The 72,089-nt window shown below is 44.4% G+C and overlaps 2 long non-coding RNA genes across 2 annotated transcripts; both read right to left on the bottom strand.

Moving 5' to 3' along the window:
* Positions 1–39,271: 39,271 nt before the first annotated feature.
* On the bottom strand, positions 39,272–42,958 carry LOC123160908 (uncharacterized). Its single transcript, XR_006480453.1, has 3 exons — positions 42,506–42,958; positions 39,720–42,323; positions 39,272–39,556 (listed from the first exon to the last, which is right to left on the bottom strand). It is a non-coding gene; the product is annotated as an uncharacterized lncRNA (long non-coding RNA).
* An 11-nt stretch (positions 42,959–42,969) lies between these two features.
* Positions 42,970–43,573, bottom strand: LOC123160907 (uncharacterized). The gene is made up of 2 exons (XR_006480452.1): positions 43,188–43,573; positions 42,970–43,056 (listed from the first exon to the last, which is right to left on the bottom strand). It is a non-coding gene; the product is annotated as an uncharacterized lncRNA (long non-coding RNA).
* Positions 43,574–72,089: the final 28,516 nt, after the last annotated feature.

Genomic DNA, 72,089 nt, shown 5'->3' with positions numbered 1-72,089 from the left:
ACCATCATCAGATTCCCATCTGCATCTAGTTCGGTTCTTTTGCCTGTTTTGTGCCATGTCATCTGTCTGGCCGTCTCTTCGACCATGAAAAGACGTTGAAGTCTTGGTACGATTGGCATATACCGAAGAACACTAACAGGGATTTTGGTCTGTGTCTTCTCACCCATACCGTTGTCTACCACAATATACCTGGAAGACTTGCAAATGGGACAATAGTTCAAGTCCGCATAGTCAAGCCTAAATAAGGCACATCCTTTCTCACAGGCATGTATCTTCTCATAGGGCATCTTCAGTGCACGGAGGATTTTGTCCGACTGGTACAGGTTTGCAGGCATTACATGGCCTTTGGGTAGAAAGCGTCCAAATACTGTCATAATTGTGTCATAGCATTCTCTGCCCAAGTTGAACTGAGCCTTCAAAGCCATTACTTGTGAGATGGCATCCAACTGACAAAGCTTAGTGTGCTCGTGGAGCGGACGTTTTGAAGACTCCAACATTTCATTGAAGGCCTTTGCATATTCCTCCATCTCCTCGTCCGAATCCCGAGCATCATCATAGTCTTGCACCATGTTTTCCATCCCGGTACCATGCTCGTCGGTGCGACGATGATCCACCTCAGCTCGGTCACGTTGGGCAGACTCACCATGAAATGTCCACACCGTATAATCGGGCGTAAAACCATTCTTCTGCAGGTGTTTACCCATTTCAGCCTCTGTCCTCTTTTCCCAATTGCCGCATCGGAAACAGGGGCACCAAGTTTTCCTCTGGCCATTTGCAAATGCGGCTTGCACAAACCCCTTGGTTTTTGTGAACCATTCAGCGCTCCATTTGTTCTGACCAGTGTGACCGGTATACATCCACGCACGATCACTCATCTTGACTTTCAGAGCTACTGGACACACAACAATTATATATATAATTCACCATGTATATATTCATCAGTTGATCTACTTTGTCAATTTTATTACGTCCATGCAACCTACACTCTAATAGGTAATGATAGGTCCTAATCCCACCCGAGTATGTGTAGATTGGGTTCATTTTCCCATGCTATGCTCCGGATCCGATGCAAAATTTCGGCAGCACCTCCCCGCTGTTCTCCTGATACACGCCTCTGCAATAAACAGAGAGGGTGTGTACCCGGAGAACAACAGGGGAGGCACTGACGAAATTTATGCGTCGGATCCAGAGCAAAGCATATGGGAAAACAAACCCAATCTACACATAATCGGGCTGTCCATGGATAGCGTTGGACAATTCGAAAGAATCAAGGTTATAAATATGCAAATGCATGCATATTTATAACTATGATGCTTTCGAATGGGAGTCACATATTGGTTACGCATACTGATGATTCAAGACACATATATAGCTAGCTATCAAGTTTCATCGGCACGAACACCAGAACAGAGCAAATAATTAATGGGGGGGAGGACATGTCATTTGTGCTCACCCACGAACGAAGGGGCAGAGCTCGTCAAATGCACGGCGAGGTCGTCGAACACCAAACCTCGCAGCGGTGAAACAACTGCACATTTAAATCAACCCGATCAACACAATTATATATGATGTTTTTCATAACAAAATAGAAAAATATATGACCTAACTAATAATTCACAAATATAAGACCCTGTCGGCCTCGGGGGGTCGGGTGTCAGAGTGTCTGGGTGTCGTGTCGTTGTCGGGGTGTGGTGTCGGGGTCGGGGTGTCGGGGTCAGGGGTCAGGGGGTCGGGGTGTCGGGGCGGGGTGTCGGGGTCAGTAGGGTCAGGGGGTCGGGGTGTTTCCTTCTATCCTTCTTCTTCTTTCTTTCTCTTCTTCTTCTTTCCTTTCTTCTTCTTCTTCTTTCATCTTTTTTCTACTTTTTTACTTCTTTTTGTTTCTTCTTTTCTTCTTCTTCTACTTCTTCTACTTCTTTTCTTCTTCTTCTTTTTTCATCTTTCTACTACTTCTACTTCTTCTACTTCTTCTAATTCTTTTCTAACACTAACACTAACACAATCTAGCAATAACAATTAAACAGCAAAAAAATGAAAAAACAGAAGAAAAAAAGTAGTAGTCCCTCACCGGAGCAATGGGACGGTTGGCGGGGGGGCACCGGGCTGCGGTGGCGGCGCCGGGCGGCGGGTGCGGTGCCGGGCGGTGGGTGGCGGGGTGATGGGGCGTCGGCGGGTGGGGTGGGGGCGGAGGGGTGGTGGGGCGACGGGCCAAGGGTGCGGGGGCGGGGGCGGCGCCGGGCGGCAGGGGCGGGGGCGGCGCCGGGTGGCGGGGGCAGCGGTGGATCTAGCTAGGGCGAGGCGTCGGGGAGGAGAGAGGAAAAGAAGGGAGAGTAACGGGCGGGGGGTGGCGTCCGTTAGTTACTCAGCTCTTTGCCGTCCGCCACTCTTTGGCGTCCGCCGTTATCTCTCTTTGCCGTCTGCTAGCAGATGGGAAAGTGGTGGGGGTGTTAAGTTTTTTTAAAATAGGCGGGTGGGTGGGGGCCACCTCCCTCTTTGCCGTCAGCTGGCTGATGGCAAAGATTCTTTGCCGTCAGCTGGCGGACGGCAACGAAATGGCGCATGGCAAAGAGGTTCTTTGTCATCTGGCGCATGGCAAAGAGGTTCTTTGTCGTCTGTCGTTTCTTTGCCGTCTGCTTTTCGGTAGCTGATGGCAAAGAGCTTCTTTGCCGTCCGCTAGTGGATGGCAAAGATCTGGCAGATGGCAAAGTAGCTGATTCTAGTAGTGACTACCCAGTTTTATTGCATTAGATCAATCCTCAAATACTGCATGATTATGATCTGATTAATATGTGGGTTTTGGGAAGTAGTTGAGGTAGTACCTATTACCTGTTCTTATATTCAAACCTTTGGGAGTTACTTCTACGTTTGCTTATTTCGCCATGCTATGCTAGTAGACGTGGATTGGGTGAGAGTATCCATGACATATGTGAGATTGTTATTTCATGGTTTATTTAAGGTGGCAACTTAAACACACATCTGGGTGGATTGAGGCACTTGGGTATTCCAGGATTGCCTGGTTTTTTTTATGGACCGCCACCCAGGCTCAAAGGGATCATAAGATTGTTCATGCTAGAAACTTCCGTGTGAAGCCACATGCTATTATGGGCTCTAGCATAGTTGAATAAGTCGTGCGAACTCTTACAGTGGTAGACTAGCAGATGTAGGGGATGTAGGTTGGTATGGTCTACCCAATCATAAGGTGCTAGCGCTTCTGAAAGACTATGTCTCGGTCATTTGTTTCTCAAACACCATGTAGTGCAAAAAAACAAACGGAGGAGATCGAGTCTTGTGGGGAAAAGTGAGCAAACCTCTGCAGAGTGTACAAACTAATCATGATTAGCCGTGTCCCCGGTTATGGACGTTTTGAGTATCTAGTACTTGGATTATCATGTGAATCTCATCGTGTTACTTTAATTAATGATTTTGGGTTTTTAAAGATAATATTTAATTGGGATTGAGAATGCTGTCAACCATTCCCAATGTTTAACAACTACCATGATAGTTAAATAAAAGTTATTCCTTTGAAGTAGGGAAAATTTGGCTTTATGCAAACCTGTAACCATAGAGCTTTCCACCAGCCATATTTTGCATGTAGTATAGCTATATCATTTCATTACTCTCTATGTGTTACATTGCCAGCATATTCCATGTGCTGACCCGTTTTCGGGCTGCAACGTTCATGTTGCAGACTTTTCAGATGATGAGTAAGATGCCTTAGGAACGTGGTCCTGTACTCATTGATGTTGTTGGAGTTGATGGACTCACTTATCTTCCAAGCCTTCCGCTGTTATCGTTATTAGATGGCCTTAAGCCATATTTATTGTATTAAGCTCTCTTTTGAGACATTCGATGTAATAAGTGTGTGATTGCCACTCTGTTATAAATCCTTCAAGTACTGTGCGTGTCAGCATTACTGATCCAGGGATGACAATGATGCACAGAGATCAGACTGTTTGAGGTCTGCTCGCTACAAAGTACTTCTAGTTTCATAATTGTTCTAGGTAAAGCAAACACTAAGCGTGCGTAGAGTTGCATCGGTGGTCGATAGAACATGGGGGAATATTTGTTCTACCTTTAGCTCCTCGTTGTGTTCGACACTCTTACTTATCGAAAGAGGCTACAATTGATCCAGTATACTTTAGGTTATCAGCCGTCAGTGTAGCCATTATGGTGGAACGGAAGGAGGCTGGCAAGGAGTATCCGGCTCAGCGGCCAGTTTATTATATTAGTGAAGTGCTTATTGATTCCAAACAGAGGTATCCACATTGGCAGAAGCTCGTTTATGGGGTGTTCATGGCCAACCGGAAGCTTAAGCAATATTTTCTGGGTCATCCCATCATTGTGGTCAGCTCTGCTCCATTAGGAGATATTATTCAAAACAGAGAAGCCACAGGGCCTCATGGTTTAAAATATGTGCCTCACACTACCATCAAGTCTCAAGCACTGGTGGATTTCATCAACAACTGGACAGAGCTGCAGATGCCTTGAGAGAAGCCAGATAACACATATTGGACTATTCACTTTGATGGGTCCAGTCAATTGGGGGTCTCGGCGGTTGGAGTTGTCTTAGCTTCCCCTCGAGGTGACAATTTTTTTATGTTCTAAGGTTGATGTTCCCCTGTACTAACAATGCAGATGAGTATGAAGCCTTGCTCCATGGTCTTCGGATGGCTAAAGAGATGAATTTAAGCCGGGTGAGGTGTTTCAGCAACTCAGACTTGGTGGCTCAACACTTCTCATGCACATGGGATTCTAAGGATCCACTCATGGCGGCTTATCACCGTGAAGTTGACGCTATTGCTGGGTACTTCAAGGGTTATCAAGTGGAGCACATTGATCGCAGGAAAAATGAGACGGCTGATGCTTTAAGCCGGCTGGGATCTTAGCGTAAGCCGGTGCTACCTAACACTTTCTTGGATATTCTGCATAACCCTTCTATCAAGTTACCTACAGAGGAAGATCTGGCTGTCCCTGACTCAGAGGCACAATTGGTGGCGGCTCTTCACGCTATCCCAGATTGGATAGTACCATATTTGGCATACATGACCTGGGGCGAGTTACCCGAGGATGAAACTTTGGCCAGGCAGATAACCCGGCAGTCTAAGTCAATGACAATAGCCAACGGCGAGTTACACCATCACAATGTCACTAGGGCGTTTTAGCATTGCGTCTCTCCTGAGGAAGGTCGTGAGATTCTTTGTGAGATCCATGAGGGAGATTGTGGTCATCATGCCGGCTCAAAATCCCTTGTGGACAATGCTTTTCGTCACGGATTTTTTTAGTTGACGGCTCATGCTGATGCAGAGGATTTGGTCAGCAAATGTGATGGTTGTCAGAAATTTCCACGGCGAGCTCATGTGCCGGCTCAAGAGTTGAGGATGATTCCAATTACTTGGCCATTTGCAGTCTCGAGACTTGATATGGTTGGGCCTTTCAAAAGGTCCAAAGATAAAAAGACCCACCTCTTGGTGGCAGTTGACAAATTCACAAACTGGGTTGAAGCAGAGCCAGTCAGTAAGTGTGACGCGGCAACAACGGTTCAATTCATTAAAAAGGTGATTTTTCGCTTTGGCTTTCCCCACAACATCATAACAGATAATGGAACTAATTTGTCCAAGGGTGCTATGAAAGAGTTTTGTCAATGTGAGCATATTCGACTTGATGTTTCGTCAGTACCTCACCCTCAGTCCAATGGCCAAGCTAAAAGAGCCAATCAAGAAATTCTGAAAGGCATCAAGCCCCGGCTTAAGGTTCCACTGCAGAGGACATCGGGTCGTTGGGTGGAAGAGTTACCTTCTGTGATATGGAGCAGAGGCGGTTCTCCCTAGTGACATCCGTCATGACTCGCCCCATGTGGCGGCTTACGTTGAAGCTGATAATGAACAAGAACGTCAGGATGCACTTGACCTGTTAGACGAGGAGCGTGACCTTGCGGAGGCTTGCTCAATGATTTACCAACAAGACCTGCACCGTTACCACAACCGTCGGGTTAAGTCCAGAACCTTTCAAGAAGGTGATTTGGTGCTCCGGCTCATCCAAGATCAAACTGATATGCATAAGTTATCCTCACCTTGGGAAGGACCCTTTGTGGTCATCAAGAACTTGAACAACGGGTCATACAACCTTATCGATATTCGAGAGCACAAGGACTCACGTAAGTTGGAAGAGGAGACCCGCCGGCCATGGAATATTGCTCATCTTCAGCCTTACTACACTTGAGCCACCGGCTCTTATGATGTACACATTTTTTGACGATGTATATATTATGATGATTATAATAAAGCAGGGTCTCTGTTGTTTCACCTTCAATAATCATGTGTCTTCATCATCATAAGTTCAAAAGACCAAATGGGGGCTGGATCATTTTCGAATCGTAGCTATTAACCCCTTTTGGCTGGCTTCCTGGTCGTATTGGAACCATAGCCGTAAACATTTTGATCATCTGGGGGCTTGGTTGTATTCGAATCATAGCTATTAAACCCTTTTGGTCCGGCTTATTGGTCATATTCAAATCATAGAGTTAAAGAATTTGATCATTGGAGGCTTGATCGTATTCGAATCATGGCTAATAACCCCTTTAGTATGGCTTCCTGGTCGTATTCGAACCATATCCGTAAACACTTAGATCACATGGGGGTTGGATCGTATTTGAATCATAGCTATTAACCCCTCTTGGTCTGGCTCATGATCGTATTCAAATCATAGCCGTTAAATACTTTGGTCACTGGGGGACTTCCTGATCGTATTCGAATCATAGTTGTCAGTACCCCTTTGATCGGCGCAATGCCAAAAACCATTTGGGGGCTTCCTGGTCATATTTGAATCATAGTTGTTAACCCTTATGGTCCGGCTTCCTGCTTGTATTCGAAGCATAGCCTCGCTATTGACATTTGGCTTGATTTCTTGAAGTTTTTTCGGTTCTTCTTGATACTATTTTGCCTTTTGGTTTAAAGTAATTTCGGCCATGCAACCTTTACTTTCACAGCTCATATTTGAAGCTTACCTGCGGTTTTTATTACCCGGTTTAATGAGAGGCGACAACTCACCCTTACATGATGATATCCAGTACTTGGAAATATTGGCTTCTGAAGTTTTGGGTCCTCATGCTTACTACACAAAGTATCATAAACCGGCAGTACAATTTAATATCACAGGTATGATATTGTTATTATTATATTTCAATTCGGGTTCAGCCAGCCTTGTCTGTAACTATGTTAAAACATCAGTAGTTATATGCGAGGTATTATGACAAGCCCTACGGTAAACTGCCAAGGGATCTTGTGATCTATTTTGTGTGCAGGATAATTCAGAATTTTCATCTGCACGAGTCAAACAATATGATAAGTGTAAATAGGATAATTATAAAGCAGCGGCTTAACATCGTTGAGCATAACACAAACGTGCACGATGGCACGACAGAGCAAAGTTATTGCTACCCTGTTACACGACTCCCAGAGTCCAAGTGATTAACTGTTTTTTAGAAGGTCACAAATATGAACCGCCCAACGGATCAATCTTCTTGATGGCATGACGCTTCCGGATCTTCCCTCTCCACTTCTTCGTCCTGTTCTACGTCCTGGAAGGTTGGTGACGACCAGTCAATGCCACTCAAAGCATGGAATTCAGCTTCATTATCAGTTAGCTTGGACGGGTCAACTTCAGGAGCAAAAGTGTTCTTATGGATTGGGGGGGTCAGGTCTTTCACTTTGTAAGACGGCGTTGGCATCTTCTGATTTCCCACGTCATAAGCCGGTTGATACTTGGTGAGGTCTGTCTCATTGGCAATTAGACTGGCCAGAGGACGCATATCCTTCACGCAAGCAGCAAAGTCCTTCTGGTCAAACGGAGTGTCGTCTTCCTTGAAGCTTGGATACCCAATAGAGATATCGACCAAGTCTAACTCCGTTAACCATGCTTTGGCCCGGCTTAAGGCAGTGACAGCTACGGCTCTCGCAGATGATCGCTTCATTTCATTAAACCTATTGGGCAAGACGAAAAGTTTCCTTAACACATCAACCAAGAGTGTGGGGGCTTCATTAGATGGAGAAATTGTGGCCAATGCGCGCTGAGCACCAGTGTAAAGCTGCTCCACCAATGTGTAAACTGCCTTTAGCTTCACAAGCATATCTTGGTTGAGATTGGTGCTTCTGGGGCCTGTAAAATAATCATTGGATGGGTTAAAAGTGGTTCATATCATCAAGGAAGGATTTCAAATTTGATAATCATAAGGTGACTTACCAAAGATAGCAGAAACCATCTGAGACACCTGGCGTTTTAAGCCGGTGAGTTCAGTGGTCGCTTCCTGGAGAGCCGCCTCCGCCTTCTCAGCCTGTTGTGTCAAGGCTATTTTCTCTTCAGCCCAGACGTTTTTCTCAACTTCAAAGCCGGTCTTCACTTTTTCTGCTTCAGCCGCACTAAATTCAAACTTTGAATTCGCCTTTTGGGTCTCAGCCTCTCACAGCTCCAGACGAGTCTTCAAGTCAGACAGCTCTGATTGAAGTTGAGGAGTGGTGGTCTGTTCATACACCGGATCAAAATCATAATTCAATGTTGGTTCAAAAAATTAAGTCCCAAGCCTTTTGCAAGCAACAACACTTGGCACTTGGGGGATAATGTTTATCAAAAAGTTATATTTATGTGGCGGCTTATGTGAATAAGTCCCAAGCACTTTGCGAGTTAGAGTACTTGTCAGTTGGGAGTTAATGCATATTGCTTGTCTTGTTGCAATTTTACGACGACCCCTTGGTGCTACAACCGGCCATAGCTGGCTCATGAGAACTACACAAGTAAGTAATGTGTTCAAGAGTATGAAGGACCGGCTCATTCATACAGATTAAACCGGCCCTTGGGGGTGACGAGTTCAGTACTAATCAAGACATATCTATTTTAAACCGGAAGCTTTAAGACGGATTTTAAAAGGATTGTCTCATAGGTTGTTATTCATGTTCATGGTGATCAAGTCTACAGCATATTCAAAATAAGCAGTAAACTTGGGGGCTAGCAGGATATGCATAACATAAAGAATGGTGGGGCCTATACCTCAATTTTTTGGTGCATCTGCTTCACCATGTCAACTTCAAGCTCACGATTGTTGTGTACTTGACTGAGAAACCCAGAGTATATTTCACCAATGCTCAGTTGAGAATAATTGGCGACATCAAATTGCACTTTGCGCTGCTCAAAATGTTCTTCCTTGGCGGAGTGCTTGGCAAGGACAGTAGGTCTTCCCGGCTCTGTAAAGCCGGTCTTGGTGATCACTACATCATAGCCTTGTGTGTCGCCATCTTGACAGGGCTTGGTGCTTCAGGGTTCAAAGTGTCGTCACAGACTTGATCAACAGGAGGTGCAGGAGTTGTTGATGGAATATCAAGAACCGGCTCAGATGATTGAGGGACGGAGATTTCAGGCACTGGGGTCTGCTGCTCTAGTTCATTGACTTTCGGATCTTCAACCGGCTTATTCATCTTTTCCCTCTTGCCGGGCTTGGCTTTTCCACTACATGAGTCATAAAAGTCAGTATAAGTATAAAAGGATCATAATGGGTAAATGGTAAATAAATCGCCATTACCCAGGAGCGGTTTTGAAAGCCGGCAGAATAAATTGAATTGAGTCACCGGAAGAGGAATGAGATATTTCCTGATAATTTGATTTAGAAGAATTGAGTGGTTGACGAGTGAGACCCGCCAAAGGATGAAAAGAGTTTAAGTCGGGGGTTGTGACAGTCTGGTTTTGCCCTCCTTTTCTTTGCCTGGTTTTTAGTTGAGTTGGTTTGAATTTGGAGTTTTTGAATCACTTCATTTGGACTTAACCACTTGGGTACTCCTTGACTTTCACCCAAGTGCTCCCTCTCCTCCTAAAACCATCATGTCACCTCTGGACCATCTCAAAATATAGCTTGGAATATTTTTCTTAAATGAAAAATATTCATTTTGTCCTCCAAAACCCTAGCTAGCCCTTTGTGCTCCAAAGTAACCCTAATTTTTATTGCCCCAATAATCCTGAGAAAAATCCCAATTATTATTTGAACCCTAGGGCACCTTTCTGAGCAAAAATATTTCATCACTCTTTGGAATATTTTGGCTACAGAAAATAAATTCATTTCTGGACAGAAATGGTAGTTTCTACAGCAACTACCATTTTACTAGCTCCATTGTAGCTGGTTTTTCATGTGCCTATTTACCTCAGTAAGTGTAAGCAAGCCTCCAAAGCTCAACCCTTAACTCCTAGTGGTTTGACCACAGTAAACCTCCAAAGTTACTGTCAAGAAACATGCTAGCAGTACAAATCCATTTCTATTGCACCTGGATCCAAGCCCAACCGTGGTAACACTCCAAACTACCAAGGACTACACGCCAGACATCAAGTTAGCATTATGGTGGCCTGATGTCACGGTTCACGCGGTGACCGTGTTCGTCTGGGCATGCTGGCATGCAAAACACGCGCTCTGCGTGCCGCCTAGCGCTCTGTTGAGCGTGTGCTCGCTGCCCAGCCTGCCCGAGCATGCCAAGCCTCGCCACCATCCCCGTCTCCACCGCCTTAACTCCCCCCTGGCACTCGCCAATGCCGGAGCTCGCCGCAGCGGGCACGGGCACGGTCCGGCCAACGACACAGTGCACGGTGCACTGTGCTTTTCGTCTTCTCCCTCGTCCTTGTGCTTGTCCGCGCCCGCCAATAGTACCCGCTTGACCTCCGTCGTTTTCCCCCTCTCTCGCTAGTGCCGTTCGTCACCGGGCGCTGTGGACAGGTGTCCTCCGGCGGAGCCCGAACCCTCCTCACCGCTCGCCTATAAATGCCGCCACCCACAGCCTCTTTGAGCACCCGCAGCTACTCCCACACCCTCCACAAGCTAGTAGAAGCCGCAGCCCGGCCGGGGCAGGCCACGGGCTGCCGTCCCCAAGTCGAGCTCGCCGGCGATCCCCTTCTGATCGTCCCCGTAGCTCCAGCCCCTCCCAGGCCAGGGCGACCCTGCTAGGGCCTCCGCCATTCTTTGGTGAGAGCGTTCCGCCATGTTGGAGCCCCTGGAGCCGCCCCGAGCCGCCGTCGTCTTCATCTCCGGCAACCGCTGCCCTCTGCCTCCGCTAGAGAGGCTGTTTCCGATGCCGTCCGGTCACCTCTAGCCACGCTACTGGTACGGGAAGGTGCGACATCTTCTTCTCCTTCGATCCCCCCTCTCGTTTAACCCCAAGAACCCTCGTCACCGGCGTTTGCTCCGGCGAAGCTCCGCCTCCCTCTGTTTCCTTCTCCCCCTCCTTATGGCCTGACTAGCGGGGCCCGCTAGTCAGCCACTCAGTACTCGCGCGAAGCGGTACGAGTGGAGGCGCCCCAGGCGTTTACGCCTTCGACGTCACCCCCCCCCCCCAAATCTGTTTTCTTTTTAAATCAAATTCATTTAAATCCAGGAAACTTCAAACAACCATAACTTTTTATCTATAAGTCCAAATGCATTGATTCTTTTTGCCTTGTGTTCATTGTCCAAAAATCTAACAACACCCAAGAGATGGGATTTTTCCTTGGTGTCTAGATTTTCTTGTAATTTTCAGAAGGTTTCTTGATGTTTTCTTTTTGTGGTTTTATTTATTTTCAGCAGAGCAAGCTTGTCTTGAGGATCAACCAGGAGTTTGTGAACCTCATCAGCACTAAGGCAAGCCACAACAACATTTTCATAGTGCCACTTCAATATTTGTGATTTTCCTACTTGAACTTATGATTATTCATGCATTTAAATAATTATTATGATAATTATATTCTGTTAGATTCTTGTCATGTTAAGTATGTTTGATTACAGAAAGTTTGGAAATGAATTTTGCTGATAAGCTAACAAGAACTTAGATATGAGTAATAATAAAATGATATGGTCATGGAGGTTAATAATTAGTTTAATTATTATTCTTGCATGATGAAAAATGATGAGATTGCTAGAAATGGTTCTGGTTTAAGTGATGTTTGATCTTAACCAGAGAAGTACCTTGAGTTGGTGATGGCTCCGTGGGAGCGTAGTTTGTTTAGTTATTTTCATGGTTATTTGATGCAAATGTTAGTGATGCATAGCATGGCATTATGAAATCAGTTACTTGCACTTTAAGTTGAACCTGATAAATAAGTCAACTTGAATATGATGTTGACTGGGTCGTGGTGCCGCTGAAACGAGTTGTTCCAAGTGCAACCACATTTGCCGGTATGGGACGGCCTTAATGCGTTTCATTGCCGTGCATCTGGTCGGTGCCTCCATCTAGGGAAGGTTATGGGTGTGCTATACCCTGGCCCGGTAAGAAGGCATAACCTTGTGTGCTAGTTGATGAGTTAAGTGTTTGGGTCCCAGAGTGGATCGTTGCCACGACGGTGGTTTTGAGGTTTCTTGAGGTAGACACAGGGCCACCCAGGACTAGCCCGATGGGGATTGAGTCCGAGTGGCTGGGAGAGTGTCATGACAATGAAGTGGTTTCATCGGAATGCCTTTGGTCCACCCGAATAGGAGTGCGAGGTCATGGGTTCTGTAGTGTGGGTACAGTGCGCTACCTCTGCAGAGTGTATTAATCTATCGATAGCCGAGTCCACGGTTACGGACACGCTCAAAAGTAGGGTACACCACGGGTCAACACTTAATAAATTTGCACACTAAGATTTGCACTAAGGTAATGGTAGTGAGGCCATCGTGTTGAGGTTGAGACCAGGTGTTGGTCAGGGTTTTGATCGCGTTAAGGATCACGAGATTGTCATTGAGTTATTCATGTTTGTGGTCTGGAAAGGATCACGTTCGGTAAGCCAGTCCACGGGATAAGTACCACTTGAGCATATTCACAGCATGTTGGATATATATATTGTTGCATTGTCATTAATTGGTTAAGTATCATGATATTGTTTGTCATTATGTTTATGCTTGTTGTGAGATTGCAAGTACATTCAATGTACTGGTGTGGCGTGTCATGCCAGATTTCAGGAAAGTCTCGTTGGAAAGGAGAGTTGTCCGAGTCTAGATCATGTCTACATCGGTGTCCCTGTGCTATGGAGTCCCGCTATGACGTTATTCCGCTGCCGTGTAGTTGTCGTGATCGAGGCCCCTTTATGTTTACTAAATAATGTACATATAGTTCAGCCGCACCGTGTGTGCCGCTTGGCCTCGCTAACTGTTGTAATATGAACTATGCTCTGCTAGCATGAATAAAGAGGTTGTTTTTCTGTACCAAGTTGTTGTGTGTTGCCAGAAGACAAGGTCTCTGGGCTGGCAATGCAGGGTAAACCGGTCACTCTGTGTCGGGGTGCCACAATGCTTGGCATCAAAGTCGCACTGACTGTAGGCCATGCTAGACTACGCCGAGTTAACTGGATGTTAGATATGAGTTGTAGTTGAGTGCCGGTAGCCTATTGTAGCTGGTTGTTGCATTGCATGCACTGATTTTTATTTTTATGCTAACATGCTAATGGTCGTGAGTGCAGATGGCTCCAGTGTTATATCCGTGCCAGTTGCAGCTGATGCCGTACACGTCGCCGGATCTCCTTTGTAACGTGTGGCGTCGGCTGTACCCTCACAGTGACGATCCAGTCTATCGTGTGTACCGGGAGCTTCTAGCTAACTCAGTGTATGAGTATCACGTCGAGGTTACTCTGCGCACCAGTTCCTATTCCAGCACTTACACTCGTACTTCTCGAAGCGGCTATGCTTCTACCACTTCTCAGGCTGTCCAGTTTGCTGCATTTGAGGTACTCATTGAGCTCCGTTACAACAAGGTCTGGTTGCAGAACCACCAGGTTTCCACTTCTATCCTTCTCTCCACAATAATGGTCGTGTCCGTTTCCTCGTCATTGATCTGGACTCTGATAGTGTAGCTAGCCACCTTTCTCGCTATATCACTGCTAGCTATCTTTTGATCTACGAGTTGGCTCGTGAGCTGAGTCGTGCCCGTACTGCTTTAGCCTCTGCTTTAGTCTCTGCTAGCTCAGCCACTACCCCACCATCGGTAGGATTTATTCCCTACATTCCTGCTAGTTCTAGATCCCTTGTTTCCCCGGTTACTCCTCCGAGTAGCTCGGGCACCGTGACTGTGAGTCCACTTAGTGCTCCTGCTGAGTGGGTTTCACTCCTCGCCACTCCTGTAGCCCCGATGATTCACCCTCCACCTGCCCCGGAGGGAGAGCCCTCGAGGCAGCGTCATCATGTCACTTTTAACCCAGAGGTCTTAGTTAACCCCGTCAGTTCAGGATTCGAGTCTGCTTCCGGAGAAGACACCGCAGCACCAGCCGAGCAGTAGGGCTTCCGAGTATTCGCAGTCATCAGGAAGGAGTATGGATTTGGTCGTATGAGTCATAACGTTTCATTTCATGTATGAGGGTAGTTGGACCTAGCATGTTGTTATCATTCATGTATGAGGCTATGTATTATTATGTTGGACTTTATTTTATTCGCCGTATTTTCTTTGCCATTTCGGTTTTACTCAGATTTTGTTGTTGGTTTCTCCCCAACTTATTTTTGAGTGCATCTCATCTCGGTTGTGTTGCCTTGGGAAAATAATCATATTAGGATGACGCGGGGAAGCTGCAGTAGGGGTTCTCCTGTTCGTCGTTCTGAACGACAGGCAGGACACTCACCCGAGCCGCACGTTCCACCACCGCCTCCACCGCCAAATCCGCCCTCCACCGAGAAAATTTTGCGAATGTTTGAGGAAAGAAGAAATAATGATCTGATGGAAATATTCAGAAGTATTCAAGTTGTGGTTGGACAGAATGGAAATCAGCCCGGTCATCACTTCAAGCTATCTGATTTTCAAAGGACTAAGCCTCCCAGTTTTTGTCATGCCATTTATCCCTTGGATGCAGATGATTGATTGAGAACTATGGACAAAAAGCTTGAGGTTTCTCGAACTAATGAAGGGGATAAAGTTCCATTTGTAACACATTATCTTGAAGGCGCTGCTGCCATATGGTGGGAAAATGAAAAAGCCATGTGGACCGCTGATGAAGAAACTACCTGGTCAAGATTCGAGGAACGATTCCGGAAATATCACATCCCTACGGGAATTATGAAGACTAAGCAGCATGAATTTCTCGCGCTCCTCCAAGGAAGTCAGTCTGTGGAAGAATATTTGCAGAAATTCAATCACCTGTCACGTTACTCTCAATATGATGTGGCCACTGAGGAAAGAAACATGGACAGATTTCTTGGTGGGTTAAAACCGCAGCTCCGTTGTACTCTCAGCATGTTTGATTTCCCGGACTTCCAAACCCTAGTAAACAAGGCTTTCATTGTTGAAAGGGAAAACAAACTTATATCAGATATAAGCCGCCTATCAACAATGATCACAAGCGCAAGTTTGAGCCAGGAAAAGAAATGCAACCAGTGCAGTAAGTTCGTACCTGGTAGCCGACTCAGGTAGCATACAAGCCTAATTGGCAGCAAAATGTTAACAAGACCACCACCCAAGTCAAGAATGACGTGCTCAACCCAGTTCTAGAGAATCGTCTACGCAGCAATTCCTGTTTCAATTGTGGGCAAATAGGACATTATGCCAAGCAGTGTCCCATGAACAATCAGGCAAATGCTTTATTCAAGTCACAAGTCCATTATATGGAGGCATGCCCAGATCAGCACGACCTCACGGGATACATTCGTCACATCTCCGCCGACGAAGCCCAAGAGAACCCCGAAGTCATCATTGGTATGTTCCCTGTTAATAACAGACCTGCAGTAATTTTATTTGACTCTGGGGCTTCCCACTCTTTCATTTCTTAGAGTTTTGTTGCCCGAAACAAATTTCCTTGTTCGCTTTTGGGCAAGAATATGCTGGTACAAACCCCGGGATCACTAATCAGAAGCAATATAGTCTGCCGTAATCTGGAAGTCAATATCAACGGAGTCTGTTTTCCAACTTCTTTGATACTTATTGAATCCAAAAGTTGGATGTTATCTTGGGTATGAATTGGCTGACTCAGTATCAAGTATGCATTAATTGTGCAACCCGAGAAGTCAACTTGACCGGACAAGAGGGACAAACTACAAAATGTATTGCTCGTAGGAGCATACCCTCCAAGGAAATGGTCTTTACAGCAATGGCTAAAATGGAACTAATTCCGGTGGTCAGCGAGTTTCCTGATGTATTCCCAGAAGAACTGCCAGGCATGCCACCTGATCGGGAGCTTGAGTTTGCAATAGATCTTGTGCCCGGAACCACACCAATACACAAGAAGTATTATCGAATGCCGTCATCAGAATTAGTGGAGCTAAAGAAACAGCTTGATGAAATGCTCCAGAAAGGGTATATCCGCCCTAGCTCTTCACCATGGGGATCACCTGCTATTTTCGTGGACAAGAAAGATGGCAGCCTCCGCATGTGTGTGGATTACCGTCAGCTGAATGATGTCAACATAAAAACAAATACTCTCTGCCAAGAATTGATGATTTGTTTGATCAGCTTAGTGGGGCCAAGGTATTCTCCAAGATCGATTTACGGACTGGGTATTATCAGCTGAAAATTAAAAAGGAGGATATTCCCAAGACCGCATTCACCACCCGCTACAGTCTCTATGAATATACAGTTATGTGTTTTGGCCTCACCAACGCCCCCGCCTTCTTCATGCATATGATGAATAAGGTATTCATGGAGTTCCTCGATAAGTTCATGGTAGTCTTCATCGATGATATACTCATTTACTCAAGAAGTGAAGAAGAGCATAAGGAACACCTCCGAGCAGTGCTTCAACGACTCTGTGAACATCAGTTATACACCAAATTCAGTAAATGTGAGTTTTGGCTCAAGCAAGTTGGATTCCTCGGGCATGTGCTATCCGCTGAAGGTATAGCCGTGGACCCAAGCAAGGTAAAGGATGTGCTCGACTGCTTGCCACCCGCTACCATATCTCAGATCCAGAGTTTTCTTGGATTAGCCGAATATTACCGTCGTTTCATTGAATGGTTTTCCAAGATTGCTAAGCCCATGACAGAGCTGCTCAAAAAGATAAGAAGTTTGAATGGACTAAGGACTGTGAGAAAAGTTTCACTGAGTTAAAGAAAAGACTAACAGCTACACTAGTATTAACACTCCCAGATATCTACCACAGCTTTGAGGTGTACTGCGATGCTTCCAGGCAACACTACAAAAAAATACACTTCCGTGATGATACGTGTTTGTCACGATAGGTCGCTTTTTTGTCATGCATGTCCATCCATGACGATTTTATGACAGAATCAACATAGTCATACATGTGCTGCCGTAGAAGTGTTCCATGACATTACCAAAATTATCATCACGGAAGTGTCCACTTCCATGACGATAAATCACGCATAACAGAAGTGCTTTCGTCAAGGGTGACCGACACGTGGCATCCACCATAACGGAACGCTGTTAAGTTATCGGGTCAGGTTTTGGATCCGATAAACTGTTAACAGCCCCGACCAATGGGGATTTTCCACGCGTAAAATCATCATTGGCTGGACGAAACACGTGTCGGCTCACCGTTGGGACAGATGTGATCCGCTCATTGGACAGAAGGCGCTTATGATACGGCGACATGTGGCACGGCCCAACAAAGGCCCATTCCTGTGAAAAGGCTGGCCCGTTTGACTTGGTCAAAAGGTGGCGGGCCGACCCACGGAAAGCCTGTTAATGGCATGTTCGCATATATCCCATTTATAGCCCGCTAACCCAGGGCCTGTTAGGCCCTATCCGAATTAGGCCCAGTAGCGTCATATGGGCCGTCCAATATGATTCCAGCCCGTTTTAACTTCCGGCCCATGTGTGGCCCATGACTTCTTTTGGCCCATATGAGGCCCTTTGTAACTCTTGGCCTATTAACGGCCCGTGGTGACACTGACCCGTAATGAACAGTGTATCACTTTATACCCATTAACGGCCCATTATTCCATTGGGCCGTTTCCAGCCCAAGTTATCTTTCGGCCTTCTCAGGGCCCATTGATTCCTGGGCTCATTTGCAGCATTCGGTTACATATGGCCCGTTACTGTCATTTTCTGCTTGTGGGCCAAATTCAGCCCATCGCTACAGTCGGCCCGTTTGCGGACCGTTAATATGTTGGGCCGTTTTCATGTCAAAAAAACCCGTTGGGCTGTTTTCATAGAGTTATCAAATACGGCCTATTAACGGCCTGTTATGGTCCACGAATAGTACATCCCATGATTGGTGAAATGATGATATGCCCCGTAGAAGGCCCATGGATCCTATGGCCCATAAGAGGCCCATGAATAGTATGGCCCGTAGAAGGCCCATGGATCATACGGCCCGTAGAAGGCCCATGGACCCTACGGCCCGTAGAAGGCCCATGAACCCTACGGCCCGTAGAAGGCCAATGGATCCTACGGCCCGTATAGAAGGTGAATGGATCCTACGGCCGGAAGAAGGCCCATGGATCATATGGCCTACAGGAGGCCCATGGTTACAACAGTCCGTGTGTTGCCATGATTATTTTGGCCCAGTTACCAAAAATAGGCTATTGTGGCCACTAGAAAAACACAGAAAAAGAACTGCAGTGACTACAAGCAAACAACTAGACAAGACAATAAGGAAATAAATAAGCAAGAAATTAACGCTAGCCTATTACCGCTATTACACATATTACATCCACTGGGCATCAAAGTTCGCCACCAGTGCAAATATAGGGAACAAAGAAGCATATTACATACACTGGTCGTCAAAATTGGCCACCAGTGCAAATAAACGCGGCAGCAAAACAAGAGCATAACTCAAACAACTTCAGAAGAGCTCAAGAAACGTTATCCTGGGTATCCACCATGCTGGCAATAAGCTTAGCAAGCTTATTAGCTTTGTCCTGTTTGGCGCTAAAATCCTCCAACGCTTGCTGTTGCACCAGAAAGTATGCATCTGAATGCTCCAGGGACTTCCGCAGTCCTTCCGCTTCTTGTCGCAGCACAGCTGATCGATGTCTTTCAGCTTGTAGTTGAGACTCAAGAAACCGAACTGATTCAGACAGTGAGTTTGAATAGCTTGTGCAAGCGGTAGTGGCCAGTAACTCGAACACTAAACCAAGACAGGACTTTGGGGTTGTCTCGCTGTCTTCAAGATAGTCTTCCTTAGCTGTTTTATCAGCTTTGTTGGAGACCAACAAGGATGTGTCACTATCCTGAACCTTATCTGCATTACTTCCTTTACCATTGCTTAATAAGGCACTCTTCCCCAATATTCTGTCAGCATTCTAAAAGAAGAAACAAGCAGACACATAACAAGTTTAGCATGTACTAGTATATGAAACTCATTTCGGTGAACCAGTTCATTAGTAAGGTGGACAGGATTAAACTACCAAGTCTTCTATTGCCAAGTACTAGTACATAATAAAAGCATCAAACAAACATATATCTATGTCCTATGGTCACTGCATTGTCTTGCCAAATCAAAATAGAGACACGGTTCAAATCATATCAGTTCAAGACAAAGCAGCAGTGAAAGAATACAAAGCGTGGGAAACTACACGGCACAACAAGATTTCAGATGGGTACCACGGGTCTACATGTACAACAACACTATTGGCTCTGTTGTGATGCTAGTAATGTGCATGATATGAAAGTCAACTGTATACACAATTGAAATTGAAATCAACAGAGCTATTGATAAGAGCAAACCTGTTAAAGAAACATGCGTGAACATACCTGCTGTGCCATTGGAGTTTCGATTGGATCCTTCAATTTAAAAATAAGTTTGTATGAGTAAATACAGTGATACAAGAGCAAAGCAATCATAGTTAAAAAAGGCGCGCCTAAGCGAGCGCTTAAGCGCGCCTAGGCTCTAGGCGTTGGCAAAACGCATTGCGCATAACTATGCTTAATCTGTGCATAACTGCGCATAAGCATGCGCTTTGGTCAGTAAAGCGCAAGGCGGTGGCAAAACGCACAATTAACGCCTAGCGCTTTTTTGAACTATGATAGCAATGGAATCTTAAATTAGAACAGTTGTTCTTCAGGTTTAGGCACTTGTTCTACATGAACAGAGTACAGTAAGACGCAAGAATATAATACTTAAAAATAGAAAATGAGCTCATAGACCTTACCACATTCTTGGTTCGGGACCAGTACAGAACAAGGCGTTCCCAGTCATCGTCCAGTAAATGTGTCTCAGGAGAACGTAAGGGAATTTGATGAGTTTCTTTGCCGGTGAAGTACGTTTTCTTCAGGTAATTCCGATACTGCCACCAAGCATTCTTGAAGATAGCAGAGGTATTAGCACAGGTTACCTCATCCTGAGTTTCCAAATCGGTCCTTCTCTATAGAGAAAAATGGGAAAATTTGTTGTATTATAACCATCATGGAGGTAGGATGTATGGGACGAAGCAAAGTAATTGCCATGAATAACATTACTTACACATAACTCCTGGACAAACACCTGCAACTGGCATTTTCCTTCATCTTCAGTATAATATTTCCAAGATGGGAAGATACGCACATACGATTTAACAACATCAAATGCGATAGATGCTAAACTACGACTAGCTGGTTGTGCTTCCTCCACAGGAATAGGCGTACTAACTGGTGGAGTTGGGGTTCGCCGTGATAGTACTGGCCCTTTGGGCACTGGAGCTGCCTTACTAACTGCTCTTGTTTGGGAGCTCTGTGGTGGAGATGGTGTTGTGTCAACAGGAACTGGGTTACTATCGGCTGGGGTTGGGGTTAGATTGGGTGAAGCTGGTTCTCTGTCCATCGCAGTAGGGGTACAATCTGCGAGAGTTTGGGTTATGTGTGGTAGGGCTGGTTCTTGTGCATGTACAACCGGGGTGCTATCTCCACCAAGAGGTAGCACTGTTTTATTTGAAGACCGTGTTTTTAGTCCGCTAGATACTGGCATCACCCGCTCCAATTCAAATGGCTGATAAACAGGAAACATAGTTGAATGTACAGACATTGTATGAGAGACAGATGCAATAGATAGTGTGGAAAAAGAGGGCATGAAATAGTTGACATGTATATTGTTTAACTAAAACGGATAGCATGACATAATTTCACATATATGATGTCTATCTAAACTGGATAGCATAGCATAACATAATTCAAAGATATGATGAATAACTAAACAGGATCGCATGACATAATTCACCTACATGTTATCTAAGTAATCAGGATCGCATCATTTAATTCACATATGTGATTTATATGCTAAACAGAGGGCATTCGATATGATGTCTGAACTAAGAACATGGTGTTGAATATTGTGTATATGATGTCTAAACTATGCAATGCAAGACACCATATGCATGATATGAGCAGTATAACCGTGCCAAGTTAGAGCATACACCTCAGTGGGGGAATAGGACTGGTCATCTGTCTCTGAATCCATCTCTGAGGAGCTATCGGGACCCAACAAGAGATCTGCTTCGACAGGTAGCACTGTCTGCTCTGAAGGCCTTGTTTTCACTCCAGATTTTTCCATCTCCCACCCAAATGGCTGATTCACAGGAAGAGTAGTTTAATGTACAAACATTGTCGACAAATGGAAATGTAATGAAGAAAAGGATGGGCAAGATATCATTCAAATATATGATGCCTGGTTAAACAGGATGGCATTGCACATTTCACATATATTATGGCTGGCTAAAAGACATGAGACTGCATAATTCCCATATATGATATAGAAACTAAACAGGTGGCATTACAGAACATGTCTAAACTAAGCAGATGACATATATGATGTCAAAAGTAGGCACTGCAAGGCAACATATGCATGATATGACTAACATCATCATGCCAAGGTAGAGCAAACACCTTGGGGGTAAATAGGAGTGGTCAGCGGCGTCTGAATCCGCCTCAGAACAGATATCTTCCTCTGGATTACAATCTGGAGAGGGGTGGGGAGGGTTTGCCATTGAACCCACCATGGAGCGATGTCTGCATGACATTGTATTGCCGCAAAACTCTTCTCTTTTTCTCTACATGTTCAGCATGACTGTGTACAATATCTGACATGCATACGAAAAAAATATGGTGAGATTATGTAAGGAGAGCATGCAGAAATTTAGAGTGATGGTAACAACCAGTGGATGGATCCAAAAATAATGATAGCAGGCTGATGATTGCTTTAAATTAATAAAAAGACAGATGATGATTGCTTTACTATTTGTTTCCCACCCAAGATGAACAACATAGGCATACCCTAGGTGAACCAGATATTAGACAGACATACTATTCATTGCTGCCTTGATATGTGCCCACAACTAATTTAGAACTCAAGTTTGAACATTAATTTGGACCTGACTTGGGAGTCCAAGAGCTGAACAGGACGATAAAGTAGCAGGTAAGTTTAAGCAATGCATAACATAAGCAGAAACAAAAGAGTACGACCTCTCTTGTGGACCCGTGTACTCCTCAGGTTCATCTGCTGAGCCGATGATGGTGATGTCATTGTGGTGGGTGCCGATGGCAGGGAAGGAGATCTGAGGCAGTGAAAGACAGTCAAGAGTCATGATGTCTGGTTTGATGGATGCTTCTGTCGATGGAGCAACTCAGGTGAGGTGGACGACGTCGCGACAGGAGCAGGACAAACCACACAAAGTTCCCTTCGACACATACCTGTAACTGAAGTAATTCTGTAAGGGCTCATTTGGCTTGCATGATTCTTAAAATGCAGAGATAGGAAAAACACTGGAATAGGATAGGAAAATGCACATGGTAAACAGAGCATTTGTAAACACAATATTTCTGTCAACTTGGGTGTTTGGTTTACAGGAATTAGAAGAGCAGAGGAATGCAAAGAAACATGGTCAAAATAAAGTGAAACCATGTGAAAGCGCGTATAGTTAGAATGTTATTCTGGCACTAATGCACTTGGTCTTGTTTTCATGCATATGATTTTGAAAAGTAGGTCCAGGTGGATGTTTTGCTTCAGTCCTTTCAACAAAATGCATGAATAATTGAATAGTAGAGTGCCATTGGAAAATTACCTCTTTCTATGTTTTTTCGTTGAACCAAAATAGCCCTAATGGATCAACGTGAATGTATAGTAATAAGTGATGCAAAAAGTGTACAACCTCTTTGGCGTAGCCATGTCGACCTCAGCATCATTGGGTTGGTCGCTGAAGCAGTTGAGGCAGAGGTGGCTATCGGAGGTGTGGAGGAAAATCTGAGGAATCTGTAGACGGCGTCCAGGGCACTGCTCTGTTGTGATGGATTGTTCTATCGTTGGAGCAGCTCCAGTGAGCCGTAAGACGTCAAGGCTGAAGCAACACAAGATAGACATCGTCAATCTCAAGTGGGATTCTAATAGCATCTCCAATAGATGATGTAAAATGGATGTAAAATTAACATCACCAAAAATCACCTAACTACAATAGATGAGGTAAAAACTGTTGACTCTGAACTTAACTGTCGAAACTGAAATTTACTGTGGAATCTGAATGCTAGAGTCGAAACTGAACGCAATGGTAGCAGAGAGGCGCTTGACATGTAGTTTAGGGAGGGCATGTAGTTCATCTTCAACCTGCACCCGCCTGAGCCGCCAGCCACCACCGGCCTCGCCGTCGACCCCAGCGCCGCCTTGCCGACCTGAAACAACTCCCCACCACCGCCACGACGAGCCCTCTAGGCCCCCCGCCCCCGCCCCCTCCCCCACCCTGAACCTTAAGGTAGATAGCGGGGTACCTCTCCGACGAGTCCCCGTCCCCGCTGCGGGTAGTTCTTCCTTAACTCCGGCGAGCCCCCCCCCCCCAATCCCTGAAAATCGACTGACCCAAAAGTCGATTCGGTCGACTTAAGTGTGGCTCAATCGGAGCAGAGCAGCAGCACGAGCGAGGGGGAGAGCAGCAGCAGCAACAACAGGGCGAGCGAGCGATCGAGCGAGAGCCGAAGCAGCAGCAGCAGCGCGAGCGAGCCAGCGAGAGCCAGAGCAGCAGTAGCAGATCCGGCTGGTATGGACGCCGCCGCCAAAGGGGCCTCGCACTGGGGGAGAGCCGCCATGGAGATGTTGCCCGCGGCGCCGGCTTCAAGGTAGCCACTTCATGGGGGTGCGGGATGGAGCACCGTCGGTTCCGGGAGGTTGAGTTAAGGAGAAGGTGCAATGCGATGAGTGTACAACCTCTTTGGTGGCGCCGAGTAGGCCTCGGCTTCGTCCAAGGAGTCGGTGAGGATGCTGCTGTTTCGGTTGAGCAGGTTAAGGCGGCGTTGTGGGGATGGAGAACCAGCGATAGACGAGGCGATCATCGGAGCAGCTCCTTGGAGGTGGAGGACGGGGCGGCTGAACCGGCGGGACGGCGAGATGGATGATGGATCCTCATCCGGGGAGGTGGACGAGGGACGTCGAGCTGTTGCAGTGGACGACGTCGTCGGGGAAGAGGCTCCGACTGGGCAGCGGTGACATGGCGGATGGAGGAGGGTGGGGTTTTGTGACTGGAGCGGAGAGGTTATGGCGGCTTGTGATTTCGAATGGCGAAAAGGGGGCGATGGGAGGGGTGAAGCATGACTTAGGGACGCGCTTGTCCAAAATGTAGGGTGTGTTACAAAAGTACCCCCCACCGATTTGAACTAGCGGCCCTTTCGGCTCAGGGTTAGAAGGGGGATTTCGTGTGTCGGGATTTGGTAGCTGGAGAGAGTTTTCGCGCGCATTATAATTTCGGGATAGCAAGGCGCGGGTTGTGAAGGCGCCAGTTTTCAGAGCACGATATCTGAATTTTCGGGACATAACAAGACGAGGGTTGAATTTTAGGGACAAGCCTAATGTGTAGTAATATTGTACTTGTACATGCCAAATCAATTCACACTTCCCTCAACCAAAAAGAAAACGAAAAAAATAAAACTATTCACGCGACACAAAGAGAGAGTCGTGCCCCGTTTTACTATACAAATGCTATTCAAAGCTACTCCCTCCTTCCATCTATATAGGGCCTAATGCGTTTTTCGATCCTAACTTTGACCAAATATTAGAGCAATGATATATGACATGCAACTTACACAAAGCTCTATGTTAAATTCGTCTGTGAAAGGTTCTTTAAATGATATAATTTTCACATTGTGCATGTCATGTACTATTAATCTTGTCAATAGTCAAAGGCGGTCTTAAAAATCTCATTACGCCCTATATAGATGGAAGGAGGGAGTATGAATCCATGTTATGTCCGATTAAATTTTTCCGCTTGCTGTATAATGCATGTAACCTACTCATACCAACATTTTAGTGCATTCCAAATGTCTATACTACCGCTGCGATTCAAACTAAATTTGAATTCATTTCTCTATTTCAATAAGAATCTACAATCATGATTGTTGCCAACTTCAACCATCATTCGTGTATTACCTTAATATCACACCACATGATTATTATAGAGATAGATATGAACTATGTGTACTACATGAACTTGAATTCTATTTTTTGAATACACTTGATGTTGATTCCAAATAATAGTACATTTCATGTACTAACTATATATTCATAATCTAAATCATGTTCCATACGTACACCGTGTTTATCACACAAAGTATAGTGCCCCGCCCCCTACATTATGACAAGTATTTAGACCTGAGTTGCAAAAGCCACACATTAGCCCAAATTATAATCAATGTTCTACATTATGATATTGATATGTCTCCAACGTATCTATAATTTATGAAGCATTCATGCTATTTTATTATCTGTTTTGAATGATTACGGGCTTTATTATACACTTTTATATTACTTTCGGGACTAACCTATTAACCGGAGGCCCAGCCCATATTGTTGTTTTATTGCCTGTTTCAGTATTTTGAAGAAAAGGAATATCAAACAGAGTCCAAATGGAATCAAACCTTCGGGAGCGTGATTTTTGGAAAGGATATGATCTGGGAGACTTGGAGTTCAAGCCAGGGGATAGGAGGGCGAGCCCACCCCCCTGGGTGCGCCCCCTTCTCTCCTGGGCCCCTGGAGGCTCCCCCGAGCGACTTCTTTCGCCTATATAAGTCCACGTACCCTAAAAACATCGAAACAGAAGATAGATCGGGAGTTCCGCCGCCACAAGCCTTTGTAGCCACCAAAAACCTCTCGGGATCCCGTTCCGGCACCCTGCGAGGTGGGATCCCTAACCAGTGGCCATCTTCATCATCCCGGCGCTCTCCATGACAAGAAGGGAGTAGTTCACCCTTGGGGCTGAAGGTATGTACCAGTAGCTATGTGTTTGATCTCTCTCTCTCTCTCTCTCTCTCTCTCTCTCTCTCTCGTGTTCTCTCTATGGCACGATCTTGATGTATCGCGAGCTTTGCTATTATAGTTGGATCTTATGATGTTTCTCCCCCTCTACTCTCTTGTGATGAATTGAGTTTTCCTCTTGAAGTTATCTTATCGGATTGAGTCTTTAATGATTTGAGAACACTTGATGTATGTCTTGCCGTGCGTATCTATGGTGACAATGGGATATCACGTGATCCACTTGATGTATGTTTTGGTGATCAACTTGCGGGTTCCGCCCATGAACCCATGCATAGGGGTTGGCACATGTTTTCGTCTTCACTCTCCGGTAGAAACTTTGGGGTACTCTTTGAAGTACTTTGTGTTGGTTGAATAGATGAATCTAAGATTGTGTGATGCATATCGTATAATCATGCCCACGGATACTTGAGGTGACAATGGAGTATCTAGGTGACATTAGGGTTTTGGTTGATTTGTTTCTTAAGGTATTATTCTAGTACGAACTGTTGAATAGATTGATCCGAAAGAATAACTTTGAGGTGGTTTCGTACCCTACAATAATCTCTTTGTTTGTTCTCTGCTATTAGTGGCTTTGGAGTGACTCTTTGTTGCATGTTGAGGGACTGTTATATGATCTATCTATGTTATTATTGTTGAGAGAATTTGCACTAGTGAAAGTATGGACCCTAGACCTTGTTTCCTATCATTGAAATACCGTTTGTGCTCACTTTTATCATTAGTTACCTTGCTGTTTTTATATTTTCAGATTACAAAAACCTATATCTACCATCCATATTGCACGTGTATCACCATCTCTTCGCCGAACTAGTGCACCTATACAATTTACCATTGTATTGGGTGTGTTGGGGACACAAGAGACTCTTTGTTATTTGGTTGCAGGGTTGTTTGAGAGAGACCATTTTCATCCTACGCTTCCCCTGGATTGATAAGCCTTAGGTCATCCACTTGAGGGAAATTTGCTACTGTCCTACAAACCTCTACACTTGGAGGCCCAACAACGTCTACAAGAAGAAGGTTGTGTAGTACACATCAAGCTCTTTTCTGGTGCCGTTGCCGGGGAGGGTAGGTAAGCGGCACTCACACCCCGTCCACTAAGCTCTTTTCTGGCGCCGTTGCCGGGGAGGTGAGTGCTTGAAGGTATATCTTTAGATCTTGCAATCGAATCTTTTAGTTTCTTGTTTTATCACTAGATTAGTTTATAAAAGAAAACTACAAAAAAATGGAATTGAGTTTGTCTCATATGCTTCATCTTTTTAATATCTTTCGTGAGTATGATGAAAAGGAAAATTGTGCTCAAGTGCTAGAAGAAGAAATCTATAAAATGCTTGATACTAAATCTTTGAATGATGAGCATGATTGCAATGTTGTTAGTATGAATTCCTTAAATATCCATGATGCTAATGATATGCAAAGCCACAAGTTTGGGGATGCTATGTTTGATGAAGATGATATGTTTAGTCCCCAAGTTTTGATGAGAATATTTATTATGATGAAAGCATGCCTCCTATTTATGATGATTATATTGATGAAACTAGATTTGGAAGAGTGTCAACTTTATTTAGTGATGATTCCACTATTTCGGAAGAGGTTCCAATTGATTATGAGAACAAATTTGCTATCTATGATTATTATTGTGATGACTTGTATGCTATTAAAAATAATGAAAACCATGAAACTTGTCATTATGATTTTAGTTTTCAATTGGATTATGCTTCACATGATAGTTATTTTTGTTGAGTTTGATCCCACTACTATTGATAAAAAGAATGCTTTAGGTGCTTCAATTTTGAAAAGAATGCTTTAGGTGCTGGTTATATTATTGAATTCATTCATGATGCTACTGAAAATTATTATGAGGGAGGAACTTATGCTTGTAGGAATTGCAATAATATCAAGTTTCCTTCCTATGTGTTGAAATTTTTAAGCTATGCTTGTTTTACCTTCCTATGCTAGTTGATTATTGTTCCCATAAGTTGTTTGCTCACAAAGTCCTATGCATAGGAAGTGGGTTAGACTTAAATGTGCTAGTCATATTCTTCATGATGCTCTCTTTATGTTTCAATTCTTATCTTTTATGTGAGCATCATTTCATCATGCCTAGCTAGGGGCGTTAAACGATAGCGCTTGTTGGGAGGCAACCCAACTTTACTTTTGTTCCTTGCTTTTTGTTCCTGTTTAGTAATAAATAATTCATCTATCCTCTGGTTAGATGTTGTTTCATGTTTTAATTAGTGTTTTTGCCAAGTAGAACCTTTGGGAAGACATGGGTGAAGTCTTTATGATCATGCTGTAAAAAACAGAAACTTTTGCACTCACGAGATTAGCTGCCATTTTTTACTGGAGAGTGATTTTAGGTTGATTCTTTTTGGAGATCATGAAAAGACAAATTCCTCAGGTCCACCAACTTATTTCAGAATTGTTTGAGCTCCAGAAGTATACGTTTGATACAGGTTACTACAGACTGTTCTGTTTTTGACAGATTCTGTTTTCTATGTGTTGTTTGCTTATTTTGATGAATCTATGAGTAGTATCGGAGGGTATGAACCATAGATAAGTTGGAATACAGTAGGTTTAACACCAATATTAATTTATAATGAGTTCATAACAGTACCTAAGTGGTAGTTTTATTCTCTTATACTAACGGAGCTTACGAGTTTTGTGTTGAGTTTTGTGTGGTTGAAGTTTTCAAGTTTTGCGTAAAGATTCGATGGACTATGGAATAAGGAGTGGAAAGAGCCTAATCTTGGGGATTCCCAAGGAACCCTAAGGTAATATTTAAGGCCAACCAAGATCCTAAGCTTGGGGATGCCCCGGAAGGCATCCCCTCTTTCGTCTTCGTTCATCGGTAACTTTACTTGGAGCTATATTTTTATTCGCCACATGATATGTGTTTTGCTTGGAGCGTCATTTTATTTTGTTAGTATTTTCTTGATGTTATTTAGAATAATGTTTTGCATATATATTTTCAATAAAAATGTCAAGGATATCCTTTAGCATGCTTATTTTGCTAGTATACATGTTGCTGTTTCAAAACAGAAAGTTTACCGCTGTTGCAAAAATTCCCTAGAAAATTAAGAGAAGGATATAAGGTTGAATCTTTTTGCATATTGAGATCTGATAAATCTTCTACAGAGTAGTATTTTTCTCATAATTTTTGGAGTTAGTGCAGTATTGATACTCTTGCATTCTTTACAGACTATACTGTTTTGGCACATTGCTGTTATGGTTGCATTGTTTGCATATGTTTGCTTGTTTAATAATTCTATTTGAGGATAGGAGTATTAAATATGAAGAGGCATTTAGTATGCAATGTTGAATAATTATTTTAGTGATTTGTTACAGTAGAAAATGATAAGGTTTTGCATTGGTTTATACTAACCTATCTCACGAGTTCTTGTTGAGTTTCTTGTGGATGAAGCTTTTGAGAAATAGAGAAACCATGATATGAGAGGAATTAAGGAGACGCAAAAGTTCAAGCTTTGGGACGCCCAAGGCACCCCAAGATAATATTCCAAGAAGTATCAAGCATCTAAGCTTGGGGATGCCCCGGTAGGCATCCCACCTTTCCTCTTCAACAACTATCGGTTAGTATCGGTTGAGCCTAAGTTTTTGCTTCTTCACATGAGTTGTGCTATCCTTGCAATATCATTTTATTTTGCTTTGCTTGCTGTTTGAATAAAATACCAAGATCTGAAATTCTTTAATGAGAGAGAGTCTTCACATAGTTACATAATTATGTAACTACTCATTGATCTTCACTTATATCTTTTTCGAGTAGTTTTTCATTTACTCGTGTGCTTCACTTATATCCTTTGAGTAAATGGTTGAGTGAGTTGAATCTCATAAATATGAAATTATATATGTTTCATTTGCTTATCCCATGGGGAGTAATGACTTCACATCTAAGAAGTAGAGGTTTATTGAAGGTTGGCAAGCATTGTATTGGTCATTTGAACAATTCATGAAAGAATATTGAAGGAAGAGAGATTTCACATATAAATATACTATCCTAGACATCTTTTATAATTGTGAGCACTCATTAAGTATGACATGCTAAAGAGTTGATGTTGGACAAGGAAGACAACGTAATGGGTTATGTTTTCTCACATCTCAGTTAAAGTATATTGTCATTGATCATTCAAATATGTTGAGCTTGCCTTTCCCCTCATGCTAGCCAAAATTCCTTGCACCAAGTAGAGATACTACTTGTGATTCCAAATATCCTTAAACCCAGTTTTTGCCATGAGTGTCCACCATATCTACCTATATGCGGTATTTACCTGCCGTTCCAAGTAAATTTGCATGTGTCAAACTCTAAACCTTCAAATAATAATCTGTTTTGTATGCCCGAATCGCTCATGTAGCGACTGGGGGATGTCATATCTTCCATGCTAGGTGGGTTATTCTCAAGATGAGTGGACTCCTCTCATCATTCACGAGAAAAATGGCTGGTAACCGGGATGCCCAGTCCCATGATCAAAAGATCAAATCAAATCAAAATTAATTGCAAACAAAATTCCCCCAGGTTTGATGTTAGTTGGAGGCACCCGCTGTTTCGGGCAAGTCATGGATTGATGATTGTTGGTGGAGGGGAAGTAAGGACTTTACTATTCTGTTTGGGAACCGCCTATAATGTATGCAGTATGTGACGGTGTCCTGGACTAAGGGGTACTCACCACGTCGTCTCCCGATCAGTTAGATTGGGCCGAGGACCCCCATGGCCGTATACTCGTGGGCCAGTTCGGACAGTTGCCGCATACAAGGAAGATTCCACAAGACTTGGTGATCAAGACAAGGACTCCTCCCCACCGGCGTATTCGGCTAGGACTCTTGTTATCCTAGGCCTCTAGTACATTACATAAACCGAGGCCAGGCTAGTCGATAGATTATGACATTACTCATCATACCTCTAGGGTTTAGACCACAACATATGATCTCAAGGTAGATCAACTCTTGTAACCCCTATACTCATTAAAGTCAATCAAGCAGCATGTAGGGTATTATCTCATCAAGAGAGCCCGAAGCTGGGTAAAATCCTGTGTTCATGTTACCATTGATCCTAAGACGCATAGCTTGGGACCCCCTATCCGAGATCCGCCAGTTTTGACACTGACATTGGTGCTTTCATTGAGAGTTCCGTTGTGTGATCGGCGAAAGGATCAATGGCTCGACTGCAGGTCAAGTGCGACGTTGGCTTCTTCGTCACCAGCTCGACTGGTCACCTTGGCTTGACCGAGGACTGCATCCTACCTCCAATCGTCATGTTCGGATGAGGGCCTTCATCAACATCAACTCCGATCTCTATCAAGATCATGGAGGAGTCATCCGTGAGCTCGGGGGCTCAACATCAACATTGCCCTCGGGCGACCGTGCTGTTTTTCTGGACATCAAACTCGTACCCACCGCCACCGCCTCCTTGAGTGTCGCCTAAACGATTCCTTCAGTGGAATTATGCGGAATTAAATCTACAACAACGCTGCAAAAATTTCGTCGAGTTCTGATGGAGGAATCTCCGGCAATCTCCGATATACCGGAGCCCTGTTGAATCTGGACGAGAATCCGGACGAGTTTGGAGCGGGGTGTCCAGCATCTAGCTCGGACGTCCTTTGGAAGATCCAACCGTTGATAGGCTGCGGAATTCCCATATCTATGACCTGCCAAAATTCAGCTCGATCCGACCGTCCAAACTCTGGGAACCTTCTGATTAGTGCATCACTTTTCGGATTTGTTTTCTGTGCGAGAACGAATCCGACCCGAGTTCATCTCCTTTACGAACGGGATTTCGGACATCCTTTTTGAAGGACATTTTCATATGAGGTATTGTGTTTTATTCTCAATCACATCCCATTAATATTAAAAGTATTTTTACAATACGATCTTCACCATCGCGCCGGTGTCAAACCAGCCCGACAACATCACTCCGTGGCGGCGGACCTGCGCTAGACACGTCGTCGCTTTGTTGAGCCGAGCTTAACTTCTTTGGATCATCATCTCGGCCAGCCGAACAATAGTTCGGCATCGCGAATGATAAATCGTCACCAACATCGCCGCCCCACGGATTACACAGAGCAGGCACACCGGCATCGCCGCACGGTCACTTCATCAAGCCAGCATTGACCACGTCACAAGCTACGACCTGCATCGGCATGGCCAAACCGTAGCTTCATCGAGCCGATGTCCATCACGCCGGACTACTTCAACACCTCGGCTTACATATCTCCTCACTGACCTGCTCCGTCTCCTCGCCTAGACTGGGGGCTTCGTCATCCCTTCATCAACTTACCTCGGAGACTTTGGCGTCACTGGCCGACCAGCTTCATCATATTAGGTGGACCATGGGCTTCGCCTCGGCGAGCCAGCTGCCTTTGCCAGTATCATCATGCCTTCGCTACATCACCCATAAGGCAATGGGTGTGCGGATCGAGTCCAAATTTTGGGAATAACCTTTCTTCAGACCGCTACAACAAATAAACCAGGTGCTATTAATCCCAACAATTTTTCCTTATTTGGGTTTATTTTTCCCAAGGAATTATTACTCTGCTTTGTTCCATCATCTATACACAGGCCTATCAAATGGTGGCCGCATTAACAACGCTTGTGTGGTGGTTCAATCAGTTTCTGTACGTAGTTCGGCGAACGCTGTATGTGGAACTTGGATCGACCTGTGAATTCAGGCTTTGCCACGCCTTTACCACATCACGCCCTGCATCGTCATTGACCTTGACGCTCAGGCCATATCTCTTTCATTATTTACTTCACTTGTATTAAATAAGTAGAAGAATTTTTTATATATATACATTATTATCTTTATTTGTCATTACTTTTGGTTTGCACTATTTTTTCTGTGCAGCCAATTGACTCAGACTGAGATGCGATGTCGCCTCCTTTGACCGAATTGTGTTGTCGCCTTGGCACGCCGACCTGCTCCATTACCGTGGCTGGACTGAGGGCCTCATCTTCTCGGAATGCCGAACTCTCTGCTCGGCCTCCTGGGGACCAGCCTGAGAGGCTGGAACCTTGTCCCGCATCAAGCTTGGACCGCGTCATCAATGCCGAACACATTAACCAGCTAAGTCGCTTTTATGCTCAAAAACTTCCACTTTAAATTTCTGTTCGGCTCGACCAAGCATTATAACTTTGTTGGCAAAAAGTTGTTTGCAGAAAAATTCCTTGTCATAACTTTTCTTGTGACACACATATTCAAATACCCTATTTATTTGGGGGCTCCCTTGATGGAGCTTTTCCTCTTGCATATGATTATACTTGTACGGCTTCGTTCCTTGTTCGTGTATTACGCCAGAATATGCACCATGTTGACTTAAGTGATTCACAAGCTGGGTTGCCTGGTTCCTGTGCTTACCCGTACGTTCCCGATTTTTCGGCTAGGGAGTAAAGGGAGCACCTCTGCGATTGTCACGACCGGTTCATCTGAGATCGGACCTCAGACTGGGTGTAGCCGAAAGTTAGCGCCCTTATTGTTTTCAACAATGGTCGGCACACAACGGAACTCATGAGTACAAAAAATCGATTGCACAAGTCTCATAATAATAATGAGCAACCGAAGAAAGGTATCGGTGGGGGTACTATTTTCTTCGAAGATGCTTCTTACACTTCATCAGTAATATAGCATAAGTTCCCTGAGCGCGCTTTGTCTGTTACAACCTTATGGCCTGATTGCCTGGTTATCGGAAACACCGTCGATATTCTTGACAGGTGGAGTACATGACACTTTTCGGTCCTTGACCGAAGAGGGAGAAGCCGATGGTCGGTTAAGACGTGTATAAAGTTCGGGTGAACACAAATATGATACAAGTACTTCGGTGCATACAATCATTATACATAAAATTCTTTTACCCAAGTCACTCGGGGGCTCTTCCATTTATGTGAGCTGTTTTATAATAAGTGTTCTTCTTCCTAGTCGTTGCAAAGTCTTTTTTGCTATCGCTCCTTTTTTCGACGCGAGTGTGTGGTCAATAGCCGGATTTCCCTCTCAAAGCCGCTAAAGTTTGCTAAACTGGCCTAGCAAGAAGTACTCCGCCTTCGGGATAGGAGGTTGAAGCCGTAGGCTGACCCGCTTGAAGTCTTGAGATAGGATGTGTCATGTTAAAGCACGACAGAAGCACATTTTTTTTCTCTAAGACCAATTTCCTGATTGGCACCAAACAATTAATCTAGTTCGGACGTCGAGTTTTTACTGATGTTTTTTGGTTTTCCAATCCTATGGCACTTTTCAACTATTTGTGTGCTTTCCGCATAAGTCTCGCAGTGCAACGCCGGACACCTTTAGAGATTCGGCAAAAATTCTCGGATATTGCTATATATGCATCAGTTTCAAATTGTGTCTTAGGTGGATAGTTGGGTTGCCCGGCTCCTGTGCTTGCCTCCTACATTCCGCTTTGTTCGGTTAGGTGTGCAAAAGGATAACCACTGCGATTGTGCTTCTAGCTCGCATGGTTAAGTACCGCGGTGGAGAAAGCCGAAAATTGACTGTCATAATAAGCATAAATTGTTCAGCGATCCGATGACTATGTTAAATGACGGACCGTTCATAACATTGGCCGAAGTGTTTACGGCTTGACCTCGGCTGTCGCCGAACACTAAGCGGGGGGGCTACTTGCTGGCCTTCCAACTTTAAGCTCCTATGACTAAGTGAAAGTTATAAAGCCCGCATATCTAATTGCCTCGTTTCCGCCAACACAACCACCTTCGGGCACCGAGACGTCGGCTAAGGGTTGTTTTGTTATTTCGGAAACACCCTGCGTAGCATCTACAAGGGGGTAGAAACCGAGGATGGGCCACTTTCAGATTATAAACGGTCGCAACAGAAGTGAAAATTTGGGTTCATTTAGACCACCGAGTTTGGAAAATTTCCCCAAACTAAATCCTCAGTATTTTCCTCCCACATTGATCGGAGCTGAGATTTCATGATCATGCTCAACATGACAACCCAAAGAAAGGAACCTATAGCGGGACTATTTTCTTTGGACGATGTATCTTATGTTAAACAATAATATAACATGTCTCTCTGTGTACCTTTGTTTATAAAACCATATGGCCGGATTGCTTTGTTTGCCGTAAATCTTTGCCCTCATAAAGGCTTTATAAAGTAGGAAAAACACTCCTCGGCTGCTGGCCGAGGAGGTTGAAGCCGATGGTCGGTCAACAAGGTTTTGTACAATGCGGATCCGATCATTAATGATGTAAAGTACCTAGATACATAGAGTCATTACACATAATTTGTGGTTTTACTATCGATATTGATCCTTTATTCGGCCTCCCGTGCCCGCATTAAGGCTCGGGGGCTACTAGGCTTCGGCTTTATTATTTACAAATATTAAAAGGGCACATCGATCCCCTCATCTGGTGTTGCCACCCGACCAGTGTCTCGGGGGCTACTGCATTAACAATCCAATGCAGAAAATTTAAGGTGCAATATAGTTTTCGAGGAGATTATTATCCTCAGGTTGGTCGGCCGCACCCAACCTGAGTCTCGAGGACTTTGCACACCGCGTTTCTATTCCTAAGTATGCTACCAAGCTTGAAATTGATTCTCAGGCTGATTTTATGAATCGACCCGAGTCCCAGGGGCAACTAGGGTCAGCGGTTTGATTTTTTCCTTCAAGTGCATCCCAGATATTAAGCCAACACGCACCTTGAGGGCTACTGGCTATACATCTCGGCAGAGATTACATTTCATAATTCAGAATTAAATTCATAAAAATCAGCCCATGGCTGAGGTGGTGCACCACCTCGGATACAGTTCGGCGTTGGTGCTCGACTACAATAGACACCCCGGAAGCAGTCCGGCATAAAGCTCGGACGCTAGTGGCTGGCTCCGTTGAGGGCATTTCCGGCGTCAAGCTCAGCTAAACTCCTTCAACTTTTTTGAACCAAGATGATCTATGACATCTCGGATATAGTCCGGCGTTGGAGCTCGGATACGTTCCAGCGTTGGAGCTTGGACACAGTCCGGCGTTGAAGCTCGGATACATTCCGACGTTGGAGATCGGAAGCAGTCCGGCATTGGTCCTTAGCTGCAAAAGATACCTCGAATGCAATCCGACGTTGGAGCTCGGATGCAAGAGGACACTGCCGCCCGGGAATAACTTCAAACCCGAGGTGTGGCATAATAATAACAAGGCATTGATAAAGGTTGGAAACTTAAAGGGGCTCCTCGGATAACCGACATGTAAATTGTTCGGATTTACTTCGCGATCCTCGAGATCGAAGATGAGAAGATTTGTAGAACCAGTTTTCAAGACCGACGACCGAAGATGAAGAACAGTTCAGAAGAATCGAGGACCGTCCCCAACTTGTAGACCGGTTCAGGGGGCTACTGACAGTGTCCTGGACAAGGGGGTACTCACCACGTCGTCCCCCGATCAGTTAGATTGGGCCGAGGACCCCCATGGCCGTATACTCATGGGCCAGTTCAGACAGTTGCCGCATACAAGGAAGATTCCACAAGACTTGGTGATCAAGACAAGGACTCCTCCCCACCGGCGTATTCGGCTAGGACTCTTGTTATCCTAGGCCTCTAGTACATTATATAAACCGAGGCCAGGCTAGTCGATAGATTACAACATTACTCATCATACTTCTAGGTTTTAGGCCACAACATATGATCTCGAGGTAGATCAACTCTTGTAACCCCTATACTCATTAAAGTCAATCAAGCAGCATGTAGGGTATTATCTCATCAAGAGAGACCGAAGCTGGGTAAAATCCCGTGTTCATGTTAGCATTGATCCTAAGACGCACAGCTTGGGACCCCCTACCCGAGATCCGACGGTTTTGACATAGACAGTATGGAAGATATTGGGAACTCTTGGTTGTTATGTTGACAATGAGATCATACCTCTCAAAATTATTTATCTCTATTTCAAAATCGAGCTCTGGCACCTCTGCAAATCCCTGCTTCCCTCTGCGAAGGGCCTATCTTTTACTTTATGCAAGAGTCAAGGTGATCTTCACCTTTCCCTTTTTTCATTTTATCCTTTGGCAAGCACCTCGTGATTGGAAAGATCCTTATATGTATGTATATATATATATATATATATATATATATATATATATATATATATATATATATATATATATATCCAATTGGATGTAAGTTAGCATGAACTATTATTGTTGACATCACCCAAAGGTGAATACGTTGGGAGGCAACACTATAAGCCCCTATCTTTCTCAGTGTCCGATTAAAACTCCATAACCATTAGTATTGCATGAGTGTTAGCAATTGTAGAAGACTATATGATAGTTGAGTATGTGAAGTTTGCTAAATTAAAGCTCTGACATAGACCCTTCCTGAAAATAAGATGAATTGCAATTGTTTGATGACTAAGAATGAAGTTTGCTAGTTTTCAAGAAAGTTTATGGTCTATGCTTTAACATGTGAATTGCTTGTTACTGGTTCGTGAGAAGTTTTATGTGATGAACTACTGTTTGACATATAATCATGCTAGAAAAGGTGATTGAAATTATCATTGATCAAACTTATGCACCTGCTAGCATTCACACTTCATAAATTCTTTCTTTTATCATTTACCTACTCGAGGACGAGCAGGAATTAAGCTTGGGGATGATGATACGTCTCCAACCTATCTATAATTTATGAAGCATTCATGCTATTTTATTATCTGTTTTGAATGATTACGGGCTTTATTATACACTTTTATATTACTTTTGGGACTAACCTATTAACCGGAGGCCCAGCCCATATTGTTGTTTTATTGCCTGTTTCAGTATTTCGAAGAAAAGAAATATCAAACGGAGTCCAAACGGAATGAAACCTTCGGGAGCGTGATTTTTGGAAAGGATATGATTCGGGAGACTTGGAGTTCAAGCCAGGGAAGGCTCAAGGAAGCCAGGAGATAGGAGGGCGCGCCCACCCCCCCTGGGCGCGCCCCCTATCTCCTGGCCCCCTCGAGGCTCCCTCGACCGACTTCTTTTGCCTATATAAGTCCATGTACCCTTAAAACATCAACACAAAAGATAGATCGGGAGTTCTACCGCCGCAAGCCTTTGTAGCCACCAAAAACATCTCGGGAGCCCGTTCCGGCACCCTGCCGGAGGGGGGATCCCTCACCGGTGGCCATCTTCATCATCCCGACACTCTTCGTGACGAGGAGGGAGTAGTTCACCCTCGGGGTTGAGGGTATGTACCAGTAGCTATGTGTTTGATCTCTCTCTCTCGTGTTCTCTCTCGTGTTCTCTCTATGGCACGATCTTTATGTATCGCGAGCTTTGCTATTATAGTTGGATCTTATGATGTTTCTCCCCCTCTACTCTCTTGTGATGAATTGAGTTTTCCTCTTGAAGTTATCTTATCGGATTGAGTCTTTAATGATTTGAGAACACTTGATGTATGTCTTGCCGTGCGTATCTGTGGTGGCAATGGGATATCACGTGATCCACTTGATGTACGTTTTGGTGATCAACTTGCGGGTTCCGCCCATGAACCTATGCATAGGGGTTGGCACATGTTTTCGTCTAGACTCTCCGGTAGAAACTTTGGGGTACTCTTTGAACTACTTTGTGTTGGTTGAATAGATGAATCTGAGATTGTGTGATACATATCGTATAATCATGCCCACGGATACTTGAGGTGACAATGGACACTACACCACAACACTACATTCCCAACAGTCAGGTTGGTCGGGAATACAAGTTTCGCCGACAAACAGACTGTTGGGAAAGACTATTGCCGACCAACGTCGTCTGTTGGGGAAAGTCCAGACGGGAAAGCCCTTTCCCGACCGACTGCTTGTTGGCTTTAGGGTATCTTTCCCGACCAACAATCTGTTGGGCCTGACATGGGCCTTTCCCGACCAACAGTTTGTTGGGGCTGCCATGGGCCTTTCCCGACCGATTATCTGACATGATAAACTTTTCCCAACCAACTATCTGTCAGGGTTGCTATGGGTTTTCCCGACCGACTATCAGATAGGGTATTATTTCCCGACCAACATATTGTTGCGCCTGTCATTAGCTTTTACCGACCAACTGTCAGATAGGGTTCAGTTTTGCCGACCAACATCTGCTAGCCCTCCCATAGCTGGATTTCACATTACCAACAGAATATTAATCAAGTTGCATAACTCATAATAGTAAAGTGCATGTCTTCCAACAATATTGAACCAGAACCAAACAATTCACATATAAACAACACACATGCGTTAAGTTTTACATATAAATAGTTCATCTGTTATGAACTAATACCATCCAAGTTTCCTATAAACTAATGTAACTAATTAAACTCCTCGCTTTGTTTTCGGCAATTTGTCTCAGGGCACATCATTTGCCTGCCTTCTAGTGGGAAACTACAGCCCCATCCTCACATCCTTCCACCAAGATGCAGATCCTTGCATCATTCTCATACTTGACATCAAAACCTTCATTCTTCATCTCATTGGATAACATCTTCCAGCTTGAACATCTGCAAGTCAAAATCCCCAGTTAATATTACGCACGACAATTAGAGAACATGATATTTTCTCTAAGCTACCTTGAATAGGATTTCATACCAAAGTAGCTGAAGAGAATTCATTATCACTGATGAGAAAAGGGGTACCCTTCCAAAACAATAGAAGGATGTGTACCTTTAGCTCCCCTCTTTTGTGTTTCCTGTAAACCTCACCTCCTGTTGCTATATCCTGAGATACAATGTAACATGTATCCTGGTCTATGTGCCCATGCAGGATAACTCTCTTCCAGCCATTCATATAGAAATGAAAGGAGTAAAAAATTAGATGATTATGATCAGGTAGCAGCAAAAGCATTTGCTAAGCATCTGCAACATGATAAAGGATATTTCAATTAGCATCGTGGGGCTTGCAGTGTACATAAACCAAATACCATTGGAAACCAAAAGCACACAATTTCAGAGATATGGAAGTGATCATGTTCAGCGGTTTGAATTTTTAATAAAATGTATAGAATAAGTTGTGTCCATGTTCATTTGCATCGATGTACAACCAGAATTCAGCAGACAACGGCATAGCAGGATTGACAAGAAGCACACTAGCAAGCTCAACATAATCTCACATCATTTCATTATTTCAGCTAGACGATGCACACCACAAAGCCAGAACAACTACACATGGATTTGGTCTTTCACTGGACCAAGAGCAACAGAGTAAATGATTTAGTCTTTTCACTGGACATGCAAACTGTAAATAAAGACAGGGGTACATGGCAGAATACCATGCCACTAGCTGAAAACAAAATAAAGTCAAGGAAGCTATACATTGGGTGATACACCATAGAAGCAACGTGCAACATTCTATTCTTCTATAAATCTAGGAAAAACGAAAATATTTGTAATTTATGTGATGCCTCCCCAGTTCACTGCATGGGAGAAAGAGGTTGTCAAGAATGCACTGATTTGTGTGCTTAAGAAACAAATAAACAAAAAGAAGCTGTCAAAAGAAATTCTAAGTATAACTAGATAAGAATTTTATAAGCAACATGTGCTAAAATACTCCTTAATTGTAGTTATAGAATACGACCATCATATTTTAAATGGTTCCTGTTAGATATCCTGCCCATGGAATATACATATATATTCATTCCACTTTCTTTTATCTAGATTCTTACGACATTTTTATTCAAACTGTCAGCAAAGAATTCTGTAAAATATTATTGGCCACAAAATATGCTATATAAATGAAGATATGTATGCCCATGGAAAGAAAGCTAGGTAACCCCTTTGTATCATCTAGTATAAGCTCTAAGGCACCTAGCATCGAATCTGAAGTAGAAGAACTATGGATAACAAACCAATTATTTGCATATGCAGCAGCATCAACCTAATGTCCGTATATGGAGTAATGAAAAGCTAAGGTGGATGCAGCAAGGCCACGAAGCTGGCTCTTCCTCGTCATCTACACCTACTGCAGCCACCGGTGCCTCGCACCATGATGCGGAGCTGCCATCATAAACACACAAGGGGGGAGCAGAGACACAAGGAGCTGGTGTAACCAGGAAGATAAATTAGAGATAAAACACAAGAGGATAACATAAGAGATATAAGTAGACGGGGAAGTAGAATCTTTTAAAAAGTGAAAACTATCATGGACACATTGCTGCATAAAGCCAATAATAGTGTTTCATCCATTCAATCTCCGATAGGTTGGAAAAGAAGAACATTAAATATACTAAGTACTCCCCCGTCCTAAAATAAGTGTCTCAACTTTGTACTAACTTACTACTAACTTTATACAAGTTGTACTAAAGTGGAGACACTTATTTTGGGACAGAGGTAGTAACAGTCTGAATCCCCATCGTGAAAAATATCGAGTAATTGGATAAGCTAATTCCAAAGTGATACTTCACAACATGACTTCAGTGCACAACATAAAGATCCCAAGAAAAAGATGTGCATGAACCCCCCAAAAAAGATATGTGTATGAAGAAGAAAATATAGCTAGAATTTACACTCTTCAATATTCCATACCATAGGTTGTTCCCTCATTCCTAATGACGGCATGTAGATTTCTCCTACGGACTCTCTGTAAACTCTCCATTTCCTATATTCATTTCGATTGAAGGGGAATTTGTCAAATAGGCATATAAACATGTCACTTAGAAGTTGAAATCAGTATGTAGTTCCATTTAATTCTAAAAGAAATCATAATTATAAGATGTAATTGTGTGGTGGCATCTAAGGTGAGCATACAAGACGTCAGTATAAATAGAAGTATATGCATTTTGGAAACTGACAATTCTGTTGTGCCAAACAACAAAGCGAGTGCAAATCTGTGGAATGGATGGCAATATGTTCGGATGAGGTCACTCACACTTGTAAATTTAAAATCATAATGCTTATCAAAATGGTCTATGACTAAAAATCTGTCATATGCTTGTGTGACATGGTGCATAATTAATTCTAGAAGACAATGCAATTGGCCATAGTATTTACATGCATGTTGGCTGAATCTGAAATAAGATAATGTTCATAATGGAAGATGAAATAGTTGCATACAAATCTCAATACGGAACCAGGAAGAAAGGCAGGGAAACCCAGCGATAATGATCCATACACTTAAGAGCACCTCCATGTGATTGTAAATATAAAATATGTAAGAAAGAGAAGAGAGCTTGCTAGTTTACTTGCTGAATATGAATATGCTTTACTTCGGATAACTGAATGTGTTTTGGATGCTGCAACCAGCTTACTGTCTTTATCTTCTAATGGTGTATGGCTGGAGGAGAAAGTTTCAATGGAATTACAATTCAATATGAAAAGACTTTCGTGCATTCTAAAGATTATTCAGTTTAGGAAACTGCAAAAAAAATATCATTGCAAAAGCTTTTATATTGTCTTGAGGATACAATAGCCATGCATCTTTGATAGAAGTTCAGAATCTGGATGTATGCAGAATACCATAATAGCTGCAAAATTCCTTCATCCTCCCCTTTCTAGCTGCGGATAAAAATATGCTCGAGTGCTGCAAGAGCAGGGGCACTGGAGCCAGTGCCACTGCCAGCGTCGTCGACTAAGATTTCTTCCTCACTGGGGACTGGACCATCAAACTTATCAAAATGCATCAACGACCAGAAATATTGGGTTGGCTTACCCAAAAACAATCTTTTTCCATGAGGCTATAGCAACAACAACCTTTACAACTAGAAAAAAGGATTTGGGGAAGGAAACACATAAATAGCATATCAACCAAAACAATTCAATGTGTAAATTAGCAAACAACTTCAGTGCATAGTAGTGCAGTATAATGAGGTGAGAAAAAAGTGAACAGTAGCATGATGTAACCACTAAACATATTGGAGATGAGAACATAATTAACCTCTTGTTATCTGGCCTCACCTTTGCAACCGATGGAGGAAAAAAAATCATACCACTGTAAGCCCGTCTCTTTCCCTCCTCTTGTTGATGTGTATAACTCCAAATTCAGTAACGATATGCTAGGTTTGTTCATCCTGTAGAGATGGGGGGTCAATCCATTAAACGAAATCCACACATAATAAACACAAAAGGTTAAATCATTTGTGGTTGAAATCAGCACCGTGCAAATAGAGAGGGGGAGAGAGAACATATAAGGGACAAGAACCTTGAGGAGACGAGGTTGGTGCCTAAGCTGATGACGCCGCTCACGGGAACCCAACCCGGAAAGGCCAGGAAGGGGTTGGCCAACAGGAGCAGCAACGCCTACAGGAACTGCTTCGCCATGGCCATCATGATATTCTAGTACAGGGCAGTACTCCTCTGCAGCAAGTTTGAGACCGGTCTTCCCCGAGATCTGACCAGTGCCCACCATGAGGACGAGGGTTCGAGCAGAGAGGGCACTTAGTCGGAGGAGAGGATTTGAGCGCGTGGGGGCGGGAGGCCAGCAGGGTCATGCGGGAGCGGCGGATGGTGCGCGGGCATGGTCGAGAGACCGGCGGCGGCGGGAGCCCATGGCGGCGCACGTGGGGAAGGAGAAGGGGAAATTAGGGATTTGCCTCGCGTCCGTGTGGTGACTTATCTATAGTGGGCCGAAACTTTTGCGGGCCTGGGCCAAATGTTGGCACTAACATTTTCCTTTGCGCGCGCGCAGGCCCGTTTGCCACAGACGGTTGGTTGGCATTATTTACCGACCCACAGATCGATGGGCCTAAAAGTTTTCCCGGCCGATCGTTTGACAAGTAATATTCTTTTATTCCCGACCAACTATGTGTCATTGTTCACAGGTTTTCCTGACCGACTGTCTGTCACAAGTTTTTAGGATCAACAGACGGTCGGCAATAGCGACTTTTCCCAACACACGTCAGTAGGGAATGCAGTGGCGTGGTGTAGTTGGAGTATCTAGGTGACATTAGGGTTTTGGTTGATTTGTGTCTTAAGGTGTTATTCTAGTACGAACTATTGTATAGATTGATCCGAAAGAATAACTTTGAGGTGGTTTCGTACTCTACCATAATCTATTCGTTTGTTCTCCGCTATTAGTGGCTCTGGAGTGACTCTTTATTGCATGTTGAGGGATTGTTATATGATCTATCTATGTTATTATTGTTGAGAGAACTTGCACTAGTAAAATTATGAATCGTAGGCCTTGCTTCCTATCATTGCAATACCGTTTATGCTCACTTTTATCGTTAGTTACCTTGCTGTTTTTATATTTTCAGATTACAAAAACCTATATCTACCATCCATATTGCACTTGTATCACCATCTCTTCACCGAACCAGTGCACCTATACAATTTACCATTGTATTGGGTGTGTTGAGGACACAAGAGACTCTTTGTTATTTGGTTGCAGGGTTGTTTGAGATAGACCATCTTCATCCTACGCCTCCCACAGATTGATAAATCTTAGGTCGTCCACTTGAGGGAAATTTGCTACTGTCCTACAAACCTCTGCACTTGGAGGCCCAACAACGTCTACAAGAAGAGGATTGTGTAGTAGACATCAGATATCTTCTTCAAGTATCCGTATCCACTTTTTCATAATGAATTATGATCTTTTTTCGTCTTTTACACCTTCACGATCCTCTTCTATTTGTAGCTAGCTAGGGCTAACTTTCTATCGTGCATGCACACGCCCGCCCCCCTCTCACAAACCCTTAGCGTCCCCTCCATCACGCATGTTCATTATTTCTATTTAGGTCGTCCACCAGCGGTATGTGTAGGCCCCCGGCTCCTTCTTTCCGGCACACACCGGTTGATATACCTCTCAAGCCAAGTGTGCCTACAACAAACACATATATACTTACCCTCTTCTCTTCTCATCGTCCATGCCCCCATATGTCCAATACGATTCCACGCAGGTGCACACTCCCGCCCCTCTTTTCATTGAACACATACTCGCACACTCCTCCCCACTCGACATGGTAGGCCTCTCGCACCACCTCCTAGCCACACCCTCTCCCCTTGTCTGCCTCTCCGGACCTTATTTGCTTCTAACACATGCAGACGTGTATATGAACTGATCTCCCTACATATAGCCAGGTCGACTACAATTCGTTTTCACCAAGCACCGATACACTTACCTCGCTAGTTATATCTCTCCTTTTCTCGGACACACGACGGTTGATCTTCCTATGCTTACCACAACCATATATTCTCCCCTCATCATCCTTGCACTACTAGAAAAATGGCTATAGCCAATATCCCTATTAGTGGCGCACCATGGTGCTGGTGCGCCACTGTTATATAGCAGTGGCGCACTAGAAGCAGGTGCGCCATTGTTATTTTTTTAGTAGTGGTGCACCTTTAGTCCAATGCGCCATTGCTATTTTTTCCGCGGGTCCATCCCCTTCTCCAGGTTGACCAATGGCGCACCTTTGCCAGGTGTGCCGTTGCTATTTTAGATAGCAATGGCGCACCTAGCAAAGGTGCACCATTGGTAAGCCAGGGGGGTGGGCATTTCTGTGTAGCAATGGCACATCACCCCTGGTGCGCCATTGCTATGTGCTGCACCGACCGGCCCTGATTCGAGAATTTTTGTCTGGTGAAAAGAGAATCCAATCCAACCAAATCAACAAAACACAACACAACGCTTCCTCCTCCTCTCCCCTCGAATCGATCCCCTCCAAACCCGTCGCCGCCGCCGCCGTGGACCTCCTATCCCCATCCCCACCGGTGTTCTCATCTCCTCTAGCCTCACCGCCGACCTCCCACCCCGCCCTGTATCCCGTCGCCGGTGCCCCCACCCTCTCCCCTCTCCGTCTCTTCCTAGGAGGGAGCGAGGCCTCAGATCCACAGGCCGCGGCAACCACCGCCACCGCGTCCTACTCCTTCCACCCCACCTAGCCGCCCTCCGCCTCCACAGCTCTTCGCCCTCCCTCACTCCTCGCGCCCGCAGCCATGTCGACCGAGCTCAGGACCCCTCTCCTCCAAGACCAAAATGCAAGCAGCAGGCCAGGGCGACTTCAGCGCCTCCCTTCTCCTGGACGGCAGTTCAGTCGTGTTGGTCATGCGCCCCCACAACTAGAGAGGAGGGGAGAGGAGGCGGAGATGTTGCTGCTGCACGGGCTGACGGGGAAGAACATGCAGGCGTGGAAGGAGGGCAATATCCGAGGCACGGCGGTGCTGGTCAAGAGCGGCGTGCTCAACCTCGGCGACTTCAACTCATCTGTCCTTGACGGCGTCCACAAGATCCTCGACGGTCAAGGATGATGGCGTCTCCTTCCATCTCGTCAGCGCCACCGCAACCAACCCCTGTAAGCAGTCGCCTCCTATCCCTTCCTCTCACCCCTGCCCTGCATCTCTGAACTCACCACGCCATCTCCTTCCCTACACCGCGTGTGTTTTAGTTTTCCTCTTGGCCTTGTCCCTGCAATCTGTACTGTTGATTTCAATCCAAAATAAAAGAACAAGCAGTGCAGATTTGGTTCCTTTTCTTTTCTTGCCGGAGCCAATATTTGTAATTTATACATTTTTATATTTACAAAAGGGAGATGCAATCAATGATGGCAGGGGAGTCAGTTTTTCCGGGTCACGTTTGAGTGGTCGAACGACTCATAGGGCATCACCAGCGCCATTCCAAGTTCTTCCTCAAGACGCCCACCCTCGACGGTGTTCTCGCAACAAGAGTTCTCGCGTGTGTTTCAGTTTGCCTCTGGCGTTCTCGCGACAATCTATACTAGCTGCCATCTGTATTGATTTCAGTTTTTTTTAAATACGATCTGTATTGATTTTGATTCGTTTCCTTTTCTTGGCGGATGCACGACCTATTTCCTATGTATGTATAGGTACACTTACTATGTTTTCAAAGTTGGCTGGCATAGAGCAAAGTCATCAACCTATGCCATCTTCCAGTCATTCTTTGTTTATCTGAATCACTCACTGTAATTTGTAGTACTTGGAAATTTACTTGTGGCAGTCTGAAGCTTTATTTTAGTAATATACTTGGAGAATTCCAAATTGATTTTGAGAGTAGACCATGTTGATAAACTATAGCACTTCGTCTTGCCGTTCCTACTCAGACCCCCCCCCCTACTGACCTGCTTCCTTTACTAATCTAATCAGGGATTGAAGGTTGTCAACAAAGAAAGGAAGAAAGAAAGAAAGATCTATTTCTCCATGCAAGGAGGAAGGGACATCTTGATCGCAAGTGACTGACTGGAAGCAACCGAGGGAGGTAAGATGCATGCATATTCAACTTGCTGGTTTTCCAAGTTTTCGTTTAATCAACTTGTGGGTCAACACGGCCGGCGTTGCTGGATGGCATGGCATGTCACGCCCGCGCCTGCAAGTCTTGTGTGTAGCAATGGTGCAACTTAGTGGATCCTTTTAATTTAGGATCTATTCTCCTACTCTCTGAATATTGTTTCCATAAGCTCCATTTTATCTTCAGTTACCTCAACTTGTACAATGTTAAGTGAGTTATCAAAACGGTGAATTACTGTATTTTGTACAATGTTGGTTAACACGTAACTTGACCATTCTTCATTTTGAAACATTAGCCGGCAACCTCTCCAACATGCTGCTCATGACCACCTCCCCAACCAGATGTTGTTGGTAAGCTCTCTCTTCTCCCCCTCCATCTATTTGCTAAGCACACATGTATGCAAGATGGAAATCCATCTATTTAACTCGATTTTGCTGAAAAATGTTTCTTTTATCCTGTTGGATGTGTAGGCAGTAGAGGAAGTATGGATGGTAATTTTGTTTCACTCAATAAAATCCTTGTGTGTGCTAATTATGCATTGGCAATAGGCAGTAGACTTAGCCATTTGTCGTATTTCATTTTGCATTGCCCATTTTTAACCCGATAAATCAGAATCAGGATTTTTAAAAATTAGTTTTGTAATATATTTGTAAACATTGTATATTTGTATTAAAGGAAGAGTAGAAGCGTGACCTGTTTGCAAGCCCTAACTTTTTTTTGTATACACTGGTGGTGCTAGCGTCTCTGGTGCCGTCGTTCAGTGTTGTGGTGCCCACCGTGGCTGGTGTCGTCTGCTGGTGCAGCACAGGGTTCCACCATGGATGGTACTATGGTGCTACGCCTTCACTGCCTCGCCTCTTCACTGCATCGACATCTCCAGGTAATCCTCCTTCTTCTCTCTTTGCTCTGCTTATGCATTCTGTACTGAACTGTCACTAGCCTAGGGTTTAAGCTCTGAATTTTTGGATGTTTAAATCAATTCAGTAGTTGCTTAGGTATATAGGAATCTATGTAGTGCTTAGGATGTCCTAGTTGCAGTAGAACATGTGTAGGTGTTTTACTGAATTTTACTTCTGATTCAAGGTTTCGTGAGTGGCTGAGATACATGTTGAGAGAACATGGAGGTCCCTTATTGGATGCTTTCAGATCAAAATACCCTGAAAGGTATCACGGCTCTTGTTTTTTACTTGCTACTCTTATTCTTATCATAATTTTGCAACTTTGTTATAGCTTATTACTCCATGTCCCCATGTCCTCAGAACCAACAATGTAAGTACATATTTTACTATTGGTTAAACAATGTCCTCGGAACTTTGCACGTATCAGTGCTGGTTTCCATCTTTCAACAACTAAAAGAAGTTAGTAATTTGCTGATGTGGTAGAGGGCAGGAAAAATGTTCGGTGGGGATTGACTTTATAGTTATATAGGATTATTACAACTATAGTGTACTTCATGATAATCACATGCTAACGATGTACCGTATGCTTCCTTCATTTGTTTTGTGCAGGGAGGGAGCTTATACTTGCTTTAATCAGACTGTTGGAGCTGAAGAATTCAGTTATGGTTCTAGAATAGATCGATTCTCATTTCAAAACGCACATACTGTCGAGATGAGGACCCTACGGCACAACGAGCCGCACTGGATGGTGGCGCAATGCATGAGGTACAGAACTTAAACTCCTTCATCGTCACATTAATCACAATGTTTATGTCACTAAATAGTTAATTTCTTAGGAATAGAGCATGTCTCCTTGGGCTAAACTGTAACAAAGTTCAGAATATTAAAGTTTAGATTATTAACCTTAACTTTCATTTATCAAAGATCTGCACACTTTGTTTTGGATCCACACACCTAGGCTCGTCTAATGTGATCAGATCTGGCCAGATTCCTTTTGATGCATCACCTGTTACTATTTTCAGTGAATTATGTTAGTAGTAATCTTGATTAGCTAGTTGCATGTGTGTTGTTAGCAGGATTAGTGTGGCCGTAGCTTAGGTCAAGCATGTAACTTATGTTTTGTCTCATGTAAAAAGCATAGGACTGTGTTTACTGAATAATTAAGTTCTTCTGACAGGGAACTATGCATCCTGAATGGCATAGAATCTTGGCTTCATGAAATGACCCATGTCTATGATTCAAGGTATCTTAGATCTTCGATGTCGGATGCAAATAATTGCTCAATTTCACTTCTCTGCAATGTTCATTCTCACATATGTCTATCATTCTTTGCAGGGATAAAGTAAAGAAAAAGAAGAAAAGATTACTAGAAGATTAGTTTACAATTTTATTTTATTTCCTTGTAATTTTTCTTTTATTGGATACTTGTAAAGACATTGTAATATTCTTACTATAATAAAAATTAGGATTTTATTTCATTTTTTGTTTTTAAATTATTTTTCCTTATAGGTTGTTTTCTGTAAATTTGGATTTTTTTGTTTTCCAAATACATTACTAGTGGCGCATTTTAGACCTTATTAGTGGCGCACCTTCCTTTATTACTAGTGGCGCACCTATAAGGCTATTAGTGGCCCACCTAGAGGGAATACCAGTGGAGCACCTAAGGGTTAGTAGTGGCGCAACAGAGGTGCGCCATTACTATCTGGATTACTAATGGCGCAACAGAGGTGCGCCATTACTATCTGTTACTAGTGGCATGTTAATAGTGGTGCATCTATAGTGCGCCATTACTAACGAAAACAGGTGCGCCACTAATAGGGCTTCTTCTTCTAGTGTTGAATACCTCCCGACCCGTCTCTCACACGCACGTGCATAGACAGACGGACATCCCCCGCCCTTTCTTATTGATATTGCACTCATACCTTCCATTTGTCTAGCAGGCCTCTCCCACCATTTCTGAGACGCCACTCCACCACCAACCCTCCGACGCTCTACCTTTGTCTTTTTCCCAACCTTATTCCTCTGCTACACATATCCATGGATGTCGATCGATCTCCCTCAATACATAGCTAGGTCTCTCTCCTTCCCCTCACATATACTAATCGGTCGGTCTCTACCCCCCCCCCCACACACACACCGAGAGTCGAACGTTGTAGGTAGGTATCCATGCCACGGAGAAAAACTGCACCTCTGCCCTCTCAAATTCCAGTAGGCCAGCCGCCCTGTATCTTTGACATGGGCAAACACAAATTCGATGGCACTCTTTATCGATCGCGCAGCCACACACTTCATCCCTGTTTTCAATTCTATCGATATCTCACGTCCATGACTCCGTTTCACACACATTGCATATGTTACGTTTTTCTGATTGAGACATCATCAACACATTGCCTCTGTTTCGCACAAACCACCTCTCTCACAACCACCCACGTACGTACCTGCACCTAAAAAAGAAGTGCACGCAGGATGCATGTACTCACGTCTCGTTCCCGGCCATACCCGCACGGGTACACGGTGGAGTTCGTTTCTGTACGAAAAGGCAGCCCACGTGATAATTTGACACATGTAGCGGTTGTTTACTCGAAGGAGGGTCGGGTACCATGCCTAGACAGAACAAAGTTCGACTTGACGCATTAGCATTAAATAAAGTTATATATTCCTCAATGGCACATACAGAATATAAAACGATTGCCGTGGGGAAAATGGAAAAATGGGTTTGTCTCTCGTCACACCATCTCACACAAGGCCGCCGTGGCCTCTCTCTCTCAAAGTTGGTCAGTGATCCGGCTGCATCCCGTCCGCCGGCGGAAAGGGAGGATGTGCATCGCCTCTCCGTTCGACGGTGTTGAGGCAGCACGTCCCGATCTGCGGTACTCGTCGTTCTCTCTGACCAAGCTCCAGCGGACACTTGCTCGCTGCCGCATTATGGGCAGATCCCGGCCGCCGGCGCCCTCCTAGTAACATACCGACGATCCTCAGGTACAGCTTCCTCCGGCCTTGCTCCACTGCCCATCTTCCCACGTTGCTGCATGTGGATCTTCTTTAGTTGTTTGCTTAAATCATATCTCGGCCGGCGTACTTTCCATCTTGCAATCTCCTCCTCAAACCATTTTTGATAAACCACCATGTGCTATCTTTCCCTTATTACATGGAACATGCTTCTTTTTTATCGGCGTATGTGTCTTCAACTCGTGTTATTGGGCAGTAATTATTTCCTTTCGACCTCCTTTTGCAAACAGGGCTATCCATTTTCACCTCGTTGCTATTGCGACCTTTTGGTGAACTGCACAAATCACTTTTCTGAAGAGTGTTTTGTGCAGTTCCACCAAAATGTCACACGGGCAACATTTTTACATTTCTGTGGGACTGCGGAAAGGGAGATCTGTTTTGCTATCCTCCTCATCCACCTCCGTGCCTAATCTTCTCCAACAAGAAGTTAGTCCTAAAGATCGTAGAGGTGATCGGCTTCTATTTATGTGTATTATGTTTCATCATCTAGTTCCACTATTATTGTAATCACACTGACTGGATATCTTTGCAAACAGGGATGGTCCGCTCGATTTTAGTGGAGCTGCATAAAATGATCGGATTGTGGTGTCCTACATAAACCTCTTTTTTGGCTACAGAGCTGGGTGAAACTAGCTGCCAAGCAATGAACACTGTGCCAAGAAAATGGAGCCATGCCTACGAACAGCATCAATCAATTATATTTTTTTATTTGTACACCTTCTCACAACTTTGTCTTTAGTTGTGATGTGAATATTGGCGCTGATCTTTGAACCATCTATTATATAATTAAGACAGAAGTAAAACAAGCAACCACGTTTAACCACATAAGCTTAAATTATTTTATCTGTTGATCCAAATTATAATGGCTGGGATTTAACGATCTAAAAGTTACTCAAAATATTTTCATGTGCAACTATGACTAGATCATGTCACGTATACAACCTTTGAAAAGGAAAAACCCACGTACACAACCATAGCAATTGAGTCGAAAAAGAAAAAAAAACATAGCAATCGGATTGTACGTGCATTAGAACTCCTATTTCCATTAGGACAAATACATAAAGGAAATAGTCAAACGGTGGGGATTCGTCAAGATATTGCACGTCTACATGCAAACTCCAGGAGCCACACGCATGCATGCATGCATCTAACACATGGACAAATACGGACTAAGCAATTAAAAAAAGGAAAATAACCTGCCAGTAAATACAAGGATATCTTCCGCAGAAATTTTTAGAAAAAACATGAAAAATAGTACAGCCAGCCACCAAAAAAAACACAGTGGTAAGCACTACATGTACGTCAAAGAAGAATGTCCGACAAGAGACATGCTATATATGAAGTTCAAACTACAAAATAAAATAAATATAAAATCAGTTTTTATTGTAATTTAGGTAGTCTTCAAAATTATAATTTGGTACATATAGTTTTTTTTTGGGGGATTTAGATAGTTGAACGCGTAACAAGAATCCAAATAAGCAAGCAATCAGATTCCCGGTTGACTAAAATACAATCGGTGTATATCTTCTATTGAACGGCGTCCACATTCATCCACATAAACCAAAAAAAAAACTATTGATGCTAATTATAGTGGTTGAGATGAACATATGAAAAGGGTATCCACAATATTAGTCATGTACAAAAAAAAGTATTTCATTGACACTTACACATGAGTCTATCATTGACATGTACAAACCAAGTCCAGCATAGACGTCCAAAATAACATCACGTAAAAATATATAGGCAGGTTTTTCACGGTAAGAACTTGCATGCAAGAAAACATGGATTGTTAGCCGTAACAGTAACCATGTCAATATTGAATCAGACTATGCGTTCCCCCAAAAAGGAAAAAAAGAAACAGATTGCGTGTTGCACCATCCATATAGCACAATCACGTAAATTAGTCTTGAGTATGCAGCATCTCTAAAAATAAGTCTTGAGTATCTAACACAAAGACTTATTAGAAATGGGATTACTGAGGGCTTCCGCATGCCACAACTCCTACAACGGCGATTATGCCGCAAGCATGGCAGCTGGCGGCCTTGCAACTTCACATCTTGGTAATGTCTTTCGCACCGGCATGATCTGCCTTATCACCTGCGATAGGTGAGATACTCAACATGTTATGAAAGCATCACACCGGCATGATCTGCCTTATCACTTGCTATAGGTGAGATACTCAACATGTTGTGAAAGCATACGCATGCGACACACGTTCATAATATATTTATGAGCCACCTTTTGCACAAGCGAAGAGACGCGAAGCAATACTATAGATGCGTAGGCACTGGATCTCACTTCTACTACCTCCGTCCGGGTTTATTGGTCCCCATTGTATTTTGTGCCAAATTTTGACTATCGATTAAACTAACAAAATGTTCATGCATGTCACCAAACGTTATAATTTTGAAAACTATGTTGAAATACGAATCCAACGAAATAATTTTTCTTGACATGCATTAACATTTTGTTAGTTAAATCTTTAGTCAAAAATTGGCACAAACTACAAAGCGGACCTATAAACCAGGACGGAGGTAGTACCAAGTTATGGTTCTACTCCACGGAAGCCAATGTGTGTATGGATGATCAAGCTCACATGTACGTGACTAATCAATCTCCTCTCTAAACAAAAATAATCAGGCTAAGACAGCTGATTAAACCATCCATATGAACACTTTAGCCTAACACAAGTAAAAGGTATACGCAATAACAGACTGAGGAGTAAGGACATACATTCTATACACTGAGAAAAAAAAGATGAAAATTCTTCGACTCATGGGCAAGGCTAATACAATTATTTGAGGAAAATAGAGAACCTTGCAAGAAGGTTATACACATGCCATGGTAAAAAAATTGTATTAACTACATAGATAAGGTTATATTTAGCAGGTGAGGTTATCTTAGTACTTCTTAATATACACAAACAAAAGTTTATATTGTTTTAGATATTAATTGGAAGCACACACGGACATTATATTGCACAATGCCACTGAAATAGCGATCAGATAACTATACTGGACATTAGTGTTAGATATTTTGTTTCGCTGAGATGTTTCTTGAAAATTGTGGTTAAAAAAATGACACCACTATATAGTTTGGCATGACATCAGCGGACCACAATATGGTTTTCTGTTACAGATGATAAAACTAATTGACTTGAGTCCATATATATTTTCTCATGATACATATACCGACAAGAATTGTTTTCTTTTGACAAATGAGTATCCAAATGGCTTATTTTGACTATAATAATTTAACTGATTTGCAAATCTATCTTTTTCAGATGGCAAGTCTACTTTCCTATACAAATATCCTAATGCTAATTTAGATATGAAAATACACAGGAAATCCAGCCGCGTAAATGTGCGCCAACTAGAAGTTAGATGATATGATACCTTCAAAGCTTATTGCCACCTAATCTGGTGCTCAATCAGGAGTTGTTGCTATTAATGTAAGGGTCAACTCAGTATAAAGAAGGCCGAGATAAAGTTGTAGAATCTCAAGGGAGCTCAATCCAATGATATTACAACGTGAGAGTGAGAAACGCAAGAGATAGACGAGCATTGACGAAATTAGATGGCTTGCCGGTTGGATGCGACATAGATTCCAGGTGCCTCGATGGAACTTCATGACAAACTTCATGACAGACATGTCGCACAACTATTAGACGGCTACAAAACTATTAAATGATGAATATTTCGTATGTGGACTCCAAATTGGATACATTATTTGTGAAACTTCAATTTTAAAGTGCTAAAAATGGAATATAGTTTTGAGCCCCACATCACTAATATTATAAAAGGATGATACAAAGTTTCACTTCAAAGGTCAGCTAAATTTATAATATCTATTGTAAGCATTTAACGAAGTGGACTTTCAAATAATGTCACAATACAATCAATAATCTAGCCGCGCAGATGCACGGGTGACCCTGCTAGTTGAGATGCATTAGCCATGGTAGTTTCATTTGTATTTGATGGAATGTTGTAACGAGATAATCTCAAGGCAAGAAACATGAATCCTAAGTTGAAACCTTTTTTTCCTGCGGGAACCAAAGTTGAAACCTTCATAGCATCACAGTACAATTTCATCAAAATTATGCGTACATATAAACAAATCCTGAACGATTCATAGCAATGCCAGAAACAATTCAACTTCATTTCGCCGACATGTTGGACATCCTTCATCCGGCTCCACCTGCCATGCAGCAATATTGAGTGCACAACACAACTTGAGGGAAAGATTCACCCCGGTCATTGCGCCGCAGTACTAATGACTAGTGAGCAGTCAAATCACAGAGCCCCAGCTTCGCCACAGTAAGTTGCTTGGATGAAGCAACCATCATTTCTCTGTTCCTTGAATCTGCTTCTACTCCCATATTCCCACAGTAATAAGTTGCTCGGGCGAATCAACCATCACTATATCCACTCACGTGTGATGACCACAGGATCTATCCATTCAGATTGCATGTTAAAAAAATAAAGGTCAATAACTAATGCGACAAACTTTCAAAAAAAAATAATGCGGCACCTCAGGCCAACGCGGCCAGATCGCATTTTGCACGAGAAATTACACACCATCTTTCGTTGACATGTGGTCCCGTTCCAACATATCAGTGAGATGATGGCGAGTAGTAGTATTTCCAAACGGACGTGTAGGCCGAGGCGCCTCTTCGTGAACCGTGGCAAACTGGCAACCGTCCACCGACTCTTCGCCTTTCCCTCTCGATTTGGAACTGTTGTCGCACGATCTTCCTCTCTGTCCTCCATTTTTCTCAGCCCCTCACCCTTTCTTCTGCCATTGTTCGGTCGTCTTCTCCAAGGAGGGAACAGGCCGGAAACGACCCCATTATTCCTGCCCCGATCTGAAAGATGACGTGGTGGAGGAACTCGTTGATCGGTGTGACGTCATCACCTCGGCTAGCATGGCAGGTTCGTTCAAGCCCATTCTCGACTCAACTAATAACATCATTACAAGGAACCCAAGAGTCAAGGAGCGGTTTGATCTCCCCTATCTTCTTCGCCGTGACCCTGATGACTACTGGCGCGGGGACGACGGAGGCCTCGACTTGTGCAAGTTGAGGCCACTTTTGATAATGATACGTATGATGTTAAGATGCCATCGCTTGAGGGCAAGGATTGGGCAGGCACAAATGGAGATTGGGTTGTTTACATTGGGTCCAAATGCGAGTGGGAACTTGTGAATGTGTACACTCGTGACCGAGTTCCACTTCCAAAAATCTCAGCAGACTGCCTAGAGGTTGAGCACACCGGTATTGTACGCATGTTCAAATACGATCATGGTGACTGTCTTCTATGGAAGATAGCAATTTGTCGAGTTCCCAACCACTCTTGGAATTACAACAACTATGAAGTTGTTGCTATCTTCGACAAGCTTGTTGCCGTCCTTCGTGGTTCGACTGGATGGATATTGCTCAAAAATCAGTTTCTATACACGGATGTGTACTGTGATGCAATTCAATACGAGGGCCTTGTGTTTGCTGCCACCAGTCGTGACACTGTTTTTGCATGGAATCCTTATACTTTCGGTACATTTGTTTTCCACCGTAATTATAATTGTTTCATACACATGCATGCGGGTTAGCAAGTTTCCCTTTACTAATTAACTTTCTTCTTGTGTTTCCAAGGTCCTGTGAACATTCCACCACCTATACTTGAAAAAATTTATAACCAAGGGGGAGATGACGATGGTGATGATCACGAGCATGAGGACGAGCAGAACGTATATACTAAGTGGCGCCTGGCAACTAATTCCGATGGATTACCTCTTCTTTTGTGTATACAGCACACTGAGTTTGTTACTACTGAGGGAGCACGTGTTGTCTCCCATGGTCGCACTCTCTGGACCTATTCCAACACCCGTTGCATGGTATTCGGGATGGATACTAGTGTGCTAGTGCCAAAACCTTCTCCCTGGTACAGAATTGATAGTCTTGGAGAAAACTCGCTCTTCCTTGGACAAAACAATCCAATGATGGTGAAAGGCCATCCAACTGCTGTTGACACAACATTACTAGTACCATTTATGAGAAGCAACTGTGTCTATACCTCGGACATTTCGGTGGTTCCCTACCCTGGTACTGATATAGTAGGCCGCTTCAGCCTGGAGGATCAGTCCTGCGTTGGTCTCGAGATCGACAATAGATGGCCCGTCCCAGAGAATCACTTGTGGTTCAAAGCAAGCATTTCCAACGATGAGGAATGGTTGAGTTGAAGTTCATTTCATTGCTTGTTATTTGTTGTGTGGTGAAAACTTTAGTATTTATAATGTATCCTCATTGTCGATGTGGGTTGATGACCTGTTGTATGTAATAAAATGATATGCCTGTGATAAACTTACTAAATTTATGAATGGCTTTCGAGTCGCTTCTCTGAGTGAGTGGTGCGACAAGGCAAAAAAATATTTTCCGAATACATAATTGTATGTGCATTGCAACAGGTTATCGGATGAGGCCAATCAACAATAGTAGTACACTATTTGTACTAGCTTCACATGCTTCGCGCGTCGGGCGGGTGTTTTTACTGTAGCCATATGTTAATATGTGTTCGCTGTACGTAACCAGCACCTCGAATCCTCGATACTACTAGTATATAGTAAGTAGTAGGAGTAGTAGGGTGGCATGGGCCAGAACAAGCATTCACGTCCAGGAGTACGGCACACGCCACCACCACGACATCCATCTGACACCATATTATTTCTTGGAGTCTGTGCTAGAGCAATCTCTTCAACCTCGTCGCTTCTCTAACTTCAGCCATCGCGCGGCGGGCGAGGTGGGGGTTTGCCGATAGTCGGTTTCCTCAACTGCGGTCCCACTTGTAAGGCCAACTCCAACGCACGACCCCAAATGGACCTCCGTTTTGCACGAACTCCAACGATAATTTTGACTAGACAAGCAAGACCAAAGAAAACAAGAACCACAAGAATACATTTGACTACTCCTGTAAGTTGGATTAGTGCCTTCTCGATGCATTCATTATTGATCTGCGGAGGCTCGATCTTGCGTGCTTCTTTCTTCTTCGAGTGTAAATAAGTAGACGTTGCTTCCTCGCATCTAGTCTCATGTCTAGCCTCTATTCTAGTAGGAGTATCAACAAGTGCACTAGTCTCATCTCTAGCCTCTATGCTAACTAAAAGTGCTAGAACATCTACTAAATTGCGCTCTATCAATATATGGATGTACTCTTCTTCCCAATACCAAGACTTGCATCCATTTTACGCCCTCCGTTGCACAATACATGCCTTCTATTTATCAAAATATATATGTATCTAGACATGTTTTAGTATATAGGTACATCCATTTTTGGACAAATGGAAGTCAAGTATTTTGGAACAGAGGGAGTACACAATAAAAAATTTAAGTTAGCACAACTAGTCTAATCCGAGAGCACAATCGAAGATTTGGTCGGGTTCTTACACCTTTTGCCGACACGTGGGACATCCAGCATCCAGGTCGTATCATGAAAGAAAATAGAGTGGTAGTTGAAGCCACGAGATGTGCACCTTGAGTTAAACTGTAAATAGAATCTTACTACTCTTGAGTAACTCCAAAATCGGCCACCAAAGATCTTTATTGGATTTGTTTTTCATCACCAGCACGTCGAGGTGAAAGATGTGCAGGTTCAGTGGGTCCTCTTGCGTTTTCACTGACATGTGGGACCGCATGTGAGCAAACAGACAATGTGCTCCGCGCGTCCGCTGGCTAGCTGAGAAGAGAGATAGAGGAGGGCTGAGCACGGACTCCAGGAAATTTGTTCTACGTAACCAGCACCTTTATATTCGCGTGTGGTTGTTTCTAGAATAAAAAAAGGAGGTACCCCTACTTATGTTACTCCCACTACGCCTAGCCTAAGGTTAGTAGGTGACCTTGCGCTTGGCTCTTCGCCTCTTCCGGAAGTCGATGGTTCTACAGTAGTGTTTCTGGCAATCTGACACCAAATGAACTGCTGCACGTCCACCGCTTGTAAGCAAAAGTTTCTCCTCGTGCTGCGAGCCACCGCGCACGCGTTGGCGATGGAGAAGGCGTAATCAAGCTTCTCGTCGTTCTGCGAGTTGACGGGACACATCAAAGTTATTTACTAGTAGTACGTACTCTCTCCAAAAATGGCTGACCATGTCATTGCTACCATCCCGTGCTCCATCGTTGAGTACGTGCACTATTCACATGCCATCGAGGAGAAAAAATATTGCGTAGGTGCCATCGAAGTGCACGACTCACTTACGAAAAAGTGTTTCCCCCGCTTATCCCCCCGCACGACTCACTTATGCACTGCTTATCTCATTATCTCCATTTTATTGCATGACACGTGCACCTTGATGCTAGATGTCTCGCGTGTTGGGAAAAGGATGAACAAATCTCACGTAAGAGAAAAGAATTGAAGAGCATAGATTCCCGACGACCGAGAAGGAGCAAGGAACCTCGCGGTGGAGCGTCTGCAAGGAACCTTGCGCGTTTTCCCCTATTTCTTGCCGCCTGCCCACCTATAAACAAATAAAAGAACATGAACTTTTCACTAACCACTAGAAACGGTACATCAGGATGCTAAATTGAAGATGTTTTATACTCCCTCCGTTCCCAAATATATGTCTTTTTAGAGATTTCAATAAGGGACTACATATGAAACAAAATGAGTGAATCTACACTCTAAAATATGTCTACATACATCCGTATGTTGTAGTCTATTTGAAATGGCTAGAAAGACTTATATTTAGGAACGAAGGGAGTAGTCTATATTGAATTATTGATAACCACGCAACAAGCCACGCATGTACAGGACGCATGCAGCCACGCATGTACACAAGCCAACGCACTGACTCCATCCGATCCAACTCATGCACATGCGAGCATAGCATGGAGCACACAACGCACGTACACAAGACGTGCATGCACACACGCTCGACTGCAGAATGCACATGAATAACACATGCATGCGCACACACTCGGCTGCATGGAGGGGTGCGCCATCCGCGGTGACGTCCGGTTCGTCGTGCTATGGCGAAGCTCGCACGCAACGGCGCATACGCATCTCTTGCAGCACCTCTTTGCCGTCGTTGCTCAACTACTAGTCGGAGAATAAGACGACCGCAGCCTCGGCCTTAGAGCTAGCACCGATGGAAAAACACGCACGATGCACGCACACGAGCACATACGGAGTGCCCACGACGTGATGGTGTGCGTCCCCAGTCGCCTCTACTCCTTCTGTGCACGTTGTCTATGAAGGAAGCTGCATGCTAATGATGATGTGGGTGAGATCTTTTAGGACTCAGATGATGACGAGGAAAATTATGAGACACAAGGTGATGTACACCATCAAGGTCCACGGTCAAGGAGGTGCTAGTAAGTGCTTAGATGTGCTTAGAGCAAGTACAATAGAGCTGAGTCAGCGGGCTATAAGGAATAAACTAGTATATTTCTGCTTAGTTGGAGGAAAGAGAAGAGGAGAGAGAAGGGTAAGCGGGCTCTTCGTGAAGAGCCAGCTCTAGCATGTGCTCCTAGGCACTTTGTGAGAATGAAAGGTGGGCCACATAATAAAAAAGTAGTACACTCTTTTGATCTGCTATTGTACATGTTGACTATAAGATGGGATGTAGATGACATGGCACTGGCTTATAGCCAGCAGCTGGCTATACTATTAACCATGCTCTTTAGATGAGGTTCTAAGTGCATTAAATGCCTTAGTAACTCAATTCTTCAATGCATAGGTGCTTAGTTTATTTGTGCCACATCATATTTTATGCCTACGTGGCAGGCTTAGCAGCTATATATGGTGGAGCACTAGGAGAGGCCAAGGCTGGTCATAGTGGGGAGTAACTTATAATGTAACATATTACTATGTTACTCTAAACATCTCTATAAACAGTAAAGGAGGGAGTAGTAACATAGACTAGTGTCATATGCAGAGTATGGGAGCACATGATATTTCCCCGTCCAGACTGATCCCAAGTTGGCTTCTCACCTTCTTGGCCCAACAAAAACCCATCCCCCCTCCCGCGCGCGCTTCCTGCCTAGCGCCAGCTAAGCCCGCCGCTCCACATTGATGGCACTCAGGGCGACACGACCTCTCACTGCTTCCGCCGTTGAAGCGGCATGCCGACCGAGGCATCGCCCGCTGCATGCCCGACATTTTAGACTACACAGTGGAGAGTAACTTTAGAGCAAGTACTACAATTAGATGACATAAGTAGGCTATAAGGATTTAAATATAGTATTTGTGCTTAGGCTGGTCAGTGGGGAGTAACTTAGACTAGTGCCATGCATATGACACTAGTGTAAGTTATTACCTCCATAGTGCAAAGTACTACCTCCGTCCTGGTTTATTAGTCCCTTTAGTATTTTGTGCAAAACTTTGACCTTAGATTTAACTAAAAAATGTTAATGCATGTAACCAAAATAATATCTCTCAAAACTATGTTCAAATATGAATGTAGGGATATAATTTTTGCTAACATGCATTATTATTTACTTAGTTAAATCTATGGTGAAAGTTTGGCACAAAATATTATGGGGACCAATAAACCAGGACGGAGGTAGTAACATAGTAGTAGTATCATAGATTGCTTCATTTATTATCTCATAGACTCATTTTGCCTCGGGAAGCGCTATGTTACAGTAACATATTATGTTACCACAAGCACCTCTTTCCTCATTAAATACTTGCCACATAAGCAAAATTGTCTTGGGATGTCTTAAGTTACTACCTAAGTTACTCCCACTATGGCTAGCCTTAGTTGAAGGAGAGAGAAGAGGAGAGAGAAGCGAAGCGGATTGTAAACGTGTAGCCGGTTGTACTCCAACATACTTTGTGAGACAAAAGGTGGGGCCATTATTAATGATATAGTATTTATACTAAAGGGACTAACGGACGCCTTAATTACTCCGTTATTTTAGACAAACCTTGGTGGGGCTATTATTGACTTTTTTGAGCTATTATTGACTTGGACGTGGGGTTTGGGGGCCAAAGGCCTACTGTTATACTCGCACGACCGACCTGGCATGCTCTACCCTAGCCGCCACTGTATCATATGGTTTCGCACCATTCCAGATCTTAGCACCGCCACACAATTCTTCTCCAGCCCTCCTTCCGGCATGCACCGCGAGAAGGGACAGCAGTCCTCCGAACCCCGCCTTTCGTGATCCTGTACGGGAGAGGGGTGATCAGGTTTTTGGGAAGCACACTCCTGTGACTGCTGCCAACGACGACTTCCTCAATGACAGCCTTCTTCCCCGACCTCGGTAACCTCTTCATCAACGACATGAGTGACAACATCAACCACATCGGTTCTGCTCTCGCTGTACAGTATGTGATTTTGTCCTCTTCGTTTAGTCCGCATCATTAGTTTGATGTTTGCAATTGTCGTCATGATCTATTTACTGCTGATTCGGATTAAATCTCATACTAAATTGCTCATATATTCAACAATCCAATCCAAAAACCTGATTACAGGCAATTTACTCCGAGTGGTTTTGATGCGCTTTTGAAGCCGCCTACTTTTAAGGGGGTGCAATATAAAAGGTGGCGCACAAGAGCAGTATATTGGTTTCAGATCATGTATTGCTATGACGCCACTAAGGGTAAGCCTAGGGGGGATCTTAATCCTACACAGCAGGAAGCTTTTCAGAACATGGATACCTTCTTCAAAGCTGCCCTGCTGAGTGTTCTTGACGATTCCATTGTGGATTCATATATGTCGTTTGACAGCAGCAAAGACATGTGGGCTGCGCTCGAGGCCATGTTTGGGCCCTCGGGCGCTGGCAACGAGTTGTACGTCATGGAGCAATTTTGTGACTACAAGATGAATGATGAGCGCTCTGTTGTTCAGCAGACTCATGAGATACAGTCACTCTCTAAGGAACTTGAGTACTTTAAGTGTGTGTTGCCGAACAAATTTGTTGCTGGGACCATCATTGCCAAGCTTCCACCTTCGTGGAACGATTTTGCTACTTCTCTGAAAAACAAGAGACATGAGTTTTCTGTTTTTGATCTCATTAGCACTCTTGATTTTGAGGTGAAGGCGAGAGAAAAAGACACACGTGCTCGGGTCGCTGAGGGAGCTTCTAGTGCCCACATGGTACACGAGAAGAACTTCCAGCCCAACCAGCCCCAAAACAACAAGAACAAATCTCAGGGGAAAGGCAAGTTTGATGCAAAGAACAAGCCGTCACATTCTACCAACTTCAAGAAGAATTCTCATAACGGGAAGGGATACAAACCTCAATTTTGGTAGCACCGCACAAAATTTATATGGCTGCATCTACCTGCTATCAGCTAACCTCATGGTGCTCCAGGTATTCCTACATTCGTAACTAGGTACAATGACCACCGCAAGTTGAGATTAGCTTATTCGTACGTTGACTTGTTGAATGTAGTGCGGAACAATCCTGTCATGTGTGGAGAAGCAAACAAGCAGTGCAGCCGAAGGTGGAAATCAACCAAGGACTTATGAAGTTATATATAATCTTGCTCAGGCAGGTCAGTATCCCCTTCGTCCAGATGATCGTGTTTTGTCATGCCGAGCTATTGATATGTGCGACTGTTTTGCAACACCATTTAAGTATAGCTACTGTTTTCCTGTCTTTTTAGATTCAGGACAATGAATATGATTTCAGGGGAACTGCACAATATGGACCCATGTTGAGTCATCTCTATTGCCTCGTGTGTTTGCTGCAAATGTGTCAGCATCAATTGCAAGATGAGGCAGTTAGCTAGCTGTGGAGTTGCCAACATGCTCAAAGTGCTCGCAACATTGAGAAGAAACAAGCATGCCCAGGAAATTAATGCGTGCGCAGGGAGGCCCTTTGCTCAGAGAAGCATCGACCGATTTTCTTTATTTCCACACCTTCTCACAGCTTTGTATTCGTTATAGTATGGTGAATCATTGAGATGCATAGACATGCTGAACTTTTGTTCTTCTGAATGTTAGTTTAATGTGAGTGTCTACATCCAGTACCGCATCCTCTAATTTGGTGGATGCACACAGAGAAAATAAATCTCCTTAATTTACTCCATAACCACCCTATTAAATAGGCCTAGTAACAAACCAGGCGCATGCAGTGGCCGGCGGGCACATGCATCCTGCATGCATGGCCAGTCAGCCAAGTCCATGCGCCAGCTCCAATGCAGCAACGCAAAAGAAGAGAGTGGTTCTTAGGAAAAAGCGAGTAGTTAGTGCAGAGGGCCTTATAAACACAAACAACTCGCTCTCCCGCTTCCGTCTCCCCCCCCCCAATTCCCCCCGCTCCCCAATCTTCCTCACTCGTCCAGAAAACCCCGCTCACCTTCTTCCTCACTCATACAGAAAATGCCTGCTCCTCTTCTTCCACGCCTACAGAAATCCCCAGCCCTCCTTCTTCCCCACTCGCACTGCCACTAGGCTCGTCTCTGGCTACTCTGCTCAAACCCGTGAGCTCGGCGCGACGCCCACAAGGAAAATGGAGTCGGCTGGCCCTAGCGCCAAGAAGATGAGGCTCCCGCCAACGGCGACGCCGGTTGTAGATTCTGCACCCGGTAGCGCAGGGAGAAGCGGCAAGCCCTCCCCCCCACCTGGATCTGAGGAACCAGTAGAATCTCCGGTGGACCGCATCAGCAATCTCCCGGGCGTCATCCTTGACGAGATCATCTCGCTTCTCCCCACCAAGGATTGCTGCCGCACACAAGTCCTCTCAACTCGGTGGCGCCCTCTATGGCGCACCGCGCCCCTCAATCTCGACTATCGTCAGATACCTGCCCTTCCTGAATTTGATCTCCTACGAGCCATCGTCTCTTCTTACCAGCAGGGCCCCGTTCAATGCCTCTGCATCCCGACAAGCTACCTGTTGTCCATACCCGGCAAGGTGGACGCTTGGCTGACATCCCCTGAATTCGGAAAACTCCAGCAGTTTGAGTTCTACCATTACACCACGAAAGTTTCATACCACGAACATACCAAGAATTCGTGCCCACACCGTCGTTGTCCATTTCACGGTTTTCCTCCTCTCTCCACACTGCCACCTTCGCCTGGTGCCATCTACCAGACGATCTGGTATAAATGCTTCGACTCCCACTACTAAAAAAACTTTCGCTTGTGGTGGTTTATCTGTCGGAGGCCTCACTGCACAACATCATCCACTCCAGTTGCCCTGCCCCGGAGCGCTTGCTGATTGTTTTGGGAATAGAAATCGGTATCAGTTGTCACCAAATAAAATCACCTCACCTTAAAAGCATTGGAATTTGTTTTAAAGGATAGCAGCTCATCATCGAAGATGCCCCTTCACTTGAAAGGTTGCTCCTTCATAATTGTTATACACCTTCAGAAATAACTGTCATCTCTGCGCCCAAACTAGAGACCTTGGGTGTAATTCGTGACCCGTTTAATAATCACAAGGAGTTGGTGTTTGGCTCCTCGCTTTTTCAGGTGCCGTATATTATCATCTACACATTTGTAGTCATATGCTGCATTTTTCATTTGTGTGCATAAGTTTTATATCATCTTGGAGTACACTTTGGGTACTAATATTATGTTATATGCTCAGTGAAGAGTTCATCCATTGATAGCCTATCAATGTTGCTGGATTCTGTCAAGATCATATATATCAAAATGTATAGTTTTGATCTGGAAATAATTATTGGCTTGCTACGATGCTTTCGATCTCTGGAGAATTTATACATAGAGGTGATGATTTCATGCACATTGAAAGCCCGTATATATTGTACTAGAATTAACTGTTCAGCTGTCATTCTTTTGACATACTCTTTTTTCAGACCTTAACTGTTTTCAATCTTCATGTCTACTTAGGTAGAACCACATGGAGAAAAACATATAACCAATCGTTGGCGTAATAAGCACAAGGATTTTCTCAGTTCTCATGACATTCATTTGAGGACAATAACGATGGTACGATATGCATCCAACTAGGCAAACAGAAGCTTTGTCACACTCTTCCTGTTGAATGCAAGGTTACTATTGTCCATGAGGCTTAATTTTTACAGCAAGAGATTTCTCACGGACGAACATGTTGAACAGCAAAAAAAGAAGTTTCAGGTGGACAAATGGGCTTATAAACATGCTCGGCTTCTATTTACAATAAGTTGTAGACATCCTGAAATAAAAAAAATTTGCACAGGATGTTGATTTTATGGATCAGACCGATCCATTTGTTTGTGACTGTAAAAAAGAGTGGTTGGGTTAGATGTTACTGTCATGTTCAATCTGGGTTTTGTCTAAAAATTTGATGAACAATTAATCCTTGGGCTTTTTGTACCATTTGTATGCTTAACTTGCATGTTGTTGCCCTCGTACTCCCCTCCACCTGCCACTACACTGCCACATCTTCCATGGCTGCTGTTCATTCCCGTCCGAGGCCTTGTCGTCGTTCTCCGCCTTGGTTCGCTCGTTGTGCCCGCCGCCGTCTGGCGTTGTCAACATGGTCAACAACCAAGAGGAATTAGGAGATGATTGTACGTGGAGAGGCTGACAGTAGTGACCCACCAGGGTCATTGTATTTCGCAAGCAGGTGCCTCGTTATTACAAGCCAAAAAAATACTTCCTCCTAATTGTTTGACAACTAGGTTCCACGCCATTTTCAATGTAGTCAATAAACGAGAAAATTACACAACGAGCGGATAACACCAGGGACCCAGCAGCTCGCCCAGTTGTTTTTTAGTTTCAGAGATGGAGCTCAACTGCGCGCTGTGCGGGGGTTGTGGCCCGTCTAGCCCACGCTTACGCTTTTATTAAACACATGACGAGCCAAGTTGATATATTTTTTGTTTCTGAAATTGGCTAGCCCAGTTCTTTTTTTTGGAGAATACCAAAACCGAGGCCTACTTGCTTTTCTCAGTCTTGCTGGGCTGCAAATCTTTCAAGACGAGGAGGGATGTAAGTAGTAAGAAATGGGCTTCCCCAGAAAACGGGCTATAAGTTGTAAGAAATGGGCTGTAAATTTTTAAACCAAAGCCAACCGGCAATTGCATTAAAATATCATTTTTTTTCAGGATTTCTCTACTCTCTACTCTTATAAAAACCAAAGCCAACTGGTAATTACATTAAAATATCATCTTTTCTCCCACAAGATAAACTACTCATACAAATGCATCTTCATGTTCCGTGCAACGAACGGGCATCTTGCTAGTTAAGATTCTAAATTTCATTCATTTTTTTCTGAGAATTGTTTTTTGAATTTTATTTTGATATAATTTTGTGAAAATTATTTTTAACGTGACTCGAAATTTCGTGATTAAAAGAGTTCATACCCCACAGAAATATGCAAAATTTCGTTGAATTTTTTAGCAGTGCCGAGAATATATTGTTTGTAATGCTAATAAAAAGAATATGGGCTTCATATATCATTAAGAATTAGCAAATGGGCTGTAAATTATTGAAAATAATGGCTAATGGGATGTATGATGTTTTCCACAGATTTGGAGACTGACTTCTCGTCCTACTAGATTCACGATGACGTTGTCCTAAAAAAATTGACGCGTATGCAAGGCTTTGTCAACTTAGTCAACACACAGCAGTGACTGTTGGATGTCCATCCAACGGCCGTCGTGCTTCTTCAATCTCTGATCTTCCTGCTCCAACCGCCCAAACCAGCACTGGCGGGATTGCCTGCTCCCTCCTCCTATGGCTGGCTGTGCTGCCACCAGGCCATCTCTCTAACCACCCACACATCCTATTATTTTCCGGCAATGTCAACCTCACCTCGCAGCCGACCAGTCAACGCTCGTTCTCCCCTCAGCATGGGCATCCGTTGCAGTGGCTTCGCCGGCTCCGGGTGGTTCTCTTCCTGGGCCTCGCCCTCGTCCATCGCGTTTGTGCTCTCGGCACGGCGAGGTCAACATGGTCAACAAACAACAGCCATCGGAAAAGGCTGATAGTAGGGGCCCACACAGGGAAATGCCTCCTTATTACGCGCAAAATAATGATTCCTCCACCTCATAGCTTGGACCCACCGGAAGGGCCTCTATAATTCGTGAAAAAAATGTTCCCCCCGCTGTCAGCTCGGACCCACCGGAAATGCCTCCTTATTACGCACAAAAAAATGAATACCCCCCTGCTAGCTGGGACTCACCTTGGTGGGAGGATGACTTGTGGGCCTACTAAGTTTACGGGGACAGAGGGCTTTGTCAACTTAGTCAATATGAACGATTCTAGCTCCAGTGACCATACGATGTCCATCCAACGGCCGTAGTGCTTCTTCAACCTCTAGTCTTCGTGCTTCAGCCGCCCAAAGCAGCGTCGGTCGTGATGCATGCTCCTGCCTCCCGTGGCCGGCTATGATGCCGCGGAGGCCTCACCGCCCCTACTGCTCCCACCGCTGGCCAGGCCATCCCTCTACTCACCCACACCCATGTTATTCTGCAGCGATGGCAGCCTCACACCGCAGCCGAACCAGTGAACCCTCGTACTCCTCTTCGCGTGGACATCCACTGCTGCGTCTTCCCCGGCTCCACGTTGTCCCTTCCTAGGCCTCGCCATCGTCCACCACCGTGGTGCTCTCGGCGCGGTGTGGTCAACGTGGTCAACGACCGACTTCCATCAGAAGAGTACTGTATGTGGCAAGGCTGACAGCTGGGGCCATGGTAGCCGCAAGGAAGTGCCTCCTTATTACGTGCAAAATAGTTATTCCTCCACCTAACAGCGGGGACCCACCGGACGGGCCACCTTATTTCTCGAAAAAACGTTTTCCCCCAGACTGCTGGGACCCACCAGCTACACCTTCGCACACAAGGAAGTGTGTCCGCGCAAAAAAAAACGATTCGCCCCCTGACTGCTCGGACCCACCAGCTACACCTTCGCATGCAAGGAAGTGCGTCCGGGCAAAAAAACAAAATGATTCGCCCCCCTGACTGCTGGGACCCACCAGCTACATCTCCGCACGCAAGGAAGTGTCTGACAGTCGGGACCCACCTGGTCGAAGTGTGTGTAGCGTTGTCATTCTGGTCGCGAACGTGTACGTACATACTGGTGGATGTAGAGGCGCGCACGTGTCGTAGTAAAGGCGCGCACATGTCATAGAAGAGGCGCGCACGTAGCATGTAGACATACGTATAGCGGCCAGGGTGCAAGAAAGAAAATACGGACATGTATGTGTACATACGGGCGGGGTCTCGAACGCCTACTCGCGCATACGTACGGCCAGGGCTCGTGTACATGGCTGGGTCGGAACGGAGAAACAGCACCATCGTCGTGTTCATGGTGAGCCAACTGGTTGGGTCGGAATGGAAAGTGTGGTCGTGTCCATCGGGAGGGCTTGGACAGAATAGGCGATGGAAACGAGGCCTGGCGTACCGCAGAACGGAGGAAACGGCTTTGTGTTCGACCGGCCACATTCGAAACGGGATCTTGTTCATCGGGAGGGGTCTGGCGTACCGCAAAACGGAGGAAACAGACCTCCTACAGTCGAAACGGGGGTCCTATTGATCGGGAGGAGTGTGGCGTACCGCAAAACGGATGAAACGGACCTCCTACGGTCGAAATGGGGGTCCTATTGATCGGGAGGGGTGTGGCATACCGCAAAATGGATGAAACAAACTTGTGTTGGAGCGCTACGGTCGAAACGGGGGTCCTATTCATTGGGAGGGGTGTGGCGTACCGCAAAACGGGACTCCACGGGATACTGTTCATCTCCACCATTGACCTCCTCCAGCCTCCACGGGCTCCTGTTCATCTCCACCGTCGACCTCCTCCAGCCTCCACGGGCTCCTGTTCATCTAGCCTCCACCGTGTGCTACTCCACCGGCTACTGTTCAACCACCCCTCCACGGGCACCCCTCCACTGTGTACTGTTCATCCAGCCCTCTACACCATGGGGTCATGTTCATCCAGAGGCAACGCCACCGCTCACTGTTCATCCAACACCCCCCCGCCCGCAACGCTCACTGTTCATCCTAGGGGCAGCATCGATCGGCTTAAGTTAGCAGCAGTAGTGAGGGAATCGCTCGATCGGGTTCAGTTAATAGCCATTGATCGATCACTCGGTTTCAGTAATGCATAGCCTACAGTGCAATCGCTCGGGTTCAGTTAGAGCCCAACGCCTCGCTCGGGCTCAGTTAGAGCCAATGTCTCACACACACGCACGTATGTGTACGAGAGAAACGCGCATCGCTCGACCCCCGACCTCCAACCGTAGTCGGGAACTCCCCAAATTTTCCTCGCCCTCGCTTCTACCACGGTTTTTTCCGTCATGGACGGCCCAAAGAATGTCATGCAGCTGCGTCTCCGGCCCGCCCACGATGAAAAGCCCATTTTCTGTCATGATTTTTTGTCATAGAAGTAGGAGCCCACCACATCTATGATGATACAGGGTTTTGTCACAACTATCATCATAGAAGTATCTTATGTATGACAGGAAAAAAAATTGTTCGGCCCAAAATGTCACGGATGTGTCTTTTTTTTGTAGTGCAAGGACTTTGATGCGTACTTATGCAAGGTGGCATGGTAGTAGCTTATGCCTCACGGCAGCTACGACCCCGTGAAGGGAATTACCCCACTCATGATTTGGAAATGGCTGCGGTGGTTCATGCTTTAAAAATTTGGAGACACTACCTCATCGGAAAAAGGTGCCAAATTTTTACCGATCACAAAAGCCTCAAATATATATTTACTCAGCCGGATTTAAATCTCCGTCAACGAAGATGGCTTGAGTTGGTTAAGGATTATGACCTTGGAATAAATTACCATCCGGGTAAGGCCAACGTGGTTGCCAATGCGCTCAGTCGAAAGCCCGTCCGTTTAAATGTCATATTGGAATCCTTGCCTCCTGAACTTAAAGAAGAGATTGCTTAGCTCAACCTGGTCAAAGTTGAGGCTGGCCTTGCCAATATTCTGAAAGTTTCCCCTACTCTTGAGGAAGAAATCCGCAAGGCCCTGCCAGGCGATGCCAAACTGCAGACGCATGTCAAGCTTTCCGATTTCTCGAAGGATCAGTACGGTACCGTCTGATTCAGGGGAAGGATTTGTGTGCCTAATCAAGCAGATTTGAAGCAGAAGATCCTGTTAGAAGCCCATGAATCTTCGTATTCAATTCACCCTGGAGGCACAAAAATGTACGAAGACCTTCGACAAATATTCTGGTGGGATGGAATGAAGAAAGACATTGCTTATTACGTGGCCTGTTGTGATATATGCAACAAAGTAAAGGCAGAACATCAGAAGCCAGCCGGACTTCTCCAACAGCTGCCAGTGTCACAATGGAAATGGGATGATGTCTATATGGATTTCATCACATGACTACCTAAGACCCGACGAGGCAATGATGCAATCTGGGTCATAGTGGATACATTAACCAAGGTATCCCACTTCCTCCCGATTAGAACCTCATATCGAGCAGATGAGCTTGCACAACTATATGTATCCAGAATAGTCAATCTGCATGGAGTTACCCTAACCATCACTTCTGACCGAGGTTCACTTTTTACCTCTACTTTTGGGTCCCATCTCCATCAAGCCTTAGGGATGGAGTTGAAGTACAGCACCACTTATCATCCTCAGACTGATGGACAGACAGAACGAGTAAACCAAATACTCGAGGATATGCTGCGAGCCTATGTTTTGGCCCAAGGCCCAAAATGGGAAGAGTGCTTGCCGTACGCCGAGTTCTCGTATAACAATAGCTTCCAAACCAGTTTAAAGATATCACCGTATGAAGCTTTGTATGGCCGTAGGTGCCGCACACCATTAAATTGGTCTCAAACCGGAGATAGCCATATTTTTGGAATAGATCTCATGCTGGAAGCTGAAAAGCAAGTCAAGGAAATCCGAGACAGATTACAATTGGCCAAGTCGCGACAGAAAAGTTATTACGATGCAAAGCACCGACAGATCAGCTTTGAACCCGGGGAACATGTCTATCTTCGAGTCACGCCTATGAAAGGTATCAGGAGGTTTCAAACTCGTGGAAAATTGGCACCCAGATTTATTGGTCCATTTCCCATTATGACACGACTGGTGTTGT

The sequence above is a fragment of the Triticum aestivum genome, chromosome 7B (assembly GCF_018294505.1).
Source record: "Triticum aestivum cultivar Chinese Spring chromosome 7B, IWGSC CS RefSeq v2.1, whole genome shotgun sequence".
Classification (NCBI taxonomy): domain Eukaryota; kingdom Viridiplantae; phylum Streptophyta; class Magnoliopsida; order Poales; family Poaceae; genus Triticum; species Triticum aestivum.
Note: the sequence above shows the minus strand (reverse complement) of the source record. Positions and strands in the feature narration are given on the sequence as shown.